This window comes from Patiria miniata, unplaced genomic scaffold, assembly GCF_015706575.1.
Source record: "Patiria miniata isolate m_02_andy unplaced genomic scaffold, ASM1570657v1 HiC_scaffold_19, whole genome shotgun sequence".
Classification (NCBI taxonomy): Eukaryota; Metazoa; Echinodermata; class Asteroidea; order Valvatida; family Asterinidae; genus Patiria; species Patiria miniata.
In genome coordinates this window covers 386791-457324 of record NW_024037057.1, presented here as the reverse complement: position 1 = coordinate 457324, position 70534 = coordinate 386791, and the positions used below count along the sequence as shown (strand labels likewise).

Here is a 70534-nt window from a genome sequence, read left to right as displayed (position 1 = left end):
GAGCACAGATCTCACAATTGTCGCTCTAGAAAGTCTCCGGAGTTTCACAAGCAGCTTACTGTTCGAGCTATATTTTCTCGACAGGACTCGTTCAGCCAGCCTGCCATTGCAGGGTGAGTTATTTACTGATTGTGCCCACTCCTTGCACGTTATTTCGTGGTGCAAAAACTGTTCTAATGTGTTCAAGTTTTGACAAGTTGGCAATGAGTGCTGTGGACTTTCGTGCATGTACACATGTGCACATGCACTGTCGAGCTCACTGCGTGGTACTTTCGGTGTGCATTACATGTACATGTACATAAACTATGAATTACGTTGTGTACATGTATGCCTTTGCTTTAGGCGCTGAGTGACTGCTGTTGCGGAGCGAGTATTTACAGGCGCTTGAGTTCTTCCCCCGTGGGCTGCACCGCTCTTTGCATAATACTCTACCAGTGACTTGTAGTCTGGGTAAGAGCCTTAATAGATTCTCAAGTTGAGTAAATGATATTTTTCTTTGGTAATATATTAATGTTAAATTATAAAGTGCCAATTTATTTTCCAGAATGATGAACATGTATGTTTTATTTGTTTACTCTGGTTTTTGTAGGGTCTTTTATTGCATCTTTAATTGGACCTTTTATCGAGTTGGAGAAATAAATCAGCATTGATTCCAAGTCTACTCTACTCTTGTGAGTTCTTTATCCTCAAAACTGAGGGTCTTGCCTGGACCCTGATTCCAGAGTCAGGGATATCCTCACATTAAGTTACTTGTTTTGTGATTTGAACAGATGCACGTAACTGCTTAAAAAAATGAATGGACAAGTGCCAGTATGTTTTTGTTTTACAAAATAAGTACATCATTTTAAAGTAGATAATCAACTCAGGAAACAATTCATGCTTTATATGTGTATATATTTATCAAGTATTCACATTGATTTGGTTTGTCGTAGAGGGCCATCACTTGCCCGTTTTAGGCTCTGTACAGTCTTGCCATTATGGTTGGCCGTAAGAGAATCGGCACTGGCCCGATTCAGGCTTTGCATTGTTTTACCGCTATGGTTTGCGTAATCCGCTCCGTTCACAAGTACCCCCTCAACGGCAAAGGAAGTACAGTTGGGGGTGCGCGGCCACTGCGTGTACATGGAACAAATCCCCTGGTGTACGCGCGTCACACACAAGGAACGGTGCGCGTCAACCAGCGAAATGTACCGCCCATGGGACGTCGTTGCTAGGTTAAAGGGCGCCCTCTTTACGTAGCCCACGGAGCTCATACACGGCCGTTTCAATCCAATAGACTTAACGTAATTAACTTGAGCAATTTTGTCCGCACAGCGTTTGTTTACTCCAGTGTTTCAAAGTGATGACGTCATGCAATTTTGGAAATCCAAGATGGCGTCCTAAATTTTTACGAAAACAAAACACGAAAAACATGCCCCAAACTTGCCCCTAAATCATGACTCAAACAATGTCTTATGGTGCCACACTATAATTCTGACAGATAAAGTGAGTTTCCACACATCGGGAGATTGAGCTGGCCCATAAAGTTCAAATTACCTGTAAAAATCAGGTTTGATTACGCTTCGTGCGTAAGGTTTTCTGTCGCTGTTTGTTTCGGAAGTTGTTAAAAATCCCCGACGAAAATCCCGTTTTATTATTGATACCAAGTTTTCCCCAAATATTCCATGGTCACTACTTGTAAATAAGGACCATCTTGAATGACTCATGAAGTTTCATTCGAAGGCCAGCGGTAGATTTTTTTTTAGAACCGTTAAAATACAGCCACTTTTCACGAACACCGCGAGGTATACACGCACATCACACGGCGCAATAGCTGTAGAGCGTGAACGCACGCACACACCACCGGGGCACGCGCGGCGTTAACACGGCGTTGTTGCACTGCCCTGCCCGCTGAACTGCAGCCGGCAGCGAAACCGTGCGCTGAGAGTCACAGGCCGGTGGTTTGTGGGGGAAATATTCAGCAGAACTCCGGCCAGATCATGCATGTTAAGAATACAAATAATTTCGTACGAACACCAATAATATTAAGCAGGATGAGCTTTCTACATCAGACTCCTGTAGGTCAGACGGCCTTATGATTATATGAACAAATGTAATGCTCCAAGTTTGCTAGGAATTGTTTAAAAATTTCATAAAAGAAACAATATCCTGCCCCTATTTGCACAGCAATATTCATGAAGTTAAACCACTACGGGTGCAACACTTATCAATTCAAACATTTTTCATTAACCCTACCTCCCTGTGTGTGTGTGTGTGTGGGGGGGGGGGGGGTGGGTATCGTATTAAATTTCCAGGATTCAGGACCGTTCGGGCTATTTAATAGGAAAACTCGAGCAAATGCAGTCCTGCATATGTCCACAAGTGTCCAGATTAGCTTAATCCAAACCTCGAAAACTTCGAGAACCTCCCCTGTTCAGTAGTGTTTTGCTTCGGATCGGGTCCACTATAGGCAAAACCAATGCGAAACATTATAGATATAATCCAAATCCCGCGCTGTGTTAATTTCCAAACTGTTTCCATCTTTTTTCCCCGTTTATTTCGGGTTTTGAATTGACCCGATCCGACCTGATCCGCAAATTTTCAAACACAAAACTGACCAACTCAACTGAAATGACGGACAAACCGACCCGACCAAACACAAAGTTGGTTTTTGGTTGAGTCGGTTACAGTTTAGAGTTGGGTCAGCACAACACTTCTGTCCAGAACCCTTCCAAGAAGCAAAAGTAACCAGCAAGGTTGCTGAAATCCATGGCCACATGACATCACACAGGCAGCATATATAGAGATTGCCGCATTCCCCCAGAGATAGTAGAGGCTGCAGCCAATCATTGCATGTGGCACAAGCAAAGGCAGACTCCAATTGAATATTATATTTAAAAACTGGCAGGGTAATATTTATATTATACTTTATTTCATTATCTAAGTTGGCGGCCAATTTAGTGAAATCCATTGGTCTCCCATTGGTCACAGTACACCTAAAAAAGCAATCCACATACACGTAAAAGTCTCATCTGTTTTAAAGTATGGAAAAGAAGGCCAACTTAAAACTTGTCATTAAGTAGTCTATTTACTTACTTTAAAAAAAGCACCGATAAAAATATATAATTTAATAATAGCATTTTAGTACTGTCGACAATTAGTTGATTTTCAGTGTAAGTTAATATCCAGCTGTATTTCAATTCATAATTTTGGCACTTAGGAGTGTCGTTCGCAGTAGTCCTTGAAGAATTCCTACCGGTGTAAACAAATTAGACTAGGTCACAATTCTGCCCTTATGTACAAAATCACAATGATAATGTAAGCATGGATCCAGCCCATTCAAAATGGCAACAATGTTGTCACTAATGCAGTTTCAGTAGAGACATGACCATTTTGCCTACTGTTAATGGTTCATGTACGAGTCAGTTTTGCGATAGCCATGCACGAGAAATCAGAATGTAAATATTTTCTAAAAAACAAAATTGTACTGCACATGTGCAGAGGTGATCCAATCAATGACCATAAATGGGCATTAAAATGTAAACATGTCCGATATTATGGGAGCGAGAACCAGTCCATCGCGAGTGATCATGTGTGACGTGTGAATCTTGAGCTTAAATTCCAGAGTGATTCCTTGGCAAGCAGACAACAGAAGTTCTTAATGTGTCGGATCAAGGCGGTGCATGGTTTGTTCAAATCTAGCAGTGCACATGGCATCACACAGTTTGGCACACATTCAGTTTATACCAAAAATACACCCAACACATGCTCATGTCTGTGTTATCCTGATCCTCCATGCACAAATGTGGGATGAAAGATTCACTTCCACTGTACGGCTCATCACAACGAGTCAACGGCTCATCACACCACCATCTCACCAGAGCTCCAGAAAATATGAGAAACCCCCTTGTCAGGAGAATGATACTGCAAACTTCCTGAAAAATCATAACAAAATGCTTTAATTTCAGAAAACAGGATCACATGTTATACAATTGCTTTTTTTAGGGGGTGGGGCATGGGAGAAATGTTTCCATACATTCAAAGCTCTACATGTACCGCCAACACTAAAGCAGTGGTTCATGTCACATGTACATGATGTATCATGACACCATTTAACAATATTTATATTACTTTATCGGGGGGGGGGGGTGCACACTGCACAATAAGGCCTGTGCAAAGTCTAAAATGGCTGAAAAAAATTGGGAAGGTTGGTGATCTAGAAAAAAGAGATCCATTTCTGGCATTTGTATGGAACAGGATCACACAGAAACAAAACTCCTCAATTTAGAATTGCCAATTGTTTCATGTCCCCATGAAGCTGAGGCACTAATGTGTTTACATGAAAATTGATTGACATTTGGCTAAGCGTTCAGGCTTTGCATATTTCTTCAGAAGAAATATGCAAAACCTGAAATAAATTCAACGTCAGACATGCCAGAATAAGTTTTGCGAACACGAAAGGCGGCATGCACAATAAAAAAGATTAGTCCGACATAACTACTTTCATCCTGTTCATTACTGTCAGAATCAAAATGTTATGAAATGTTCATTTTTTTTTTGGGGGGGGGCATTTTTTTCTCTCTGTTGTCATGACCTGTTCGTATTGTTTTTATTAATTTTATACTGAATCATGCACAAAACTTTTTTTTTACCTTCCAATTCAGGCCTAGTTGATCATGATGATTTAATTTATGTATGGAAATCTTTCCCATGTATAACAAAGTTGTAGCACAATACACGACATGTCATGTACATGTGCATCACGCCAATGGAGGATCTCCGTCCACACATGCACGAACCTAGGTACGGGTTATATCCGCACGCGTGCCCGTACAAAAACATGAACACGCAAACGGTCGAGTTGTCTCTAAAGCACCATGCGCTTGGGCAATGCGTGATACACACGCGCGAACCATGCACGCTTTACAACCAACTCGACCGTTTGGCATTCCGCGCACAAACGAAAATATGTCACTTTTTGCACCTAAATATCAACAAATCTACCGCTGGCCTTACCTTCAAACCGGACACATATGCAGCCATATCTCCAAAACAAAGTTGATGTGGGCCTTACATCGGGGAAAACCTCTTGTTTGGAGAAAAACACCTTTCAATGTGACAAATTTGTCACATGACCGCACACCGCGATAATCAGCTCAGTCGAACACCAGTTTTGACGGACGCCGTTTTCAGTAATTTAATATTCATGAGCTGATATTCATATATGGAAATTAGGGGAAAAAAACAAACTTTTGAATAAGAAACATTTTGAACTTTGACCGATTAATCTACCAATGACGTTCCAAATATTCCCAGATATAAATATTCATGATATGAAACTTGCTTGGCCCGACCCACGAAGCGTGTCGGTGACGTCATTTTACAGAGATTTTTGATTGGCGCGATTAGAACCACAGAGGGCGCCATTATTTTGCGCTGGAACAGCCGTGCATAGCGCCAGCACCGGACCAATTCTGGCTCCTTACTTTTAACACGGAACCGCATTGCCGCAATCAAGCCAACAACGTTCCGCTTCCGGTTTTGTACGATTGATTGGATTTAAACTGTACAATACTGCTAGAACAAGCCCATAACAGGCCGATATCAGCCCAGTACCGTTATGTTTGCTGGGTAGGCCTACTTTTAAGTTTACTTGTGTGGGGAAAACAGTCAAAATCCCAGTATTTAAGAATTGAACATAGTCCACCCCTTGATCATCTTGCTTCAGAAGTACCGTAGTTATGGTTATAGTATTTTTGAAGTAGTAAAATGCCAATTATTGTGCAAGTACTGACAGGCCTAGCATAGGGCAAGGTTAGTATTTAGGGGGAAAACAACGTTGCCTAGGCCCTTCATAAACATGCTCAAGACATGGATGGATTTGGTAGTAAAGTTACACTTTTTAATAGTTTTAACTATTAGTGTACTTAGAGAATCGTTAAGGGGGGAAAAAAATTCTTGAAGTAATCAGCAAGAAACGAGTTGTCACTCATTATTTCAGATGGAAAGCATTTTATATACGAACGTCACTTGACACCCTGTGTACAAACCCTATGAGACTGATCTGAACAATTCTGTTTTCTCACTAAATGCTTAATTTTTGTCCCTGCTAAATTTCGCTTTTTAGGACATGTTATCGCTTTCTGATGGCTGATTAGTCAGTGCAGGGAAAAACTAGTGGCGTACGTATTAAGGAATTGTTTCCTTTCGGATTTTTAGCTTAAAGCTAAATAGGATGCCACAACCTGCAAAATGAAATGTCCACAATTAATAATGCATTATCACTATTGGGTAACGGCATGATAAGTTCAAGTCAATATAAACATGTTTCCACATCTTTTTTTTATCCAACTGTAGCTATAGGCTATGTTAGCTTGACATCTGCAGTTTCAGAGGTGTCAACATCAGACTGTTTGACGTGCCTTGATGTGAAACGGAAGTTTTTTGGGGGAAAAAATCTTTTCATTTCAGCACCATGTTTAACCCCAAACTAAATAAATAGTAAATAAAAACATACAAAGCTGAAGTACAAACATTGTACATGTACATCACAGATCCATATAACATGATGTCATTGGATACAATGTCCCCATCACAACTATAAATTTCAACTATCGAGTGAATGAATGCTATCTGATAGTTGTTCAAGTAACTGTGGTACATTTGTTTTATTGTTGATGTGTTTTGTTTGTTTTATTTAACAGAGCTCCTCGGTTCAGCAGGAATGGTAAATGTTGCATCTCTTCAGGAACAGAACTAGAAAACGGGGTTCATGTGTCTCTGAGGTAGGCACATTTTTAGAAACCAGGCAAAAAGTGTTGGTTCAGATTGTGACTGATAAAAGTATTGTAACGAAACATTGGACATAGTGCCAGTCTAGGGTACTGGTGCCCGCGTCGGTGGTCTCCGCGCTGCTACTGTCTATGCACGCGCTGCCCGCGGGTATAAAAGCGTGCGTCAGCCGCGCGCGCGATACTCACTCACTCACTCTGTCAGTCACAAGCTGAGTCACAAGCAGAAGCGCATGACACGAGTTATTTCTTGGGTGAGTCGTCAGTCAGTTTCATGCAGGTCTGACAGCGCTGCAATTGATTATCCGCTAGCGAGTTAATCTAGAAGAGGGACCAACCGGACGGGCTGCCTTTACATCACTAGTTGGTGAGTTTACTGGCCAGGAAGAGTTAGAATAAGCAGCCAACATTGTGTCCACGTTAGAGTTAGCGATAGACGCCTATATAGGAGTCGCCTGTCAAGGCGCACACAATAAAACACCATTGTTACGTTATATAAAGAGGACTGTGACTTAATCATTGTCTCCTGTGAGTTATTGGGCCTAATAGGGTGAGAGTGATTGAGTGCGAGTATCGCTGGTCCACTGCAATGCCTGGGGGTATACTTCCTCCAAACGAAGTAACGTCCCGGGTTTCCCGGTAACCGCTCATCGGGAAAGCCATATCCTGTCAGCGTCCGTCCGGCGGCATCTCCCGGCTGGAGGCAGGGACGAAGGGTCGGCGGACCGTTACAAATTTGGTGTCAGAAGTGGGATTGGCGTTGCAGTGACATCAGTCAACATCAATCATCGATAGAGTGTGAAGGAGTACTTCACCTACCTAGGTGAAGTCAGCCTCATTGATTTTGATGGCGATTTGTCGGAGGTCGACCAGATTGACAGCGATCTCCAGCGAGCGACCCACGAGAGAGAGAAGTACAAACACTACTCGAGACACTCAACATTGGACATCGGGGTTCGGTGATGTCAGCGCCTGCCCTGTGGTCAAGAATTCCACCTACTCCAAAACCTAGAAGGAAATTTAACACATTCGCACCTCCACCTACCCCAGTGCCTACGCAACCAGCTTCATCGACGCCTACGGCTGAAACCAGCAACCTTGTTGGATGGACACCTTCCAGATGTGACAGTGAAGTTCCGTCCGCCCTCGAGTGCAATAGAAGATGTCTCTCTGCGAGTGAATCATAGCGCCAAATTCGAAGGAGGCGAGCTGGATCCATTTGGCGTCGGGGAGAAAACCACAACGAAGGAGAAGGGCAGCTGCGAGTCGAACACTAGTACTAGTAAGCGGCCGAACATCCTACCAGACCGATTCAACGGGAAGACCCCTTGGAGGGAGTATAAGCAACACTTCAAGGCGTGTAAACTGGCAAATGCTTGGACCGATAGTCAAGCGAAAATTTTCCTTGCAGCGAGTCTCCAAAGCGAGGCAGTGAAAGTGCTTGGGAACCTCGCTTCCAGCGGCCAAGACGTTACCTATACTGAGCTGATGGGTCTCCTTGAAAAGCGATTTGGCCCCGGACAACTGGCGGAAAATCACCTAGTGGAACTTCGCCACAGGCGTCAAGGAGATAAGGAGACTTTGCAAGAGTTGGGACAATCCATACGTGACCTGTCGGCACTCGCCTATCCAGAATTGAGAGACGACGGGCGAGATCGCCTAGCTAGGGGTCATTTTTCAGACGCAATTCGGGAGCAAGCCATCCGCGAAGGAGTGTTCAGGACTTCCTCAAGATTGAGGAACAAAGGAGTGACAGACGAGTGAAGTACGCCCGAGGAGTAGACGGGATATTGAACAATCCTATGCAGGAGGTCAAGAGTGAAGAGAGTAGTAGTCAAGCAAAGGAGTCCTTTATTCAGAGTGCAAGTGACCAAGAAGTTAAGGAGTGGCTCCAAAGGATGACAAAAATGCTAGATGACGTGAAATCAAAGCGAAACCCAGGAGCGCCTAGAGGGCCAAGGATTGCTGCCAGGCGCAAGGTAACTCCCCAAGACGTGTGCTTCAAGTGCAATAACCGAGGGCATTTTGCACGGGAGTGCAGGAAGCACGTTGGACATGACATCGACAGACAGGCGTCGGGAAACGACAGCCAGCTGGCTCCAAAGCCCGAGGGACAGCTGGAGAAATAGACGGGCCGAAACACCAGAACGGAGACAACCACGAGAGACCATGTAAGGATGGGACAGATGTGAAGCCTACCCTTGGCCAAAGGGCGCGCGCTGGACTTTTTGTACAGGCGTTTATAAGGGGAGTCAAGGCAAACCTCTTGGTGGACACAGGTGCGACGGACACCGTCCTATCGTCAGAGTTGTACTACAAGATTCCCATTGAGAAACGACCTAAGCTGGAGAGTGGAGGTACAGGAGTTCGTAACGCTGACGGTAGCAACATGGAAACTCTCGGAAGAGCCTTGGTAGAAGTGCAAATTGGAAGGACGACGTGTCCCGTTCGGGCTGTTTTCGGCAAAATAGGTGAAGTTGAAGGAATCCTGGGAATGGATTTTCTGTTGCCAACGCAGGGTTCCTTGGACTTCCACTCACTTGAACTGAAACTAAATGGGGAGAAAATAACATGCAATGACCTAAATGGAGGAGGCCTATGTGCAAGGGTAATCGTAGGAGAAACAACGAGGGTTACCGCAGGACATGAAGCATTAGTGCCTGGGTTGGTGATGGGTGAGCGCGTCAGGAGTCAGCTGGGTCTTATAAAGCCGTCTGATCGAAGTGAGGTGGCGGACAAGGGCATGATCGTCGCGCGTGTTCTTGTGAACCTAGGAGAAGAGTTGCTTCCCGTGCGTGTGTTCAACCCTTGAAAGAGGGAATGTGTCGTGAGGCAAGGCACTATGGTGGGCTTCCTAACGCCTGTGGGGAATGATGAAGTAGAGAATGGGCTGACATCGCCTACTGAGACGGGGTAGGTAGATGTTCCCGAACACCTTGAGGATCTGTACAACCGTAGCATCCAAGATGTGGAGAGGAAGTACCATAGAAAAGTAGGTGAACTCTTGCGGACATACCAAGACGTTTTTGCAAGGAACGACACAGATATCGGCCGTACAGACCTGGTCCGACATAGGATAAACACAGGCGAAGCGCATCCTATCAAGGAGCGGCCCAGGCGTTTTCCTCCAAGTGAACAGAAAGAAATCAATCGGCAAATCCAGGAAATGGTTAGGGAGGGTAGGATAGAGCCGAGTGAAAGTCCTTGGGCATCGAATGTGGTCCTCGTTAAAAAGAAGGACGGCAGCCAACGCTTTTGTGTAGACTACCGGCGCCTAAATGCAGTAACCATCAAGGACGCCTTCCCCGCATCGACGAGTCCCTGGACACCCTATCCGGCAGCAAGTGGTTTTCCACCTTAGACCTGGCGTCCGGATATTGGCAGGTGGAGCTCGACGATGATGCGAGAGAGAAATCGGCATTCGTAGTCCGAGGTAGTTTGTACTCCTGGCGAGTCATGCCATTCGGATTATGTAATGCTCCATCCACCTTTGAGCGGCTGATGGAGCGGGTGCTAGCTGGCCTTCACTGGGAAACCTTATTGGTTTACTTAGATGATGTAATCGTCTTTGCAACAACGGTGGAGGAAGAGTTGAGCCGACTTGCGACAGTATTACAACGCCTGCGAGCGTCCGGTCTCAAGCTTAAACCTAAAAAGTGTCACCTGTTCAGGAGGAGTGTACTGTACCTAGGGCATGTCGTGTCGGATGAGGGTATCGCTACTGACCCGGACAAGATTCGCGCCATACGGGAGTGGCCATCACCCAAGACGGTAAAAGATGTCCAGAGCTTTTTAGGTCTGGCGTCTTATTACAGGAGGTACATCAGAGGGTTTGCTGACATCGCCCGCCCCCTGCATGGTCTCACCGAGAAGTCAAGAGACTTCATCTGGAATAGCGCCTGTGAAGACGCCTTCCAGGAGCTGAAGATGAGACTACAACAATCACCTATACTCGCCTATCCTGTTGCAGATGCCGATTACATCTTGGATACTGATGCCAGTTGGTCGGGTATAGGAGCCGTTCTATCGCAGATTGTTGAAGGTCGAGAACAAGTCATCGCCTACGCGAGTAGAGTGTTAAGCAAGGCTGAGCGCAATTACTGCGTTACGAGGCGCGAGATCTTGGCGGTGGTAGTCTTCCTGAAACAATTTCGGCAGTACCTGTACGGGCGTAGAATTACCATTCGGACAGACCGCGGAGCCTTGCGATGGCTTGTAAACTTTCGGGATCCCCAAGGACAAATGGCGAGATTGCTACAGGTGATCAGTGAGTTCGACTTTACTGTGGTACATCGAGCAGGGCGCTCTCACACGAATGCGGACGGCCTATCAAGGATGCCTTGCACTCAATGTGGCCGAGAAGAGGGACAACAGGCAAAATGTCAACCGACAGACAACGATGAAGTAAAGAAAACAGAAACACCGTCAACGGTATCTCACTCGAGAGTCGTGACCGCACAACCGACCCTAAGTTCAGAGGAGTTGCGGAAGACGCAGCTGGAGGAAGAAGACCTCAGATGGGTGATAAAAGCAAAAGAAGAACATCAGCAAGAACCTGACTGGGCGGAAATGTCTGCGTTGTCGTCCAGGGCGAAGACTTATAGGCGCCACTGGGGCCAACTTGAAATCCGCAGTGGTGTTCTCTGCCGGAAATGGGAATCAGACGACGGGCGCGAGGTGAGATGGCTCACGGTGCTACCAGCGAAATACCAAGACGAAATGGTGAATCAACTACATGGCAACACATCTGGAGGACACTTGGGCGTAAGAAAAACCTTGGCTAAAGTTAAGGTGAGATTCTACTGGGCTGGAATTTCGGCAGACGTTCGATCCATCCTCAGGCGATGTAATGTCTGCGCCCGTAAAAAATCACCAACAAAGCCCAGAAGAGCTCCCCTGCAGCAAAAGATGGTTGGAGCGCCTATGGAAAGGGTTGCCTTGGACGTACTTGGTCCTTTACCGGTTACCGAGAGAGGGAACAAGTATATACTGGTGGTGGGCGATTACCTGAGTAAGTGGACAGAAGCCTACCCGATCCCGGACCAAACGGCAAAAACAGTAGCCGATAAATTCGTGAAAAAGTTTGTGAGCCGGTATGGTGTGCCCGAGGTTCTACACTCCGACCAAGGTCGTAATTTTGAGTCCCAGGTCTTCGCAGAAATGTGTCGCCTACTGGGCATCGAGAAAACGCGAACGACGCCGTACAATCCGAAGAGTGATGGGATGATTGAGAGATTCAATCGCACACTGGTCACAATGGTTTCTATGATGATAGAGCCCCACGGACGACAGCGAGATTGGGATGAAAAGATTCCACTGGCAATGTTTGCCTATCGTGCCTCACCACAGGAATCAACAGGTGAATCGTGAGGTGCGCCTTCCCATCGATTTGGCTGTTGAACAACCCCGTGATGACCAACAAGAGGTTGAAGGCGAAGAGACTGACTATGCGCAACAACTGAGGGAGCAGTTCAGACTCGCGCACGGTAGGGCACGTGAATATCTGAAGCGGAGCGCCAGAAGGCAGAATACTCATTACGACAGACGATCTGTGAAGTATAACTTGGTGGCTGGAGATTTCGTGTGGCTGCACAATCCGGCAAAGAGGAAAGGCTTGTCGCCTAAATTGCAGTGCCGATGGGAGGGTCCGTATCTCATCGTGCACAAGCTGTCCGATGTCATCTTCCGAATTCAACGTAAAAAGGGTGGAAAGATGAAAGTTGTGCATCGGGACCGCTTGAAGTCCTACATAGGAAATCCCCTAGTCTCATGGATTGAGAACACAACAGAGGCTAATGCAGACATGCTCAGCCAACAGCAGGAAACCAGCGTTCCAGCACAAGCGGAAGACAATTCCAGCGGGCAAATAGAGACGCCTACGACAGGGAGGCGAATTCCAAACCCAACCGCCCGTCCTTTCACCCCCAGAGTGTCACCAGAGGGCTATCACCCTACCCAGGAGACACCATCGATTGTGATTCCAAGTCCCAAAACCCCATTGAGGCCATACTGAGACCCCATTACCGCGTCAGAATCCCCCCCCCCCCAGGCATCGCAGGGTGCCCCAGAGATATCGCTAGATGTGAGAGATTGTTGTGAGAGCAAGAGAAGGTGAAACACACATTAATGAAATGCACCACTCTTGCATTTTCCCTACAGAGTCTGTACATACTCGCCATGGGCCGAGACAGTCAAGAGAAGTCCAGAGATGAGGCGGACCAGGACCACACTAGGTGCCCCAAGTGCCACGTGAGACTTCACAAGAAAAGCCTAGAACGCCACCTAATTACCGAGCATGGGCCGCGATTGTACTACTGGTGTAGGCGCTGCGCCGAAGGGAAAGCAATGCCGAATCCAAGGACAAGGCCACATCGGGCAAGAAATGCAAGTATGAACAGGCAGAGGACTTCCCCAGTAAAGATCGTGGCAAGGCTACGAAGAAGGCGAAGACTCCACAAAGCACGGTATCGAAGGCGCCAGCTGACGATGTACAGCCAAAGCTAGGCGAGGCTACGAAGAAGGCGAATACTCCACCTAGCACGGTATCGAAGGCGTCACCCATTGGAGAAAGTGCATGGAGAGCCTGCAGGGCACGGCTCTTCCAAAACAGAGTTGGATGCGGGACCGCTCCTAGCAAGTGAGGACATCCTCGAGATAGCGGTTTCGCCTACCTTATCCATGCTGTGGGACAGCATGCCGGCGGAAAATACCCCTAAGCCACAGACAGGAGGGAAACCTTTGAGCCTGGTCCGGCAACTGCAGCAGGATCCCGATGATGTCGAATCGATGTGTAGCACTGCCACTAAACCAGAGGAGCCGATACGGCAACCAGGAGAGATACCCCTTGGGAAGTTCTTTGCCGGGCAAGTCGTGAGGATCACCGAGACGGAGAAGACAGATACTTACCTTGGGGAGATGCGTACCCCTGCACGATTCTGCATCCCGTCACTACGATGTAGTCGTACTGAGAGAGGCTAGCGAGCCTGGGAAGGCGGGCCACACTTTTGAGTCGCCACCCCCGGTGAAGATTCGTAGGATCATCGTGGACAAGGACTCGAGGTCAGAAGGCGTGGGACCCTCCATTAACAACGCACAACTGGAAGGCTCCATGATTGGCAACGTGACAAAGATCACCGAGAGGAAGACCCGTAGTCTGTACCATGGAGGACTGTTGGTTACCCGAGAGGAAACCGAGCGCGTTTTTGATGTTAATTTTAAAGCTGGGTTTTGAGTTCACAAGTTAACAGAAACCAGGAGTTTCACCTTAGACGCCTTTACATCTTTTTAAGTTCACAAGTTAACAGAAACCAGGAGTTTCACCTTAAACGCCTGACACCTTGAAGTTTGCAAGTTGTTTAATTAAGTTTACCGATTAAGCTTAGGAGTTGTTTAAACTTAGTGTTTACATGTTAACTTTATTGAGGCCATAAATTTAAGAAGTGTTTATAAAAGTCGAACAGTTTGAAGTTTAATGTTAATTGAAGTTATGCTGTATAGCTAGGAACCTATCTAGGACCAGGAAGTCCAGTAGAGATCACCTTATGTCAAAATTTAAGAGACTTTAGGTGGACCAATGTTTCTTTTATTTATTTTTGTATAAGTTTATTGGTCTGACCAAACTTAAGGCGAGGCTGTGTAACGAAACATTGGACATAGTGCCAGTCTAGGGTACTGGTGCCCGCGTCGGTGGTCTCCGCGCTGCTACTGTCTATGCACGCGCTGCCCGCGGGTATAAAAGCGTGCGTCAGCCGCGCGCGCGATACTCACTCACTCACTCTGTCAATCACAAGCTGAGTCACAAGCAGAAGCGCATGACACGAGTTATTTCTTGGGTGAGTCGTCAGTCAGTTTCATGCAGGTCTGACAGCGCTGCAATTGATTATCCGCTAGCGAGTTAATCTAGAAGAGGGACCAACCGGACGGGCTGCCTTTACATCACTAGTTGGTGAGTTTACTGGCCAGGAAGAGTTAAAATAAGCAGCCAACATTGTGTCCACGTTAGAGTTAGCGATAGACGCCTATATAGGAGTCGCCTGTCAAGGCGCACACAATAAAACACCATTGTTACGTTATATAAAGAGGACTGAGACTTAATCATTGTCTCCTGTGAGTTATTGGGCCTAATAGGGTGAGAGTGATTGAGTGCGAGTATCGCTGGTCCACTGCAATGCCTGGGGTAAACTTCCTCCAAACGAGGTAACGTCCCGCGTTTCCCGGTAACCGCTCATCGGGAAAGCCTAATCCTGTCAGCGTCCGTCCGGCGGCATCTCCCGGCTGGAGGCAGGGACGAAGTATAGGCGGACCGTTACAGTATACTCTGTCCAGAAAAACAACAGCTTTATCATTTTTGAATGTCACTTCATCTTTTGTTATAAATGTAATTTAACACGAAGCATAAATGCCAAAGTTGTTGTTTTTCACCAACATAAACCATGCACTAAACAAGGGGTTGCCTTGTTTATTGTGCCTTTTGGATTCTTGCTAATACTTGCTTAAGGTTTTGAATGGATCAGGATGATATTTGGTTTTGAAATTAAGAAGCAAATTGAAAATGATGAGCGGTGACTAAAGCTCTTCATCACCTGTTAGCAACCATTGGTTACAGCAAGTATGAATATGTGTTGAATAATGGCAAACAATTGAATTACCACTCTTTCTCCCTTTCTCATTCTCTCTCCGCCTTTGCAGGCGATGCTGTGCATGATGGACAAGATTCCAACATAACATTTTTCGTGTCCTAATTTAGGCTAATTGCTTGCACAAAAACCCCTTCAAGTTGAAATGCATGAGTCCATTATGTGTGATATTAATCTGTTCTTAATAATAATAATAAAAATAAAATCTTAATAATGTCCACTGCAAATATATTTAAAAGCAACTATCTTCAGACTGCTGTCTCCTCTTGGTATAGTTCACCAGCTTAAAGATTGCCTAATAATTTTTCAGGGTAAGATTTTTTTAAAATCCTTCCAATGAAACTGAATATTTTGAAGCGTGCATTATGTGTCAATAATCTATTTGTAGATGTCCAACAAAATGATAAATAAATACAGAAACCAAGCATTTGACTGAAAATTGTATGGAAATAACATGGACATAGTTTTACCACTGCCTTTTAGGCGATACAAATTTATCTTTAATACCCTATGAACGAAGAGTTTTCTTCAAGTAACGATGGAGTTTAGCCTCTTAAAATCTCAGATGAAGCATTAAAAGTCTCAGTTGTAATCGATTCATTGTGATTAATTTTGTAGCGTTTATAGTGGAGATAGTGTCAGGGCGGCCCATTTTATGAATATCAATTATCAATGTAAAACATATACATAACCTCTTAATCTTTTAAAATTCCTTAATTTTAAAATTCAGAAATACCTGAATTCATCAATAAAGAAGTTCTGCTAAATTAAGAGTAGCTTGTCTGTATGATTTATTTTTATTAAGGGTTTAAATGCATGCAGTTGCAGCCACTGAAGCGTGAAAAGTTACATAAGTGGGTCCATCCACGTTTTCAACATAACCATATAAACCTCCCTTAAAATGAAAAGATATAAGAAATTAGCTATTGTTCAGGGTCACATTGCAGGAAATGCAATACCAGTTAAAAGAAACTGCAATTTTGACATTTGAACTTGTACATGTAATACCACAATCCTCAAACGTGTTTAATTTGTACAAAATAAGTACATGTGTAGCGGGGATGATATAGTCAAATGCTATACGCCGACACAATTAATTTTTACCGGTTATACGCTTGTGTATTTTGCTTGAAACCAGTGAGTTTTATTTCATTTCCGTCTAAAAAGGGATAAGATTTCAAACGTTGTATATCTAATACAAATATCCTCAATAAAGAATATTTATATTACAAAAGAAAAGAAAACCCAGGGTTCTAATAATTACAAAACAATTAATACAATTAATACAATGAATATAAAAAGGGATGACTAAAGGGCCTATCTTGACGGGACTTGCTTGACTTGACGGAACTTGACGGGACTTGCGGAACGTGACGGGACTTGCTTGACTTGATGAAGGGAAACTTGAAGACTTGACTTGACTTGACTTGATGAAGGGAAACTTGAAGAATTGGAGACTTGACTTGATGACGCTCTCAATACTTTGAACAGTGAGAGCAAGACAACTGGACGAAAACGGGGTCCAAAAGGATATGTCTATACCCCTTCTCTAGCTGTCAGTTTATGAATGCAAACTGTCCAGTTAAGCACTCGTGTCCTTTGTTCCTAGATCAGGACTGATAGTGGGGGGGCCAATGTACTTCCGTTGGCATGTCATGTTAATTTATGGCAACCATTATAAATGTAATCTTATGAGTCCTGAGAACAAGAAAATTGATGTTGCCATTTTTTCCATTGACCTTTAGTGACCTTGACCTGAGGTCAAAGTTCATGGGTCATTTTCCACCTAAAATTTGCCTTTCGGAAGGGTTTGCGAAGATTTTCGAGGCAAGTCAGCACATATTGTATTTGGTTGAGAGTTTCTCCATTATAATAAATGTTATTATTAATGTATTTATGGGTTTTCCTGAAGAAAACATGGAAAAATGTCACTTTTGCCCGAAAAGGGCCGGGTTGTTTTGACCATCTCACGCAGATTCCGCCCCCCCATGACCTCGGCCATCGAGTGACGAAAAATTATGAAACTCCGTACATGCATAGAACAACTTAACATGAACAAACCCAAGAAATTTCATGACTATGGGTCAAAGGGTTTTGGAATTACGGCTAATTAATTATTCATAAGCACGTATGGTAATTCAATTTTTGGTATCAAAAGATGTGCAAGACTCGAGGCTAAAAAGTCAGGACAGCTCAGGCCGCGAAATAAATAACTTTTCAAGAGTATCGCGAAAAAAGTTGAAAGGGGGGAAATCTGCCCCCCTTTTAGGGCCAAAATATGACCAACCCTTTAGTGCCTGGCATCTAAATATGAAATTGTTGTAAAGTGTCCTCTGCAGTACCGCACTCACACAGGGTGTTTGTCGGTTGAGGAAAATCCCCACTTCTTCATGGTGCTTTTGGTGCGAGCCACTCCAGAGCGGATGTGATTTAAGCACCTCCAGGTCTTCCATCCTAATGCCACCGCCACAATCCACAAAACAGCCCAAGCCACGCATAATTATCGGGGATTTAATAGCCACAGCAGCATCATTGGCTATCATTCCAGCACAGACGTCGACGCTTTTGAATTGGTGGCCGAAGCAAGTCAACTGAGCCTTATTCACAATCAGGCATGCAACTTTTCCTCGGATCAGCTGATTTCCTCTTTTTTTATTCTCATTTTTGCCATTTAAAATTGAAAATCACTGTACAAAGTCTTCTGAATTTAGGAATTTCCTCTTTTTTGGTGAGTTTACAGTTGCATGCCTGCACAATGCGAAACTGTCAAAGTTTTTCCACAGTGGAGGCTGGAGATAAAGTTTCAACCCTGCTCTAGCCCTTGTGAGCCACAACATCACCTCACTTAGCAACAAGATGGTCCTTGACCCCATTCCAAAGACCCGACATCGCCCTATTGGAATCAAAGTGACTGCTGCTGTCTCTTCGCAACAATTCCATTCCACCGCTGTTTCAACTTAGTAAGGCTAACTGTGAAGGCTTCACCAATGAGCTCAAACACCACCTAGCTGACATTGATCCAACCCCTAATAACTATGACACCGGTTTGTTGATGTGGTGGTGCAAGAACATCCCTAGGGGCTGCCGTTCTGATTACATCCCCGGCTTAGCATCCCGTAGTGCTGAACTTTACAGGAAATAGTAACGCATGTATGAAAACGACTCTCTTGCTGTCGATACCATCTCATCTGGGGAGGAATTAATAACAGCCATATCAGAACAGCTTCAAAGCTTGTGGCAAACCCTTGTGGTAACCACCAATATGGCCAAGAAGCCAATATGGCCTCCAAGCCTGGAGTATAATATAAAAAAAGGCTCAGCCAAGTGAACAGCATTGTAACATCACCGCCAACCAAATAGCCCACAACAACTGCTATTTAAATGGCAAAGTGCCACGTTCTCCTAATAAGCGACCGAAAGCCAAGCTCCGCCAGAAAGACCCCGCCATCGACCTAATTGGCTTCATCAAATCCTTCTCTGCTAATGAACTTGCGACTGGCATAAATAAAGAATAGGAAATCAACCAAACTGGATAACATTTTCACCAAAGAACTGAAACATCTTGGACCAAACGCCTCAAATTGGTTACTCCAGCTCATCAACACCTGCCCCGCCACACAAACAATACCTAAAGTGTGGCAAAAGTCGAAGGTCATCGCCCTCCTAAAACCCGGGAAAGACCCAATGCATGTCAAAACTTATCGTCCCAAAGTCACACATTCAAGTTGCTGGAATATTTCCTCCTCAACCTTCTTGCCTCTTCATTGAGAAACAACTGATACAGGAACAGGCAGGCAGGCGTCCGTCCCGGCAAATCTACAACGGGACAGCTTCTAAACCTCACTCAGTACATTAAGGACTGCTTCCATCAGAAAAAAAATAGATCACCGGCGCTGTCTTTGTTGATCTTACAGCTGCTTTTGACAGTGTTAACCGTTGCTGACTCCTTCAGAAGATCCTGGACATGAAGGCAGACCTGACCCTTACCCAGTTTATTGGTGTTCTACTGAAGAACCATCGTTTCTTTGTAGTATTCAAAGGCAGAGTAGAGTACGTCTTCAAAGGAACGGTCCCCCAAGGGAAGACGTTGACCGATGCTCTTGACCAGTCACAGCAGTGCTACACTGTGAGTCACCTGAAAGCGATCAACCCTGCTATTAAGACCCAAGTGTGTACCTCCTGGATTGACCAGGCTGGTGGCGTCTCCCCCACTACATGAGATGCCAATCAAGCCTGCAGAAGCCTTACCTACAGGATCCAATGCAGGATGGAAGACCTGGAGGTGCTTAAATCACCTCTGCTCTGGAGTGGCTCGCACCAAAAGAAGTGGGGATTTTCCTCAACCGACAAACACCCTGTGTGAGTGTGGTACTGCAGAGGACACTTTACAACATTTCATATTTAGATGCCAGGCACTAAAGGGTTGGTCATATTTTGGCCCTAAAAGGGGGGGGGGGGCGGTTTTCCCTCTTTCAACTTTTTCCGCGATACTCTTAAAAAATTATTTATTTCACGGCCTGAGCTGTCCTGACTTTTTAGCCTCGAGTCTTGCACATCTTTTGATACCAAAAACATAACATTCGAAACACAGGTTGCCGCGCAGCGAAATATTTTCGGCGCTACCCTCCGTCAAAACTGAATTTCCCCATATATACGTAGTGTACACATTTGAATTACCATACGTGCTTATGAATAATTAATTAGCCGTAATTCCAAAACCCTTTAACCCATAGTCATGAAATTTCTTGGGTTTGTTCATGTTATGTTGTTCTATGCATGTACCAAGTTTCATAATTTTTCGTCACTCGATGGCCGAGGTCATGGGGGGGGGGTGGAATCTGCGTGAGATGGTCAAAACAACCCGGCCCTTTTCGGGCAAAAGTGATATTTTTCCATGTTTTCTTCAGGAAAACCCATAAATACATTAATAATAACATTTATTATAATGGAGAAACTCTCAACCAAATACAATATGTGCTGACTTGCCTCGAAAATCTTCGCAAACCCTTCCGTAAGGCAAATTTTAGTTGAAAATGACCCATGAACTTTGACCTCAGGTCAAGGTCACTAAAGGTCAATGGAAAAAATGGCAACATCAATTTTCTTGTTCTCAGGACTCATAAGATTACATTTATAATGGTTGCCATAAATTAACATGAAATTTCGACGGGAACCCAAATCTGCACATTGGCCCCCCTACTATGAGGATGAATACATGAATATGGCAGGTTCAGTTGGAGGGTTACGGAAGACAGTTTAAACAGTGAAGCTGGGTTCTTCCAACTACCTGTCTCTGTTAATTGCAGTTCAGTGGTCAAGTCAATATCAATATTAATTTCATAAATTACTAAGTAAATGGATTCTACAAAATAAGCAAAAGTGAAAGTCCCTTTAAACAAGAGGCTGTGTGTAACGTTGTCATGGTCACCAGTGCTGGTCAATGCCCTCTACCACTAGTGCGCATATGTACGTACATGCACATGTACATGTAGGTTGGTCTTACCCAGAAGTGAGTAAGGTACCCCAAGGACATTATACCAAGACCAATGCCTCAGGCATGACAAGGTTATACCTGTTGCATCACAACACTTACAACAATTCAGTGAATTCGAATGACGCATAATAAGAAAGTAAAAGTTGATCAGGATGGAAAATACCAAGACCCTGAATAATCAAATTAATCTTAAAACAAAAAGGAATATAGAAAATGAAAACTTGGATATAGAGAAAATACAGAAAAAGGCTAGCTACTGAAACAAACTAAACTAAAATCAAACTTTAAAGGCTATATAATTCTAGATATATCAAGTAAAATGAATACACTTATCAAATGATCAAAGAGAACTGTTACAAATTCACAGAATTTTGTACTAAGGAAATAATTCCTCTTTTCACTCTAGTCAAAACTAACTGAAAATGATTATAAGATAGCTGATTGTCTTTTGGAATATGCCAAAAAGTTAACCAAATAATCAGTGGATGTCTATAATAATAAATCATGATTTTTGTACATGTAGTCCTACAAACTCTTCTTTCTTAAATAAAGTTCCACTTTATTTAGACTAGAGTCGCCACAGGTCTTTTGTACAAAAATGACAAATCTTAGTACGTAAACTTTCAGATCAATCAAAGAAAATCAAAGATAACTCAAACAATTTAGAGAATCGATCAATTTGGAATTTGTTCTACTTTCAGAGAACATGGTTACTTCTCAAATCAAGTTATGTGAAAATAAATGCATCAAACATCCAAAAGAAAATAGTGCTTGCTTCAAGAAATGACAACAACGAAATCATAAAAAAAATTGTCAACTGCAGTGAGAACTTCTCAAGTGGAAATTGGCCAAAGTTGGAATGTCCAAGAACTTAATATTCATCTATTAAACTTAACAACACTCTCAACTCAATACAGTGATGGATTGAAAGGAACATAATAGTAATAATAACAACATGTTACGACTCGGTCTAAACTTCGAGTAAAGAATAAACACTTTAACCTAGGAGTAAAAGTAAGATAAAAGTATTATCGAACTCACCTAGAGCAGGACAGAGGATGAATACATGAATATGGCAGGTTCAGTTGGAGGTTACAGAAGACAGTTTAAACAGTGAAGCTGGGTGCTTCCAACTACCTGTCTCTGTTAATTGCAGTTCAGTGGTCAAGTGAAGGGAAAGTTCACTGGCCACCGAATTTATACAGTTCCTCCTCAAGGACTATTGTGGTTGGTTGCAAGTTCTGCTACCAACCGCCCACACGCGCTGCCAAGCAACCCACACACTTCTAAGAAAGTGAATGACCTAAGTCTGGGGGAGTTAGGAATTCGAAAAAATGGGGGGCACAAAATTCATCCTATTACACATGATATAGCAAGTTCCACCATTAGTCGATCTAAACCGAGGCGGCCACGCTGATTGAACGTATTCACTGACAGTGCGCGTATACATGCGCGTAGAATCGCGCGAAGTGCTTTTGGCCTCGTTTTCAAGTTTGGCGAATCCACTGACCTCTGCGTTTTGCGTTTTCACGAAGTGGCGAATCCGTTTCGTAATTAACAGCTCTTAACTTAAACTACACATCCATTGCAGAAATATGTATTTGGTCATGTCATTTAACTAATGAGCTGTCGTATCAATGAAAACTATTTTGAAGTTTGGATTAAAAGTGTGGCGAAATGACAGTTTCAAAAAGTGACCAACTTTAAACCGATTTCCTCACAACGCAGTGTTTGCGATGTGTGGGCGGATTTCGCCACTTCGTGAAAACGCCGACAAATTCTCTGATGCATAAAATAAAAAGTGAACAATGACACGCTTTTTGACGTGATTTAAAAGAAAAATGTCAATTATAATTAGGTTTTTTTTGCTTACAATGTCTGAATGCGATCTTATGATATTGATGGCGGGGGTTTCTAGCTACGGGCTGAGTTAGAATTTACCAATAGTGACTCAGTACAATTTGACGGTTCTGCTCGAAGACCAGTTTGGTATCACTTATCCAAGCCAACATGCAGGAATGGCTGGCTTCCATGAGGCAATCTGTGAACTTATCGATCTTGAAACTGCCTTTAGATTTCTTCGAAGGGTCGACCATCCATAATCCGTACAAGCATGAGCCCTCAGAAGACCACCATGTTGTAACCAGCTTGTTGCCATGGAAACAAACGGGTTGCATGAAACTACGGTTACTAGTCATGAAGGTCCCGATTCGCTCTCCGTCCAGATCCATTACTGTAACAGCCCAAGAATTTGAAAATACAACAAGCAGCTGACCATTGAACACGCAGGAAGTCGCTAGAGCGAAATTTGTCTGCTCCTCTGGATCAATTGGTACAGCAAACGTCTTGACGCACTTCCCTGATTCCAGGTTCCAGACCTTTACGACGAAATCTGTAGAAACGCCGATGACCATACCATCTCCGAGATGGCACGATATCGGTACCAAAATACCTGAATCGATCTCATGTAAGCAAGCCCCACTGCGCGCTTCCCAAATTCGAAGCAGATTACCATTGTACATTCCTGCTATGATCTTGTCCTTGTAGTCCAGGCCAGCGAGAATCGAGCCGCTCTTGAGGATACAACGACGGGCCCCATCTGCAGCATTCCAGACCCAAATATCATTGTCTGAGAAACGTCTATACCTAACTCCTTCTGGAGTAGCAGCACTAACAATTGTGTCACCATCAAAGAAGAGACGAGACACAGTAAGACGATGCCGCTCCGACATGACTTGCAGCTGCTCTCCAGTTTGGGCGGAATAGGTACGAATTGAACCGTCACCGTATCCTGCAGCTATGACGCCGCTCTTCATCTTCAAGGCTTCGGGCCTGTTGCTGATGTATGCATCAATGACATGTTGACGTTCTCCGTGAGAAACGTCCCAGATCTGCAACGTGCTTTTGTTGATACCTGCAACTAGAGAGTCTCCTTCGCCTGCCAGATTGCAGACGGACGGTTTATCTCTAGTACGTGCAAAAGCATCGTCAGAATCGTATTCGTTACTGTCGGACATATAAACTTCGTCCTCATCTAGGTCGGACGGTTCTTCCGGGTCATAGTCTTGATAATAGGCTGGGCCTTTCTTAGGCCTGATTCCCTTTAAGCCAAACTGAAGTGTTGCGACAAAGAAACGGTTTTTGTTCCAGTTTTCTTCAAGGTGCTTTGCCTTCATGTAGACTTCCTTCCATTTACAAGTAGTCACGAGTTGAGGCCAGTCTGAGCCGGTTACAACCGCATCGACTGGGAATGTAGGAGCGCCTCCTTCACCCATCTCCTGCTCTTGTAAAGTAGGTTTAAACGGAACCTCTTTGCAAATATCTTGAACTGTACCATAGCGCTCCCATCCTTTCTCTTGACATAGAGGGCGCCACAGGGCATCTTGATTGGCTGCTTCTCTCCAGGATCGATTACATAATGCCACGTGACAGAGATCCTTGACCGTCATGTCATTCAAAATCATCTTCTTCAACTCGGATGGAAGGCTGGTAAAGTAATCTTTAGACGCAGGAAGGGCCATGGTAGCTGTGCAAGAAAATCAGTATGTGATTTCACAGTGAATAGGTGGAAATGAAAGGGGAAAATCGGTCCTATGAACAGGAATGCATGTCCTCCTTAAATTGCCTTTAGGCGTTTTCATAAATTATTAGCACCATACATGTGCCTCATAGTTTCCTTTACACAGAGCGATTAAAATACAGCGGAACCCGAAACGCCAAAACATATTTCATGTTAAAAAATAAAAAGTAGCACTAAAAGTAACAATGACTGGAAAGCCAATTTCATAAACTACTTTTAGATGAAAACAATGCTTAAATTTGCAGAGTCCGTTCCTAGAATATCTCCATTTAAACGCAATGACCCTAAAACCTGTTTCGTCACACACACAAAATGAAAAAAAAATATTGTGTGATCTGATTGAAAAAGAAAGAAAATGACACATAATACTTGTTTCATCAACAATTGTTGAAACAAGCACATTGTGTCATTTCTTTACTGTAACAACAGACTGTAGTACACATTGTCTTTATTAACAACCAGCTAGGGTGTAGCAAGGTCATATTTACTTCCTGGAAAAAAGGGCACTTGCACATCCGTGCTGAAATGTACCCACTTTGCCTCCGTAAAATCAAATAGTGTGAGTTTGTTTATATTGTAAATCGAGGACACACATGTGCAACATATTCGGTGAATCGAGGACAGGGACCAAATCGAGGACGACCTTGATTAGAAAATGTGAACAAAACAAATGAGAGCTGTTGCGAAAAAAGGTGGGGTACAAACAAAGGAAAAGGGAAGAGGAACAAATGACAATACTCGATTTACACCATAAACAAACGTTGCTGCGTTATACCCGTGTGTGTGCGTGTTGGGAGGGGGGGGGGGGGGGGGGGTGGAGGGAGGGACCGGTACCATGCATCCGTCGATGGGGGCAGTGCTCAAAACCGACAATTACGCACACAAACGGACAATAATGGTGCTTTTCAGGTGCGAAATTCAAAACAAAAGTCAACCATTACAGCAAATGGCGAATGACACAGAAAAGGGCACGATTTCTTTTTAAACGGGCACTTTCCAGAACAAAAAGGCACGTGTTACCAAAAGAAGGCACTCTTTACAAATCTGGGGGGGGGGGGGGTTAAAGCGCCGGTCGAAACAGGGCATTTGAATGTAAAGGGAAGTCTCTACGCCCATGACAACCATGCTTAGGCAACAATGTGATTTGTAAAATCCACTGGTTTCCAACTGAATAAGACGGGCCTTCAAAAGGACCTTTTATTGAATACTTTTACTTTGAAACTGATGTTTATCGCTGGTGATGTTTGAAGACAACTTGAATGATGATTCGTGAAATCCCTTTTGTTGACGAAAGAGCTTTTAGGATCATTCTGTTTAAATGTTCTGTTTAAACTTTAAACGGATTGATCAATATATAAGTATTGTATTCATCTAAAAGCAGTTTATGAAATTGGCTTGCCAGTCATTATTATTTTTGGTGCTACATACACATTAATTGTTGGAATTGGGTCAAGAACATTCAGTTTTCTACCTATTATTGAATTGGCATTAACATGGCATTGTTTTTTGGTAAAATCTGCTGTACTCTGCAGAGGCTGATCCATTCTTGGTGGGGGCGATAGGTTTGTATAGGAATGTTCCCCTTTTCCTGCATGCATATCTGCCTCTAAACGAGATAGGAAGGGTTAACCCCCCCCCCCCCCCCCCCAGTTGCCACAGCCTTGAAGTTTTGTCTTGGGTTAAAACCGATTGCAAAGAAAATGACTTTTTTTCTGGATTAAAGTACTGATAAGTGGATTTTAAGTGGATTACAGATTGTTTTCTTCTGTGATTCATTTATTGAACAATTATTCATAAATTCACTACATAGTATAGGTCGACATTGAAGGTACAGCCTTTTTCCTAGTTCCAAATAGCAAACATCAGCCAGGCTGCTTTCGGCTCAAATTCTCCACGAATTCAAGTGGCATTGGTTAAAAAGTTAACCTTGGGTGATGGAGATACTGTAAAATAATTTTCCAACTTTGAGCTCTTTTTATTTTGACTTTACGATGTCAAAAGTACCGATGCTTCTTTTTCTAAATCTGGATTGGTTTTAATTAGTTCCGAATCAATCAAAAACTGCTTCGCGCGAAAATCTGCAGCGCGACGGCATAAGCACACGCGCGGACCGAAAACCCTTGACACCTTTTTTTTTTTTGGCGGATTTTGCAATATTAGAGACTTTTTAACTTATTTTGATGCAACAAACATTCGATGGAAGAGTTTATACGACTGTAGTGTATGAACAAAATATTCGAAATAACACGGTACGAGTGATGTACCGAGGACAACATTTATCGTCGCAGCTCCCGTGATTTTTTACAAACCGTCCAAAGATGTCAAAGTGCGAGTCGGAAATCTTCCCAGAATTTCTTTTCTTAAAAGAAAAGATCTTTGTGTATCGAAAGCTTACATTTTCCATTTAAAATATGCACTTCGTCAGAAAGAAAACAAGTACAGAAGACTAATCCAAAAGAGGTAGGTTTTTGTTTGAACCGGTCCTAACTAAAGTAAAAATCCGGAATTAGGAAAAAAAACCGACTGCATCTAGCGCTATACAGTTTCACTGTTCGTATGGCGAGCTTGAGCACCAGACTCACCCCGAATTCCGCTTGTTTCAAGCGTTTCGTTGCAAAGTGGTCCTGCTTGGTCCGCCGGCGTCGCAGGCCCAGCGTCCGCAGGAGGTCGCGGCCAGTCCTTTGTGGGTATGGGGATCAGCTCGTCGTCTTGACGAGATGGATTAGCGGCGGTAGGTCCTCGGCCACGGTTAGATCTGGTGGTGCGAGGCGTCCCTCCTGGCTTCCTGTCCTCTGAGGTCCGCTGAGACGCGGCGGACTGCCGCTTTGATTTGCGCGTAGATTTCGGCATCGTTTGAAATACGAGCTGCGCCGGCTGTACACTATATGAGCTAAATATGGAAACAAAGAAAACGTAAATTTCAGAATAAGTGTTGTTACTACAATATATTTATATGTTGCAGAGCTTGAAAATGGGCCTCAATACACGGCAAAAGCTCATGCGTCGCACCGGGTACCATCCAACCACTTTGCAAGGAAAGTGGCTCGATGGCTTGCCATCCTGAAAATGAGACACAAAATCAATATACTGAATGAATATATACAAAAGCAATTAAGACTGATGAGGAATAGTCACGGCCGTTCCGGTCGTATTCATTATGCGTAACAAAAGTATTGCCCATTCGTTAGTTTGTCTTTTATTTACTCCAATTACGCACGTAACGTCATGCAAACATGGCGGCGTCCAGGGACTAAAAATACGATGTAAATTTCACACAAACAAATCCCAGTAATGAACAGTTTTTGTCATTTTCTTTTCTGTAAACTTGTTTTTTCCATAAAGTAACAAAAGTTTTACGAAAAAAATGAAATAAACCTGATCATATTTGACTTAAAAGTGAATTTTCGTCAATTTATTGGGTTTTCTGTGTGACGTTCTTCGTTCGTATCGTCGACAAAAATGAACAAAAAAGACCAAAGATTCCCTCTCAACCCTGGTGGTTATGAAAAAATATCAGCTTTTACCATAAAATACAAAGGTAGATTCAACTAAAAGCGATCATAGGATTTCTGGGCCGCAATCAATTCTTTAAAAATCAGACGATAAACATCGTCAAATGCGCGGTTATTTTCATTCTTCACTTCATCGTCAACTTCGTGGGTTCACTGCTTATGCATTTGCTTTATGTGCATAGCGCGGGGAACCAGTATGTGTGGCGCTGCTGGCGCGCTATACAAAAATACAACTTTCACTCACGCAACACAACAATAAAAACACAGAAGACCGTAGAGTTCGTGTCTTTCAAAATGGTGTTTTATTTACATCAGCATGAGTTTTAAATTTCACGAGGCATCATTAGAAAAAATATGTAGAATTTGCACAAATAGATTACATCCAGGATCTACAGTTTCAACTAGGAAGCCAGTATTTTGTGCGAATGTAAACAAGGAAATTTTCAATGTGTTTGGAGTAAGTACTTGGGAGGACACACCTGATCAGCATCCACAAAAACTATGCGAGAAATGCGCCAGGAAAATTAGGCACTACACTTCTGGAGAAAGGACCTACAGTGTGAGTAACATAAAAAGACGACAAACTGTGCAAAGCGAATGGCCAAAACATTCCCGGACAGGCAAGTGCTTTGTTTGTAAATTAGTACCTCAACAAGGCAGAGGCGGAGGCTCCTATAAACCTAAATGTGACTCCAGCAGACAAGTGAAGAGTACAGACTCGGCGCTTTGCTTTCAAGGAAAGGACAACATCTTTAGTGAGTTGCCTTCACAAACATTGTCATGTATAGTGCCTCCAAGCATTGACATTCTTTGCCATCGAGGAGAAGAATTTTTGTTTATCTGTGTAATATGCCAATGCATAATCAGCCGACCAGCGGTGCAGACACCATGTGAACATGTGTTTTGTTCAACCTGCCTCAGTAAATGCTTCCAGTTTGCATCGTGTCATAAAATTAACTGTCCTACATGTAAACAGACTTTGGACTTCCAGGAGGTTACAAAAATTCCCCGTATCTTAAATGTACAGCTTGACAACCTGACAGTGATTTGCCATAACTGCACACAAATTGGCAGACTGTCCCAACTTGTAGATCATGACTGTTCACCGAACAGTACCCCAGACCACAAAGTAACCATAGTGGAAGCACCCAAGTCTTCCCTACTTCCCCAAGATGATAAAGCTGCTCAGATTACAAATGCAGCAAGGATCCTTAAAGAGCTGGCTTCTAATCACAAAGTTGGCACACAAATACCATCTGAAGTCGAAGAAGCTACCGATAAATGGATGTGCCACAAACTAAAACAAGATAAATCTCTGGTCACAATCAAAACAGGTGGACGGGTAAGTTCAAAGATAATATTAATAGACTTAAATTTTCTTTCTTCATAAAATACTTTATACATTAACCACAAAATAAAGGTACCTTTAGTTCTATATTTTTCGGTTTTTTTTCCATCATTACAAATTTCACAAAGAATCTTTATCATCTGGCGCACTAAACTCACTTTGAATTTTTTGGAACAAAATTTCTTGTGAACCAAGCCAGACAATATTTACATGAACACTGAATTAAAATGGGATACATACGTGTAGGTGGAAGATTTAAATAATTTTTTTTTCGGGGGGGGGGGGGTTCAAGTACAAGGTTGACATGATTTCTTTTCTCAGATGTTTCTCCAGCCAGTATCACGAGAGTTGAACCAATCATTTTGTGAAAAAGATCACACATTCCAGAGTGCATTTGGGCCAAAAATTTTGCCCTAGAGTCACTATTTTTTTGGATTCAGTTTTGCATGACTGATGATTCAAAAATTTTGTTTTGCTTGACCTGGCCTTGTACATTGTATGTGTTTGGACTGAGTACATGCACATCCAGATTCATCCTTGGTTTGATTAATTTTCTCAGCCAACCTATATCCAACGAGTTGTGATGTCCCAACGCAGTGATGACAAATCCTCAAAGTGTCTGGCATCTTCTGGAATGACGACGGAGAAATCTATGGCAATGATGCGTGACTGCAGCCTTGCGTGGAATCAGCTACGGAAACTCAGAAGGTATAACTGCAGGAAATCTTTGGGGGAAAAAAAATATATAAAACATTTGAATTATAATTGGTTGAACATACAAACACTTAACTAATTTACAACAGGTACATGAGTGGAGCAAACATTCCTTCAGAGCGGGCCATGCGCAAGACTCAGAAAATGCTACTCAAGGATAATCTAGCTGGCGAAACGATCAAGCTCTTTTTCAACACAAATGCAGCCGATGGGATCAATGGCATGAAGCTCAAGGAAACACCATTTGTGTATGTCAAGGACATCGGAGCAATGATTCTGGACTACCTGGACCGCCACGACCAGTAAGATAATGTATCTTCATATAACTTTTAGAATTTCATGTTGTAAATGGTATATTGTAGAGACAGTTGCACTTACAATAAACCCAAGTCTTGCGTCCACATTTTTTTCTTTTCTCCCACTCCAGGCAAGGTACCCTGACATGGCACAATGGGGTCATCCCAGCCAACGAAATATGGATTAAGGTCGGCGGAGACAAGGGAGGAAACTCATTTAAAATGGATTTCCAAATTGTGAATGTAGCCCATCCCAACTCCATAAAAAACACCGTTGTGTTTTCCTGTTTTGAAGCCACCGACTCGATGGCCAACATACGGAGAGCACTTCCCCCAATATTTGAGCAGCTTTCAGTGCTGTCCACACTGAAGTGGCGGTAAGTCTTTTCAGGTCTCTAATCCCTATTCACTTTTTTTCCTGTTTGTTTTTGTTTAGATTGAAAGACAACACAAGCAGGAATGATTATAATGTTATTAAAGCAACTCAAACACCATGGTATTTATGACAAAATTGATTCAAATGTTTTATTTCAGTGGAAGGTCCCTACGTGTGTTCCTCTTTGGGGATTACGAACTACTGAACAAGGTGTATGGAATCTGTGGGTGTAATGGTAAGGTTTTTAACTCACCTGATTTGTTCTTCCTTTCTTCTTGTTCAGCAAGAACAGCCTTTATGTTTTGATAGAAGGTTGTTGGTGACCCATCTCATGCACAACCTAAAAATGGGGGGAGGGGGGAATTTTTATTTAAAGCTTAGGATAAAGTTATTAATGGCTAGACCAGACCCTGTGTGTAGTCATACTGTGCTTAGTTTTTGCCTTATTCACTCCTTTGAAAACACAAACTGAAAAAACAAGTTTTAGCTTAAAAAAGAATTTAATGCCAACAACAATTTTGTTTCTGCCTTTCAGCTCGTTACTGCTGCGTTTACTGTTTGGCAAGCAAGAAGACAATGCAATTGCCAATCGCAGAGCGAGGCCCATGCTTGCCTCGTAACCTCCAAAACATCAGAGAGCATCACCAGCTATTCCTGGAGGATGGAGCACGACCATCACGGGCCAAAGATGTTTCATACAGCATTGTGAATCCCTCCTTAATACCCATTGAGACTGACCATGTAAGTGAATTAATGCTGCTAATATAAATACATGTACATGTGAGCCATGTGTTAAGTAGCCATGTTAGTCACTCAGATACAATTACAATATGTAATAAAGTTAACCCGCCTATGTAAAAATAGCATGTACATAAAAGTGCTACGAAACAAATCTAAACACATGTACATGTATGCATGTAAATGACATAAACACCAAACCAGTTTTAACTCTTTCTGTTTCAGGTCATAATCCCTACCTTGCATATTTCTCTGGGCGTGTACAAAAAGCTGTTCGATCTGCTTGAGAGGGCCTGCCATGATCTCGATGTCAAGTTGTTCCAGCTACGGGTCACATCTCAAGATCATGAAGAAGGAACCAACTTTGATGACCAGATAGCTGCAGAAATACAAAGGCAGAACAAGATTCAGCAAGATCTTACTGAAAAGCGGTCCGCTCTGGAACAAGCCGAGGAAGAACTCCCCCTCTATGCCCTGAGGAACAACTGTGACAAGATGGATGAAGCTTTCCGTGATACAGCTACATCTGTTTTTAAACTGCGAGCAGACATCAGAGACTTGGTAATTACAACAAATTTTTTCAGCAGTCCTATGACAATCATTTTAGTTCCTGTGCATGATTTAAAATATAATACTTCATAAAAATGCACTTTTTGGCTACCAACATTTCAGGAACAAGACGCTCTGTCAGCGAAGCTTACCTACGCAACTGGTCCCATTGCTAGTGCCCTTGACAGAGTCCTCCATGACCACAAAGTTCAGCGACAAGCGTACCATGGGAAAGCTTTCGTGGGTAACCATGTCAACAAATGCTGTGAGGTAAGAGTAACAATACATGCATTAAAACAAATTTAGATCAAGGAACAAAAAATTACATGGCTAAAAAGTATTTTCTCACGTTGCAGCCAAAGCTAATTGACGCCCTCACTAAAGTCCCCCGGAAGAGCTTGAAAGACAGCTGACAGACGATATGTCCCTTGCTGCTCAAGAACGACTCAGACGGCAGGCGTTTCAACACCGTGCAAATTTTAGAGAAGTTTTTCTGAAATTTGCAGATGTCCATAAGGGCATTAACCATGCCCTTGCTTTGACTGACGAAGATGTCCTCCGCATAGGTAAGTGCACAAACACACTTCAGCTTAAAAAGAGATGTAAAATGTACACGTATGTATGGGAAAAACACACAGACAATACATGTTGCATTTCATGCCCACAGATGTAAGTATTCGGGAACTCTTGAGGACCTACCGCCAGCTTTTCCCGGAGGAAAGAATCACTCCCAAGCTCCACCTGCTTGAAGACCATGCTGTGGATCAGCTACAACGCTTTCGTGTGGGTCTTGGCTTGCTCAATGAACAAGGCGGAGAGCTCATCCATGCAGAATTCAACAGAATCGGCCGAGTGGTTCAAGGGATGCGGGATGACTTGGACAGGCTCATGGCAGTCATGCGACGACATCATGTCTCGACCTGTCCTGAAGTATTGTGAAGAATTGGAAAAGAAATCATATAACAGAAAAAAAAGTGTCTTTCACCTAAGTAAATAAAACATACATGTACATGTTCATGTTTGGCAACAAGGTGATCACTGCCATACACAAAAGTCACAGATTTTGATGCCTTGTCTTTTCTTGTTGCTAAATTTAGTCACTTCTCAAAGTACTACAAAAAAATGCACGAATTGAAAGCCACCTCTGTTTTTGATCGGTTCACAGAAATTGGATTGAGCAGCGCTGTTTCCCAATTTTCCTGTAGGTGTCACACAGGTTCAATCCTAGGCATGAATAACAATCATGCTACTTATGTATGATAATGTCATGAATGTGTCTAATTGTTTTAATTATATTGGTCATTGGTTTGAGCAACGCCGTTTTCCAATTTGTCCTGTAGGTGTCATACAGGTTCAACCTAGGCATGAGTAACATGAAATGCTCATGCTATAAACCCATTGTATAATGTATGATAATTGTTTATAATTATATCGGTACATGTACAGATGTAATTGGTTTGAGCAGTGCCATTTCCCAATTTTCCTGTAGATGTCATAGTTCAATCCTGCGAATGAATAACATGAAATGTTCGTGCATAATGTACATGTATAATGATGTATATAAATGTTAATAATTATATTGTTGGTGGAGTATTTAAGATTTCCATAAACCATCATGACCGTTCATGTCTGTTCTTTTAAGTTTTATTAATTTATTTGGCTAAATCCGTGCCATGGTGCAGCAAAAGAATTTACAGTAAGGTAGCCTATTCGATGCTAGTAGTAATTAGATAGCTGCTAACAATGTATCGACACTCGACAGACACTTTTTTAAAACACCTCGGTCCTCTTTCTTTGCATCAAGCAGTGAGTGTCAACATGGTCAAGGATAAACTTTGTTTAACGTCCCTTCCAGTTCCAGCATGATCAGATCAGTTTAGCATGTTTAGTAATTATAGTAATATGTGACACTAACTTACGTACAGGACATACATGACATAGGCCTAGGCCTATGTATTATTTAACAATAACATCTGATCCGGTAAAATTCCTGTTTTCATATTTTTCAAACATGTAGGATGTACATATAGGCCTACATGTACGTACACGCACATGTATGTGATCATGTGATGGCATGTGTCACGTCACGACCATCTGACCATATTTTCAAGCATCCATCAATCATGTCAATGGCATGCATGCAAAATTTACACTAAATTACAGACAGTCAAAGCATAGGCCATAGACTCAACAAGCTAGTCACCATTATTATAATGATCATTTCATCATTTCATGAATGAAAATTAAAACTTAATTAACTGAACTTACCTTGAAAAAACATGGCGAAGGCACGCGGCTGCTGAGTTGTCCACAATGCATATGGGTAATAATGCATGTGCACGGCTAGCCCAGGTTGGACGTCGTCTACATTGCATTGCGACTGACGTCCAGGGTATAACGTTTTCATGTCATTGCGAACATTTGATTGAAAGCATTTTCTCACATTTTTACCTTATAGAGGAAGCTCAACTGGCGTCAACATATTCCTTGTATCCCTAATCACTCAAATTCATGGTTGAGAAGTAATGAATATGTCCCAGGAATAAAATATTTAAGGAAATTATCCGCTAATTCGTGCTTCCGATTGTAAACATCTCGAACCGACTGCTCGTGTGAAGGCTTGCGCTTGCGTGCGCGCATGCGCGAAATGCGTAGCAACTGAACGGCTCTCACGCATGCGTATTAGAATTGTGGGCGTATGCAAGTGTGTTCGTCACGCCGTCAGACAAGCACATGCAAATTCAAGTTGCAACTTTCTGAATTTCCTCAAGTGTATCGAGCACTTTGCAATGTCTTCATCTTCGAAATTTTGTGTAAATTGTGAAACGACCACGTTTGAGAAAGCCGAGCGAGGCTATAAGAGGCATTTGGTGAAAGTTTTGTCAAGCCCCGGCACATTCAGAAAAGCGTTCGGCAAGGTCATAACACCAGATGAATGTAAAACACAATTCCTGTGTTCAAAGTGCAAGGAAACATTAGTTTCCCAGACCGTCCCAAAGAAAAAGGGTTCACAGAAAAGAAGCTTTCCGAAAAACAACAACTCCACTTCTGATCCGGCTAAGCGACAAAAGACGAACTTCAAGACAACGGCGAAAAAACTCATTGACGAGTCAAAATACACGCAAGTGCTCAGATGCCTGATAAGGGGAAGCAAAAAAGCACAGAAGGCTATCGGGAAAGTTTGTGTCCAGCAGATTCAACGAGAGGTAATAAAGATTAAAAAATTCGTTATGATTGTTTTCATTTGTGTATTATTGATCTACATTATATTTGTATATGACATAAGCATTTCTGATAAGTGGGTATTACGCTGGACGTTTTATAAACGTGTGATTATGTTTAGAAAAATATTATAATACTGTACCTAATTAATCAAGTGATAGCGAAATTTATGGAAAGCGTGCAACAACGGTGGATAGACATTAACAAATTGGTGTTGTGTAAAATGTTTCAGTTCATCGGGGATATGCCAAGAACATTTTTGGTTGAAGGGACGCATTTACCTATAGTATTCTCCCCCACTGGGCTAAGCCTCTACTCATATGAGCCCTCAAGTGGTATTTGTTCACGTCGTAAGTTCTAAATTGCTCAGCGCCTATACTCGATCCAATCTTCCAATAATTTTCTAAATGAGCTAAGCGGAGTTACCATGTTGAATTCCGACGGGGATAATTATCTTTACACCTCACCGCTCCTCTTTCCCTCACCTTTGCAAAAAGGCAAGAAGGGAATAACTTTTCGGGAATAATTGTTACGACGAAAAAAATGCGGGCAATATTATAAGTATATTGTGGGCCGAAAAATGGAGCAAAGCCCGAAAAAAATTACGGTAACATTCTCTGATCTTTGCCCCCCCTTCCTCGTTCGTCGTAAGAAATCACCGCCTTTAGAGATTTATACTATATGCTAACAGTGCTAAATTTAATGGGTATTTATTTTGTCACACTATACTATACAAAACAAAATGCCCGCTGAGTTGTTGCACAATTCCGTTCAATTTTCAGGCTCGGGAAGTCAGTCAAAAGAAGAAAGGACTTGACGCAGATGCCGGTATCTTCGGTGGAAAGCTCACACTGGAACGATTACAAAAGTTCGCGTGGAAGGACCTCATTAAAGAGGCAAATTCCAAGATGCCTCTACTAGTGGCAATGATACAGGCCTCCTTACCAGCCAAATTGAAAAGGTAACGAAGATTACAGTGAACACTGTATGAGCTCTTTCCGAACTTTCTGACGTGCATGCATGCAGTATTTTATTGCGATCGTAATGAATTTCCGAAATGTTACACATTCGACACTACCCAATAACGTATTATTTTCTGCCAGAATGAACCAATGCATGCATTGTGGGAATAGACAGTTCGAATTTGTTTTCCCCGGAAATTTACCCATGATTATACTAAAAATTATGCCAATGCATTGTGGTCTTAAATGCTTTTCACACTAAAATATATTATTATACAGGGCCGGACACAACATCATAGAGAAGCGTCTGGGCACTATTCTGTCGATCATCTTTTTCACACGAGCGCCACGGAAATACAACTTCGTCCAGGCTACCTTGAGTGTTGAATTGTGGAGGCAAGGCTGTACCCATAAATTGTTCCAAACGCTCAACCGTCTAGGGATAACACAGGGCCTCCAGACTGCTCGTGCACACGTCGATAACATCGCCGCTGACCATGACAACTGTCTGGTCCAGTGGAAAACATCAGTTGAGGTATAACTATGTGAATCTATGTACAATGCACAGAAGGCTCTGTTGAATTACCACCCTGTGTATTACAGTACGGACAATAACTAATTATATATGAGATTAAATGCGCAGGACAATAACTAATTATATATGAGATAAAATGCGCAGGACAATAACTAATTATATATGAGATAAAATGCGCAGGACAATAACTAATTATATATGAGATTAAATGTGCAATACTGTATACTATAAAAAAAAAACTATAGGCCTTTACGTTTTTTCTTTAGTCTAGCGATAATCGCAACCACAAAAAAGCAGTACGGAGAGTGTCGCAAACAGGAGATGAAGGTTACGGCGTATGTTGGGACAATGTCCAAATTAATCCCCACTGTAAACATCAAGGCAAAGACAAGAAAGCCGAATTTCTGCTCTGGGCTCTGTCATTTGCTTGCAACAACCGAGTGCCGACACTCCATCTGATGGACACAACTACCATCCCTGCTTGTCAGCTGATCCCATGCATCATTCCACAACATCACGACTACGCAGAGTTGAAGAACCTGATGGTCTATCTCACAATGAAAATTCTCATGCAGCATCTCCCCGTCATGGACCCAATGAAGAGACACGTCCCCCGACGCAAACACCAGTACTCCACTGAAATGTGCAACAAGAGTGAAGTGGTAAATAACTCTTTTATCTTTATTTCGGGGGAAAAACAATCCAAAATAACACAGACTATAATGTATTGTTAAATTGTGCGAAAAAACAATGCATAAAATAATATTGGCATCGTTTGAATAGATAAAAACATTGAAATAAACAATGTCATGTTTACTACGTGAAATACAGACCAAAATGCACAGACAAATAACTGACACTACTCAAAATCAGGTCAATCTTGGAGTTCTGGAAGCCAATCCGGCATCAACTGCTGGCGTGATCCAGATAATGCAACATCTACATGCGTACGTGCCGGAACCCAATGGTCAGGTCCTCCCCATCCTATGTAGCGGAGACGGACTCAGCGTGGAGAGAATGGTACATGCAAAGAGGGCAAGAGTGAACGGGGAAAGTAAAATGCATCGACTACAAGGTCTCGTAGAAACACCACAGGAGTTCCACAAGGAAATACTGTTGCTACAGGTAATGTTTGTCGATAGATTTCTCGTAATTTCATGTATTCAGGCAGAAATTGTGTAAAAAGTTGATGATGTCTACGGGCTCGTTAGACATGGCACCGCGAAAAATAATTGTTAAAATGAATCGCTATATTATATAATCATTCCAACATCTAACCAAAAAAATAGGTCAGCGATAAGCGATCAATTCATTTCAATATTTAAATTGTAATATTGAGATAGTCAAAATAATTTAAATGAAGTTAAAAACTACTTTCTTCACACCTATTTTAGGACACAGTGAACATGCTGTACAGTGGCAGCAGTATTGCTTCCAGAGGGAGCCTCGCACACATGAAGGTGTTTTACAATCACCGATCGATGAGCACTGATGTGAAACAGAACGTGCAACATGCATGGGATTTAATAGAGGTATGTGTACAATGCTTATCAGCAGCTTCTTCTCACTACATCTTGGCTTCCATTCCCCTTATCTATCCTTTTGTTTTTTCCTCTTAAGTTTACAACAGAAGCATATGTTACCATGTTCGCCAAGACAATCCTCAACCTTGATACCATATCTGACGTGCCTGCAAATTTCCCGTCTACGGGGAGAATGGAAGAAAAGGTTGAGTATCTAAGGAGGTTGGCAGAACAAATAGTGGACTTCTGCTGGTTGGCACCTAAAAAGGAAGACATCCGAAAGGTCAATGCCAGCGCAAAGTCATCGGCAATTTCCCCAGAAGAGTCTTATGGATTTTGTTGTTGTGATGAAGGTGAGTAATAGCAATTACAAGTGTTTCCAAATTATAAAACCAGCGCTCCCGCCGACCCAATCAAAACAATGACTATGATGGTGATGATGACGAAAGACATCAATCGTATTTAGAAACAAATTATAAAATTTATACAAAAAACCTTGACGATATGTGGCTACCCACATATCATCATCATCATCATCAATTCACAATGGATTTTTTTAATATTGAAATAACGTTTTCCATCGTGCACAGAAAAAGAGGAACCCATGATTCAATGCTGCAGCTACCAATGTCCCTTCAGTTGGTACCACCTCGCATGTGTTGGTCTTGACGAAGCACCCACCGACGATTGGTTTTGCTGTGACGATTGTGAAGTCGATGGCACATACATATATTGTAGGTGCCACAAGAGAAAGGGCGGCGAAATGATTCAATGCGCTTTGAAGGACGCCTGTCGCAATCAGGAGTGGTATCACAAATCGTGTTTATCTGACAACACATTTCCGGGTAATGTATGACTCTTTTATATGAGGATATAATTTCTAGGCCACAATATGGCCGATGATAAACTTGAACTTTACATTCTTTTTTTTTTATATTTTATTTTATTATTTATACGTATTATTAAAAATCCAATAATATTATCATAATATAAGTATCTAAATACCAAATTAATAGAGATTTGCTTTTCCTGCATGTGTTCGTATAGAGGTATGGTACTGTTGCGACGAGTGTGCACTGGAGACAGAACATGATGACTATGTATTAAATTATACGAAGGCCCTGATGTGGCGTGGGTTGAACCATTTGGCAAGGAGGTTTGCTGTAAGACACGGGGAAGGAGAAACAATGAAGTCTCACTGGAAGATGGATCTACTAGAATTCTGGTCTTCTCGGCATCATAAGTACTTGAACATCGCACAACAGTTTTTGACAGGTCTGTTGCATCCTTGCTTCATTTGCAATATTATATCCACCGTGCATGTTACAAAATGCTGTATAGTATCCCGTCATTTGAAAAAGTCACCATGTGGTATCTTAAAACGTGTGTCGAATCATCGGGTGCATATTGTGAATTGAAATTCATGGGTATTTCATTTTATCTTATGTTTTATTTATAGGTGTCAGTGGCTTTTTGTCAGAGCGGCTTCGTCATGACATGACATGGAATCGGGTAGCCAACGTACACGGCAAGGAAGGGGCAAATATCGGCATGGATCTTCTGAACGAATTTCTTAATAACGAGTTCAAAGGTATCGACATACAATGATGATGTTCTTGACCCTGAACAGATCTTCTCTAGGATCAATGTGTTATCTGTAACTGACCTTAATTGTATTCATGTAACAATAATATGATTTGTATATCTTTTAAAGACATGCTGCTACGATCTCGAGGACGATATACCCCCAAGCAGGTCCAACGCTGTGCCCAAATGAGTGGCGCTTTCGGAAAGCAAATCGACAGGCTGATTACGGACGGGGGGCTTGGTGATTTAGTTCAGGGCAACGGTTCAAAGACACGCCACGCCAATAAGAAAGATGTCCTGGATTTTGTCAAAGAATTCCAAAAAGACCTCCTGTTCGTCTACCACCCAGGCCGTTATCATCGCGGATTTGAAGAATATGCCTACAGCACGGGTATAAAATCACCGGATCTGCTCGGGAGAAAGCTTCGCAAAACCGCAGAAGTTATGGACATGTGGAAAAATATAACCGACTAAAGGTAAACTAGTAATTGTGATCTCTCTACGCTTAGCATGGAAATTAAATGTGTTTTTCATTATATAGCACTGAAATTGAGCCGCACTTATAATGTCACTCCAGAGAGTGCACTGAAACAAACTACAGTTATCTCCGTTATCAAATGAACAACAGACAACACAAGAGATTGGATACTGCTTATTTACATTCATTTATTGGGTGATCTCCTCTTTGCATTTTTCTCTTCTCGTTTCTTTTTCTGATCAACACAGATTACTCCTCGCACCCATTGCAACATTGTTGGCAGCTCCCCCTGACAAGTTTCTGCATGCCAGAGACGTATAGATGTTGCAGGATAACTGCCCTCACGCACTGGTTTGATGTTACAGATGCACAGACCTCCATCATGCTATGGTCAACCATCCGTTTGTTGACAGACCGCGGATAAAGATAAAGGTAGCTATGCCCCTGCCGTCCGTCTCGTGCACAACGGCCAACTTCCTGCCAGTAGCTCAGTACATCTCGAGAGGGGCCCCAGTGGATGACGAAGTCTACGTCATTGATTTGAACCCCCATCCCAAATGCCATTGTAGCTACCACACATCGAAGGGGAGATGACGACTTGGCGAAGGACGATACAATCCGTTTTTGGCTCTCTTGGTCTGTGCTGCCGTGGTACATTTCCACAATTCTGTTGTGGACGGTGCGATCTGAGCCTGCCCAGGCCATCTCATTCAGGCTGCTCATGAGCCACGCATAAATGTTTGCGACTTCGTTTACTTGCCTACAAAGAAAATACACAGTAGATCATTATAATACCCCAGAGGAATGATTAAAAAAGTGAATCAAGATATAAAACCATATGAGGTGTTGAAATGTTACCTTGAATAAATGATTGCCTTCGGCGCCTCTTTCCCCTTTAACAGGTCAGCGTACCACTTAAGCTGCTCTGCAAAGTTTGCATTGTCAACCCGTTCAGCATGAATTTTGATGTTGGGCCTGACAAATAAAAAAACATCACAATTTTTGAATGCACGAACAAATTCATGTTACGGCCGGATAATATTTCGATGCGGCTGCAACGACATTTTTATGAAATTTCGTGACGTAAAATTCGTTTGCCATCTCCGTTCGCGTGAAGTGTGAACCGGTCTTTAAGGAGAGGAATTTTGTACAATTTCATCTTTAATTCGTTTCATGCTTTATTACTCACCTGTCAGGCAGCACGGCTATGATTTCAAAAGACGATACTTCAAGATTTAAAGTGTGTATGATGTCTTCAACCATGCTTTGAGTTGCAGTCGCAGTTAGGCACACGACGGGTTGTTGGGACAGAATTGATCGGATGGTTGAAATGTTTTTGTATCCATCTCGAAAAGTCCCCCTGATAAAATAATGGGAAAAGTTGGTCATGCATTTAAAAAAATTAAACAAAAGACGGACAAACTATCGACTTCGTTTCCACAGATTTAGACGCATATGAGTTGTGAAAAATGCTCCTTGCAAGTATGGTCACTTTCATTTGTATGGGATGACCGCTCAACTTCAACATCTCTCGTCGAAGGCAAATTGGAAAAGATCGACCATCTATCTCATCAATTACGGTCCCCTCAAACTCTAAAGTGGAATCGTGAATTCGGACCAGACTTAAACTTGTTTATGGACGCTTCACCCGTCCCGCTTCCAGAATAGTATATAGAGTAAATAGTTATAATTTTCATAAAATCTTCTCAACCCACTCTGTCTGCAAGGGGTTATAAGCCAGTGGGAGCGGAAAAGTGGGGCTCCTTAAGGCCTTTTTTCTTGTCCTTTTATTTATGTCAGGATGCATTTTTGTGTGGTCTTTAGTTGTTTTAAATAATACCGAAGAAAGGATAATAAATGACAACGCAATTTCAAGTATCCTACCACTTTGTCATGCAGTGTGCTTCGTCTATAACTACGGCAGTAAGGCGGTTTGCCCATCTTTTGGCGGCAGACCACCACTTGTGTCGCAGTATGGCCTCCGGAGAAGAAAATATCAGTTGAAATTTCCCTTCCGTAATTTCTGCAATAAAATATAACAAGATATCAGAAAATCTATACTATACTAATTGTGTACGCTAATTTTTCCCAAAAGGTTTGAGTGGTTTCCCGCTTATTCCGTCAGAGAAAATTGTCTTATGGTCACATTCTGTGTTCAATGTGTTGAACAATCTTCCCACCTTCCTTGGTAGCATCATCAATTTCATCAGCTCGCATTATCGCGGCACACGTGACACCTCGGGAGCTCCACCTTTCTACCTGGTCGAGCATTAGGGACCTCAGTGGTGAAATGACAAGGGTGATGTGCTCTACATCAGTCTCTATCTGGAAAAAAAGAGATGAACGGTTCAGGTTTGCGCGGTCATGTTTTCTGTTTTAATAGTCGTAATAATACCTTCACTTCAAATTCTTCCATCTTAACTTTTCTAAAGAATTTTAGATAATTTTGCTATTAAATGAGGGTGATTTTATAATCATTAATGGGCAAATTTATAAGGATGATTTGTTTTAGGAAACTTCATTTCTTAATAAAGGATAGCACTTTTCATGCAATACCTTTCATTTCAGCAATTCAAATACAATACAAAGTTCTAGTACAGTAATATCGTTGTTACATAATCTCACAGAATGTTTAACTTCATTAATTAATCACGTTTGTTTTGGAAACACGGTTTAAAAATGTCCTCTGTATTTTTTCTCTACAGTTCTGATTTAATTTAAAGATGATAACGTTAGGCTATAAGCATTCACGCAAAAATAGACTCGCACAAATCTGGAACTGACAAATATTTGCTGTCGATAGGTCAAGTTAAAATAATGGTCACAAACATCAAATTTTCAAATATCGACGGCGTGTTTCTGGAAGATGGATATTCTGTATATTGAACATCGCACACAACAGGCACAATTTCTGTTCAGCAATTCAGGTTCACCATGCTGGGAAGGTTATGTTTGAAAAACCTACACTTTGAATGGGAAATAGTTTTTTTCTTGCACGCGCGTACTGTCGGCGTTTTACATTTAATAAAAATAATAGGCCTAATGTCATTTTCTCGGTTGCTCAATTTGTAGTAAATAGAAAACACAAGTATTTAGAAATTGAAAAGCTCATTCTAAAGTGTCTTGATGAGTGTTACTTACTTTGTCCATGATTGATGACAACCATCCGTAGCAATCACTCTTCCCAAATCCAGTGGGCAGAAGGCCGAACACATTTTTTCGCCTTTCTAAGACAGATCTTATGATCTGAATTTGCTCTGGCTTCAGATTGTACGGGACGCCACATTCCGTCATTACATTATTAATCGCCTCCTCCATCTTACAGAAATTCGATCAACTCGAGCAAACAAGTCTTGAGGAAATTCAGAAAGTCGCAACGTAACTTTTGTATGTCTTTTCTGATTCAACACTCACGGCCGGCGTGACGAACACACTTGCATACGCCCACAATTCTAATACGCATGCGTGAGAGCCATTCAGTTGCTACGCATTTCGCGCATGCGCGCACGCAAGCGCAAGCCTTCACACGAGCAGTCGGTTCGAGATGTTTACAGTCGGAAGCACGAATTAGCGGATAATTTCCTTAAATAATTTATTCCTGGAACATATTGATTACTTCTCAACCATGAATTTGAGTGATTAAGGATACAAGGAATATGTAGACGCCAGTTGAGCTTCCTCTTTAAGGTAAAAATGTGAGAAAATGCTTTCAATCAAATGTTCGCAATGACATGAAAACGTTATACCCTGGACTCCGTCGCGTTGTACACAACGGAGGAGTCCACTGGGCTAGTGCACGGCATGGCACTGCACGCGATGTAAATGTACTGTACATGTAGGCCTACATTATACATGTACATTGTACGTAGTGCAGTGCACATGGGCCGTCATCGCGTGGTAGCCTACCCCCATACTTGGATTTTCAGCAGCTTTTTGCCACGCAAATCGCAACGGCCCAGGAAAGCTATGATTTGATAGGTGTTTAGTAAGCCTCGAAGAGTCGACTGGTGATAACATTTTTCATGAATCCACCGGAGTCGAGGAATCATTTGCCCTTTTTGTGAAGGTCGAGGAACGCTAGCGCCAAATTTAACGGTTTTCGTTCGAATCGCTGGTATTTCGCAAGACCACCTAAATTGTTTATTCCCCAAACCACGGACACCAGCCAACTAGTTATGAATAAATCATGAGCTTCTTTTGTTAAATGGCCAATTTACATAATTTATGCTAACCCTAGGAGGTCAGGTGATCACGTTTTTACCCTCCCCGGAATTCAAACACAAGACGCGTCGCCCAAACGCAAACCCGCCCAGTGATTATGACGTCATAATGCATAAATTATCGGCCGTTCACAGATAACCAACAGAGGGCGCACTTTTACAGCGCTGAAACAGCCGTGTATCACCAAAGGATAATAGATGAGATTATGGAAATATCTCAAGACCGGAACTTCATGTAATTCTTTATATTAAACTACAGCAAAATACTAACAAAAATCTACAAAATGCCTAGCAAATATTTAAGTTAAGACATGCACATTCTCTAAGGTAAGTGTAAATATGGAACTGTAGAAATCATGAAAAAAGTGAAAATAATTACCTGAAAAAAAACAAGAAAAGGAAAGACGTTATAAATTGGATATGTCTTCCCTGGTCTCCAGTCAGAATTTGAATGACCTGGGGACCGATACCCGTTGCGCGCAGCGCTTGTAATTGGCAGACGTAATGAATATTAATGAAATGAATAAGCATAGCAATTGATAATAGCTAAGCTAAGGGGGAGGGGATCTTTCATACCTGTGACATATAGAAATAAAAAAAAAAAGATTCGAACGGCTTGACATGAACATGCAGCTTAGTAACCCATTTGGATTTCGTTGGCAAAATAACTACTACAGGTCAAAATATTTCTTTTACCGCCATAACATTATTTCTTTCCATACAAACCTACGGGGGGAAAAAAGGTTCGCAAAACGCAACTTTGCCCTACGCGCTGAAAAAAAAAATGGCGCCGCCCATGGAGAACGCGCTTCTGTACGCGTTGACGATCTAGTCTTTTGTATTCTATATCTATTCAATAACTTTGAATCCTTCGAAAACGCAGTGGATGGACCTGGAATCAGTCTAGGTCTCAGGTCTCTCCCAACTCTTCCTCTCTTGCTGTTGAAGGTGGACTTGTGCACGGAGCCCATATACACGATTGCCTATACTTTGATGCGAGTACATGTACACAAACAAGTCCACCCAGTATGACACTGTCTAGGCACTGTCTTTGGCACTGTCTAGAATATACATAAATTTCAAACAAACTGTGGAAACTCACTGCTAAAATCTTCCAAAACTGGTATATTTTTTCGACATCAACTTCAGAGATGAGGGGAATTGAGAGTAAATGACGTCCAGCGCAAAATCCAGGGCGCTTTTAAGTTGCAGTCGAGATACACGTACACTTGAATGCGTCGTTTGATTTTGCAATAATTATTGATTTTTAATCTCTATGTCATGAGGAAAGAGCGTACAAAACAAAAAGGTTAGAGGGTTCGGTGTAGGTTTGCTCACATCGCCCTCTTTGAATATAAACCGATAACTAGAACTACTTTAAGCCCATATAATGTGCCTTTGTTAACAGCAGTATATTCAGGCCTGGATTTTTTTTTCGTGGGGATTGCAGTCGAGGAGCTACAGCAAAAACCCAACAGCCTCCCCTTAACTGTTTAATTATTACATTTTTTGATGTAAATGGGAATGTTGCCCCATTTGGTAAAACGACACACAAACATTCGTTAGAAAGGTATTATGCGCAACTCGCGGCATATTTATTTACTTCTCTGCCATTCACTCCCCCCTCCCGTGTCGTAGGGAACAGCCCTGATGCGTGTTGGTGTACAGTCACAATCTCATGTCGATTTCAAATGCTGTGATGTACACTTTTGCATCAATTGATTACACCGTTGACTTTGGACTCAAACACACTCGAGTTGTTAAACCAAATAACTGATACTAACAAGAATTCCATAGTCCGTAGTGTGTACGATTTGCATATAGGCTGCAATGTAAACGGTGAAACGAGCAAGGCGAAAGGTTGCTTTATTGCGCTAGCTCCATGCCCTAGACGCAGGTGCCAGCAATTAAACGTTTGCACTCATCTCTGATAAATTTGCTTAACCTATGAACAGATAACATAGGCAGGATAAAGCGCCTGTGCATTGAGGGAGTTAGCATAACACAACACACTTCAAAGATGCATTCAATCTGTATATAGTCCTACAGTGAAAAATGCAGCCAGCTTCTGCAAAGAGGAGGTTACCCATAGAGCTATATTAAATTACTAGAGCGCTAACTTGTCATTCTGCGCGTGGAGACGCTTTGAAGCCGTCCTGGGCGCAGACATTTTGAATTCACGTGCGTGTTTGTAGAACATAATGAAATTAGATGGATTGAATTTTAAAAGTGTACTCTACATGCAACGCGCAAGTAGAACTTACGCAAACAACGCAAACAAATCTGACGTCAAAAAGCATCTGCAGCGAATACGCGCACGCGTTGCGCTGTTAGCGTAGAGCAAAATGACCCGCTCATTTGCTGATCGTGCGTTTCGGTTTTGGGCGTATTGGCTTCGATGACGCACCGGTATGGAAAACAAACGCAGATAGGCAAATAACCGTACAAAAGCCGTACAAAATGTCTAGGTCTCCATAGGTTTGTGCACAAACATGGGGTTTGTGCACAAACATGGATGCGCCCATCAGGCATTACTTTGTACACGAAGTTAGCGCTCTAGTAATTTAATATAGCTCTATGAGGTTATTCTAGGACTTCGAACTTGGGTTCGCTAGGGCAACGTTAGTTCAGTTTGAACCACGCCCGCTGGCCATGAAATAGCATTAGAACAATTGGAGCGGGAAGGTAACACAACTGTGAGTTTTTATCCAATGTGTTTATCCCATAATATAGTAATCTGTGGTGAGCGCGCGCATAAGACGATTTGCACATTAAGAAGTCTTGCCTTATATATTTCTTGCGCGAACAAGTACCTCACGTCAAAGGAGCTCTCAAAATTGGTAAAAACGTGCCCTCTTTTGTTGGGGCGCGGGGCCCATAGTTGGGACTACCCGACCTGTGCAACTGCTACGAACTAGACAGTACCAGCCTTGTGAGTGCGAAGACTTTGTGTTGTGCGTTGATAAAAGGGTGGGTATTATTTCACTTTTTCACTTTTTAATGTTCTGCCCCCTTCAAAATATGTAGTGGCCTACCAGAAACAACAATCAAACTGTAAAACAAAAATTAGAAAAGCCCAACCCTTATACATGCCGCCAAAAAGTTGGCTCGTTGAACTGACATGTTCTTGTAATTAATAGATTGCAACAATATTGCAAGGTAAATTGTAAGGTACCAGACTATAAATATTAAAAACCATTTGCGCCACACAGGAGATCAGCTGTTCATAGTTTGTGGACATAGTTGGCGGTTTTAAGTCATTAAAAGCAATATATTTTGCAGTTTAATGATTACTTAAACAAGTTAATTTCCTTTTTAGTAGCCATTTCTTGCAACATGATTGTGAAAAAATTGTGATTTGGTCTATAGTTAGGTGATTGTTTTTCCACTCACTTTCCCTGAGAATAGGACTGCCATCCTAATTTGAAACTTGTTTTATGGACCTTTTCGTTGTTTGTCTGGAGCTATTATCAATAATAACGCAACGTAAACATCTTTTTTTTATTGTGATATCACCTTTCGGTACAAGGTGATTAATTTCCAACGTAATGATGCTAATTAAGTTTACAATTTGTGACCTCCACTTACTTTGCCAATGTTGAAATATGCCTTGCAGTAAACTTCATGGATAATTTGTTTTGTAATTAATATGAGGTGGGTTAAAAACATTGGTATTAATTATATTTAGTGCTTCATCAGCCCAAGTCAACATTGTTGAAGCTACATGTACTAACTGTCGATCTTATTGAGCGAAGATAGCCAGGTTCTTCCGAGAATACTCTGGTGTAACAATTTCACAACACCTGATGTAATGTGCAGTGGAATTCTGCACAGGATGAATTCGAGGATAAACTATAAGCCATGGGATGACCATTCACTTCATCAGACCAGGTAGATAAGTATATGAGTGTATGGAAGACTAAGCCCAAGACTAGGCAAATCTGACGCTATATTTGGGTAATATAACCACAAAAGCAGATGCCACGATGGATGATTTTCAACAGAGCCGGCCATGGACATCTCTTAAATAAGTAGTCCGATGCATTTAGCATGAGTCATGCCCGCAATGACTTTTAAGTTAATAGACATTTAATAGTCTCTGCTTTTCCCTTTCAGTTCAGCATATGAACATGTTAATTTGTCTGACATAATTGAATTTGTTTAACGCTTGGACTAATACTAACCGAGATTAGTGCAAGTTTGGAAAAATGGGAAAAATTCAACAAACCGCAAACAATTTAAAGTGCAATTCTCTTCTTTTGGCAATTTTCAACGGTCCATTTAATTACAGTCACTTACTGCGCGTTCAATGGCGAGCTACTTGCTGTATACTGCAGCTCGCACACCATAGCAGTTGTGGATCTGGATGGAACGCGGATTGAGGAGGCCGATGATGAAAAAGTTAATATAGAACCAATGTATTTCCATGGCAAGAAGTTGGTTACAACGTGTTTTAATACTTGGACAGAGTATTACGAACTTTGGTATGTCGATCCAAAGATGCATGGAGGTGTTTATGCTAACAGCGGTTTCCATGGGACTAATCTAGTCACAGATATCCTTGCAGACGCCAGCGGGAAATTTAGGTTGGTTTGGATAAGTGACACAAAACTGGTCTTCGAAATGCACGAAGAATATAGTGGTAATGGACCAGATAGACCCGAAATCATCGTGCGTCATTATTGGTGAAGGTATGAAAATGGTGCATGGTGTTGGTAGTTTTGGTTCACGACTGGAGTTGAGTTCCGTAGCAGTTGGTCCCTTACCAGCCCAGTCAAGCCATAAAGCAGCACACAATGTTTGGCATGACGGAATATTATAGAGATCGGCACTAGCTGCAAAATCCTAATTCAGTCTTGGGCTAAGACTTAATGTGCAAGGTTGCCTATCAAGCGGGGGTTGGGGAGCAAGGTGCGAACAAAAGACCCTTATATTTTCCATTTTTATTTTTGCCCAGCAATTCAAAACGCCAGCAATTTCAAACCGACTAGTATTTCTGGCTATTAATTTTCTGTATAGACGATATAAAATTTGAGTAAGGTCACTTCTTTTCCAGGAAAAAAATACAAGCTACATTTGCGCGACACTTGGACCCAGACCTCGGACACCCTAGGCCAAGTCACCATTCCGTCTTTTCGTTTTCCGAGGTCTAGTAAATACTATTTCAAACGAGACATCTTTAGCGTTTGGTTTTAGTATTGTTGATATTGTCAAATACGCTGATCAGTGTACAATGCAAAACGATTAAAGTTGCCCATGCAGACTCAACCGTGTGCCTTATTCACATTGTGATAGAACTGCGTTGAAATGAGGAAGATTATTATTTAACGACATGATGCTAGATCCTGGCGGGACTCTATTCAAATGTCAGTGCAACAAGGTCTTAACTCCATTCTGCAACAAAGTCGTATCTCGACGTCCATTGACTTTGTGTGTTCATCCGGATTATTTGAAGTGAGATACGACCTTTTGACGCTCTGAAACTCGCGTTTCAGTTCTCGTACGGCCCATTTTAGGAGATACGACATTTGTTGCACGACACGACGAAACATTGTAATTACTTGGGAATATCTCTGTTTGAGTTCGAAGTATGGAGCACAATGTTGTTTACTTGTATTATTTGAATTGCTGCCTTCGGCAAATCTATTTAGTTTTTTTTTTCGACATTGTCAAAAAAAAAGATACAAACAATAAGACATTGTGTGCTGATTGCAATTGTGTTTATTTGTGCGACCGTTAGGTAGCAACAGCGCCATCTAGAGTTTCGGTGTTCTGGGCGCCAGCCGCCAGCCGACCGAACACGTGTTTTTTGGTACAAGTTTTTCTCTTCTTTTTTATCTTTGCAAGGTAAAGAATATGTTCTCCGCTCTAATCATAATTCCCAGTAAGCTTGTTAGAATTTGCTTGAACCTTTATGTAACTAATGATTATCCAATTGTTACTTATCAATGATTTTTGTGAAATTCTAATTTCTGTTGGGGGCAGCCATGTTTGTTTTCATTCCAATCTCACATGTCACGTAGGCATTAATTCTCATTGTTCGATTTTGAAATTTCTTGAATCCATAGTGTGGTGTAAGGTCGAGTTATCGTATGTTGTTTATGTGCAGTGGTAGCTCTTTGCCATATCCCCCTTTGTGTACATGTTCATGAAATTGGCTTGGATCTCTGACGTGTGGTGACATGTGCCTGCATATTCATTTTTTGAAAAATATCATTTTAGTCCTTGTGCATTGTACTTCATTTGATTTTTTGATTGTTAAAATTGCTTATTGGTCATTCACACTAGGTTACGTTTCACTTTGCGACTTGTTCTCTCAAAGTTTGGCAGTATTTGTTTAGAGTCACAACAGCTTTGTAGGTCTTTTCATGTACATGTACTTTATAGTGTTTAACTCGCCAACACATGTTACTTTTGGAAAATTTCTAAAGCAATTATTTGTGTACTTCGTGTATACACACATAATATGCAGGTAGATTTTATCCCTTTTGGTCTGATATTCTGTCTTATAATTGTTAACTGCTATTTTATGTAAGGGAAATGATTCAAATGATTCCATGCTATCCATATCATTGTATTATTCTGTCCTTTGCGCCATTTGTCACTGTAATTATCCTTTTTTGATTATTTTACAGTTTACCATAATGCACGTCAAGGAATAAATATTTGAAGCTGAACCTACTCCTTTCGTGCTGGTTAACTAACTGGATAGGGGGCATCCCACACTCCCCGAGGCCAGAATACATTACATAATATCTATCAGAAAAGGGCTATCATTATTTATCATTATTTGTCTGTAAGACGTCATTTTTTTAAGGCATCAACACAATTTGCAAGTAAATACTTATTTGGCGTTGACGTATTAAATCATTGCACACACGTAGACCACACAGTAACCTATTTCCCGGGGTATCCCCGCATGGATCCTACAAACATTGCTTATGACTTATACACAATAAATTTCCGATTAATTTCTCCATAGAAGTGTGACGTCATTTTCTCATCAGACTTGACAGAAATCTTTAACATACTTATATCTGGTATTGAACTAATAATATATAACTCTTTGACTGTTTAATGTTGTGTCCTAAATTCCATGTTTATTACCACGATATTTCCAATCACTAGGAGAAATCACTTAAGTACAAGAAATGTCTTAAAGTGTACTCTCATTTTACTAAATTTCATTCTCGGAGTTTTAATGATAACGAAACTCATTTCAAACACGTCTTCACGATTGTTAACATATTACTACATACACGCACCATGAGGCGTCAGCTTAGTATCCTTAGTGAAGTGTATGTATTTTAATTGTTTTAATAATTTAAATTTTAGAAGTTCTTAAAAGTGATTCAAATTTCAAATACTGAAAAGTTGCAAATCTTGACGATATTCAATGCTATGTTCACGCACTGCTAGAGGTAATTTTAGTTTCCTTAATACATTTGTGGGTTTTAGTCATTCTCATGAAACACACTTCCAATGCCAAGCAGTTACAGGTTTGACGATGTTTACCACTACATGTTTTACGCACTGATACCATTTTTTTTTCAGTATCTTGAAAATGTGACCAATTTTATCAATTAAAGATCAAATTATTTATAAGCAGGAATATTGAATTACTTCGAAACCCGTTTTGATGTAAGTCGACTATAGGCCCTCACCATAACTAGCTATGTAAAACCGCCCAGAGTTTGTGTTCCAGGAAAACTATTTGTTACGCAATTTTGCCGGCAAACCATGGTACATTGCACAATTTTGGCGGCAAAGCAATTAAGCCATGGAGCATTGCAAATTTTGGCTGCAAACCACTCAATCATTCAACGAACAAACACGCAATTGAGAACATCTTCAGAATTGTTCTTCATTACATCTTGGAATATTTGATTTCTTTTGCTCCTTCGGATTATTGGACACTAAAGGGACACTAGATACTGGCTACGAACTTTTCTTATTCCAAAATGGCAATAGCCTGGGCCATTAATGTGCAATTTTGGCCAATGCTTTATAGAAATCTTGCAAGATGATGGTCCATATGTTTCAATAGAATCTCTTTAAATCATGTTGTAATTACTGGTGAAAGAGGGGTCGTGCAAAATTTTGCAGCACACCATATCAGTGATGAGGCTTGAACAATACCGAACATATAGGAACGATTTTGAGCACATATAGTTCAACAATTATAAGGGAAACAAACTCCGAAAGTGGCATGAAGAGACGGTCTTCAAAACGGGAGAAATTGATGTTCAAAAATCAAAATGTCTCTGTACCGGCAAATTGAGCTTGTTTCCTTCAAATGAAAGCTGTATTAAACCCTAACAAATCGGCCTTCGCAACCAAAAGGCTGGTACGGTTTACCACTCAAGTACAGTGACTGATCACATTGCGCGCGCGTCGGTTGTCAATCGGATGATTCTCGGATTATACTTCCCTTACAAATTCATATTATACAAACCTAACAAACAAAAAAGACACAAACCGAGGTCTATTGAGCCCGAGCCTAATTTTAGTGTATACATGTAATATAATATAAAATAACATTAGGTCACGATGGCGCTTCGAATTTTGCTCCGAATCTAAACATATTGTAAGTCGTCTGCATGTTTTCCAAAAACGTGATGTGTTTAACACATGTACACCGTGCATGGTTCATGACTGTGGCCGTCCGTGTGCGAAGTCGATCAGTTGTTTCATGTTCAAAAAAAAAGGTATCAATAAAAGACCTTTATGCCATTTCGCCATAGACCAATGCGTTATCTAACTTTCAATCACCCCCCCCCCCCCCATACACAGCGTATTAGACATGCGCACCCTCGCATTGTTTCCTAGTCTGGTTCCCCGACCTAAAGATTCTGACTATTCCTGATGAATCTTAGGGCCGGTAGCCTCCGGGAATACATTGTATTACAATTTACGTCACGTGACTAAAACGGGAGAAATTCCTCCTTTTTCCAAACATTTTCGAAGTTTGCCGAATTCGTTTCGTCCACACTCGGATAGCGCCCGAGTATTTCCGAGTATAATATAGGTTTAATTAACTGCTAATTGCTTATTATTATTTTTTTTAATGAGTTGATAATTACTATTCATTGCTTTTATTTAGAAAACTTAAAATTCAGCGACGATTTTGATTTTGTGCATCAAATATACTCGGATCGTATGGGCGAACTTTTTGCTGCGTCATATACAATTTTGAATTTTTCGACCGTTACCGAGATTTTGCAAAGTTGGGTCTTCATTCGGCTCCGCCTGCGCCTGCTATCAGTGCTACTTGGGTGCCTAAGTTTAAAGATTTTAGATTAACATTAGTCAATGTTATCTTACAGAAACATCAAACTGCATTATCATAACTGTATGATATTACGAAGCAAGTAATGTATTTAAAAAAAATGATTAGAACATTAATAAAAGCTACAAGTGATAAAGCGAAATCGGAAACGAAGCCGAGCTTTGAAAAATGGCCATCAATGTTGTCATGTTTATTTTTAGCTACCTAGGCTGCCTGACCTAAGATTCATCAGGAATAGTCAGAACCTTTTGGTCTGGGAACCAGACTCAATGTTTCCGACAAGCACGCTGACATTTTCTATGTTTTTCTCACACTGTATATTTTTAAAAGAGTGTATTGTGTTCGTACTTTGATAACGACCCGTCTTTTGTGTGCCGAACAAATAACAAAGGTCAGCTTTTCAGTATACCTAGTCTTCGCTGGTGCAGCTTGACGGAATAAAAGGTCAGTATGCACTGTAAAACGGTCCATTGTATCATTTGTTAACTCCCAAATCTCCACTGTACCTTGCTACTATACATTGCATGTGTAATACGTCTGGAGGCAGCTGTTGTTTCAATTTGATGCCGTCCCCTATTTAGACACTCCACCCCCCTATTCTCTTCTCTGAACTGCTTGAAGCTATATTTGGAAGATTTGTGTGGTGAGTTGCTAGATTTTTTTAAATTCAGTAGACAGCGGATACTGCCACAGAGTATGTTTCCCGGCACGGCATTGCATAAAAAAAATACTATGCGTGGCTTCAAGTGTAAAAGTCATACGTGTACCGATTCTACTGATGAGGTCAACCCCTCCGCTTTTCCACAGCCTCTGTGCGAGACATTAGGTTTATGCGCATGCGTTAGTTTTGTAGGGCTGTGTCGTAAAATGCAGTATTCATGAGCTCGGCGAATTAAAAAATAAAGATCGGCTGAACAATTCGCATAAACTGCTCTTATACACTACATATTTAAGAATGCAGATATTAGGATTCACCTAGATGTAAAGGGTTGGGAAAATACACAATGTTCACATCTTCGTGGGTAACATGAAATGATACGTCGGAAGTTGCGTGAAATTCCACAAACTGAAATCCAAGCCTTCGAATAACGCGTTTAACGAGAGACACTATATCAAACGTAAACAGTCCAAAATAAGCGTTATTTTTTTTTCTCTAAGAAGTGATATTCTCCTTCACTCATTAGCATTGCCAACGTTACTTCACTTGATTCGGAATAAGCTTTCCAAGATGACGAACATTCCCAAGAAACGTGAACGTTAATGCCGTTGCGATTGAGACACCGATAAAATGTCACAATCAAGGTTATTTCTCGAAATTGTTTTGTCATCAAGTGTTTTGCCGAAAAGTTCACATTCCTATCTTATAATAAAATATAGTCCTTGTTTGTCGATTGACTGTTATATCTTCAATAAATTATCAACTGATTTGTAATAAAAAAAAAGTGATTGAAATGACAACCTCCGGTGAGCATTTTTGTTTCAATGCAAAACGAGCCTGTTTACAGTTCAGCCACAAGAGTGCGTTTTATACGAACTAAAGCACGGACACGCGCACAACTGTGAAAACCATTTGTCGCCCTGAAAACAGCGGTGAACTGTCAGGCTGCCTATTTTATTGACGTGTATGTTGCCTAATTATATACATACGAAGTGTAGTGATGTACATGTCATGAAGTACGCTTGACCAAGCTCCATTCCGCTATAGTCTTTGCCCAAGACACGGATTTGATAGTGGATCGTGCATATCTAACGGCATGATTAGACCAGCACACCTGGCGTTAAACGCTAACATTTTTGGAAAATGTATCTTCGCGTGCCGGTCGTAAACATAAGCGCTACGTGCGATGCCTGTGATCAAGCATCGCTAATTAGATTTGCAATCAATGGTACCCGCGCGCGTGACTACCGGTATCAAATGGGAAGCTGACGTTTCGTTCGAAGATGCTCTTGTTTACATAAAATGGCCACGCCCCCATTGCTGCTAGTTTTATTTTAAGACGTTAGTGCGAGAAAGTACAAAACATGTGCTATAGTGCTCTACAACAATGCAATCGACGCTTTCGATCACTTACGTCTTGGGCCAAAACTAAACCCTGCTTGATTCTGGTTGCGTTGCACTATTATATGCGCATACTGATTCAAGTTTGACTCCATTCGACTGCCTGAACGTTATTTTTCGTTCTGTGCAGTGAACTTGCATGCGTGAATACTTTTAAGGCCTACTTCCACAGCAGTGACAGCCATCCTGGACGTCAACTTCTCATGTATAACTGCAATACCAAATTGGTCTTGAATTTGTTTGCAAATTTCAAGTAGAATGTGCCAAAATAAGTTTGTGTCCGACAACAGTCACTGGCTATACACAGTCAAACGTGTATTCAAATTTCCTTAAAAGGCCTCCGCTACCACAACCTCGTACCCAGTGCTTATTTTATTTCCAACCTCGTTTCAAATAGTAAGCCCTGGATACGAAACTTTCTTATGTATCCTGCACCCGATAACATTAAACTCTTTGTAACTTACGATGCATCGCAACGCTGCGACGTGTCGTATCTCTACGATGCATCGCAGCCTCGACGCGTCTTGCGATCCATTTCACAAAACACGTCGTAAGTGCGACCCGTCGTAGGTGTATTTATAGCACAACTCGGTGACTGTTTTATGTCTTTCGTCAGCGTACAGTAAATAGTCGTCTGATATTCAACAAAGAGTTGTCGGATCTCCGCCAAACATTTGTTAAACGTCAAATAAAATGGCGGCCTTGTGATGCAATTTCAAAGCTCTCAGTGGACTGAAAGGCTGCTTTGAAATTTTAACTGCAATATCTCAGGCTATTTCACAATTATTCCATAAATGTTCTATTTACAACTTCACACACATTGTCTCGGCATTATAATCTCGTTTATGTGATGTTTAAGGCATAAAACTGGCTAAGAAACAGGACTCTTCTTATTTTGCGATGACCACTAGACATGCTGTAACTTGCGACGTGTTTTAAGCCGTTGTCAAGGAACTTACGACGCGTTCAACACATCGCATGTTTCGTGAAATGGATTGTACGACGCATTGTAATTGTAATGTCCACACCTTCTCAAAAATACTCTTTTCCTTTCCAATGACATAATTGGCGGAATAAAATTGTAACATTTTAACCTCAAAACAATCGTGTTTTCGTGAATCACGGTGCGCGATTTGATTCTGTTTTTTACCCCAGACACCGCATATAAAAACAAACGCTAATGTAACGCACAGGCAGCAGGCACCAGACTATTAATCATTTGCATACAAAGTCATGTTCGAACATCTTGCACATGCAAATGATCCAATACCAGGGTAAAGAGAGCAGGTTGTGGTGGGCCCGTAATGCTCGACACCCTGGGGACGAGATACCATGGATCCCAATTGAAGTGTGTGCATGTGTACACATGTACATGTTGTATTGCAGAACTGTAACGTTCGACGGCATCTCCTTATTTCAAGATACTGCAGAATAATTATGGCACAACTGTACCGTACTACTATACAGTAGTTTTATTTTTTTTTATTTTTACAGAAGCCTGACTGACCAAAGTAAATTTCCAAATACACCCGACCAGATAGATATACATGTCCATGCATTGGTTGATGATGTCAGTGTTCATCCGCTTTACCCCCAAAGGGCCGAGTTACTTAAACCGTCACCGACACCACGAAGTGATCGACACTCTACCGTGTTAAAGCATATATTTTTTTTCGATTTTAATTTTTTTGGATTTTTAAATATTATTCATCAAGACCTACCATTGCACGAAGTTTCAAAGCTTCAAGAGCTTTACTTTAATAATTACGCTAAGTATCCATGGCAACTTTTGCGCAAAAGTGACAATTTTCGTTTTTAAGAAGTAACACTCAAGTTCCATTTTCCATTGCAATGCATGGCGCGCACTCTGCTCATAAGTGAGCAAAAACGTTTTCACGAAGTAACACTCTTCTTGCAACAAGTTGTATGAGCGCGCGCGCGCTGACCTGAAGTTGCACTTTCCTCGGGTTAAATACATTGAAGAGTGTTACTTCGTGAAAACAAAAATTTACAGTTTTGCAGCTTTTTCGGTTTAACGAACTAACACTCATCTTTTTTCTCTTATTTCTTGTTTATTTAATACACAAACGAGTGAAAAACAGCAGATTTAATAAATTCAATGCATCAAGTGTCCACAACGAGAAACCCAACTGAGAATACTCTGTCGTTTTGACGCAAAGTGTTGTTTTAGAAGGCGTCCAACTTTAGTTGCCGTTTTCTTCGATTGCTAGTTTTTACTGGTATGTAGATGGGTGTTACTTCATGGTGTCGGTGACCATCTCTCAGCCGGGGAGGGGGGGGGGGGGTTCCGCCCCCCCCCCCCCCCCGCCCCCCCCCCCCCCCCCAGATCTCGGCCATCGAATGACAAACAAATAATAAAGCACTATACATACATAGAAAAACTTATCATAAACATACCCTAGAAATGTCATGACTATAGATCGAAGGGTTTTGTAATTCTGGCTAATTAATTATTCATATGCACGAATGGTAATTCTGCTTTGTATACACTACGTATATGGGGAAATTCAGCTTTCACATATTTTGCTGCACGGCAACCCGTTGTCCGGTTTTTGGGTTTTGTTGACATCAAAATATGCGCAAGACTTGAGTATAAAAAGTCAGAAAAGCTCGGTTCGCGAATTCTTTTTTTTCCCCAAGGCTATCGCGGAAAACGTTGGGGGCGGGGGGAATTCAGCCCCGGCCCTTTCAGGGTTAACTTCATGGTGTGTATGACCTTTTACGTTTTAGTGGGAATTGTCCCTCGTTCTTTATGAAATCACAATTATATTTCTTTCTTAACTTTTTTTTTGGTGTTCAATACAGCTTGACAATGGCTACCTCGGTGTCCAACGATTACTTTGCCAGTCTGCCAGTCGAGATGAAGCAGTTCATCTTGAATGACCTGACAGTAACTGATCTCTGTCACGTGGCATTATGCAATCGATCCTGGAGAGAGGCAGCCAATCAAGATGCCCTGTGGCGCCCTCTCTGTCAAGAGAAAGGATGGGGGCGTTATGGCGAAGAAGACCATCTGCTCAAATGGGTGCCATTTAAACCTACTTCACAAGAGCAGGAGACGGGTGAAGGAGGCGTCCCTACATTCCCAGTCGATGCAGTTGTAACCGGTTCTAGCTGGCCTCAACTCGTGACTACGTGTAAATGGAAGGAAGTCTACATGAAGGCAAAGCACCTTGAAACAAACTGGTGCAAAAACCGCTTCTATGAGGTATCATTTCAATTTGGCTCAAATGACAATGTGCTTAAGAAAAACACCACTGCTTGTGGAAGTGATGACGCTAATCAACAATCCACCTCTAGTGTAGCTGAAGAAGATGAGGCGTCCGTCTGCAATCTGGTTGGAGAAGGAATCTATCTAGCTGCCGGTACATCCCAGGGTACTCTGCAAATCTGGGATGTCTTCCAAGGGGAACGTAAACATCTAATCGAAGTGGACATCAGTGAAGAGAGGGATGCTCTGAAGATGAAGGATGGTATCATTGCTGCAGGATGCAAGGACGGTAAGATTCGTACCTACTCCGCCAAGACTGGAGATCAGCTGCGGGTCATATCGGGGCATCGTCAGGCTGTATCTCATCTCTTCTTTGATGGTGAGACAATCGTTAGTGTAATTAAACCACGTTCGCCGAACAGTGACATTATTGTCTGGAATGCTGCAGATGGAGCCCGTCGTTGTAACCTCAATGCCGGCACGACTCTGGGACTTCTGGACCTAGCCTACAAGGACAAGGTCGTAGCTGGATTCTACTTTGACCGGAAGATTCGAGTTTGGGATGCAGGCAGTGGCTCTAGTCTACATGAGATCGATTCTGGAATTGGGACACTGATTTCGATCCATCTCGGAGATGGTATTGTCATCGTCGTGTCAGAGGATTTCGTCGTAAAGATCTGGAGCCTAGAATCAGGGGAGTGTGTAAAGTCATTTGATGTACCGATTGATCCAGAGGAGCCAGACGATGACACTTCTGCAACTTACTGCATGTTCAATGGCGAGCTGCTCGTTGTCTTTTCCACCTCGTGGTACGCTCCAGGAACAGTTGTGGATTTGGATGGAAAGCGGATCGGGACATTCACGGCTGATCGTCGTGAAGATATGGAACCCCTGTGTTTCCATGGTAAGAAGCTAGTCACAACGTGTGGGATAACTTTAGGGGATTTTATCGAACTTTGGATTGCCGACCCAAAGATTCATGGAGATGGTAATGCTAAGAGCAGTTTTATAATGGAAGAACACACAGATGACCTCGCAGAAGCCAGCGGGAACTTTACCGTGGCTTGGATGAATGATACCAAACTGGCATTCGAGCGGTACGGTGAGAAATGGGATGTTAAATGGGGTGATAAACCACTCATACCCGAAATTATCGTGCGTCATTATTGGTAAAAGTATGAAAATGTTCAGTTACATGATGTAGGAGTCGATTGTACCCATCATGGTGATGTTTGTAGACTTGCTCCAAGACTGGACTGATCCCTGGTAAGCGTAGTCAAGCCACCAAAGCGGCATGAAAATGAACCAATTAGTTTGTAGCTGACCGCACTTTGTTAAGATAGGGACTAGCTACAAAATCCGACTCCAGTCCAGTGACGGGCTCGAGGTGACTTTGGCAAGGTGGCGTATTCACCTGGTTTGTGACGGAGGGAGTATATAAACAATCCTGACATGTTTTATTATTATATATATTTTTAAATTTTACTTTTGCCCAGTAATAACGTGATCACTTAGCAACTGCTTCTAGGCAAGTGCTTTTCGGCTTTTAATTTTCTGTACAGGCAATATCAAATTCAAGTAAGGTAATTCCGTTCCTTAGATTTAAATATATTCTGCTCGACGATTGGACCCCAAACCAGGACACGATACGGAAAAAAATCACCACTCCGTTCGTTTAATTAGGTCTTCCCTTAATACATACTATTTTAAACGAGATATCTCTAGCGATTTATGTATGTTTTAGGTTTGCCGTTTTTGGACACGATGATAAGTAAACGTTCAATTGTTTTGTTTTATTGCACAGTTCCGCTCGAGGGTCATTATCACATTGTGATAAAACTCTTAAATCGAACAAAGCCATTATTAGAATGCATGATTTTTCGATCTGGCGGGACTACGGACTAATTTTAATGCAATTTAATTAGTCAATTAATTCCTTGTATACGCGTAGACCACAATCGAGTAGTAAACTATTCTTTGGGACAAATCTTAACGGTTCCTTACATAGAACTTCAAAATAAATCTTTGAGGTTCTGGTGACTTTCCATGGACGTTTCCAGAACGGAACATGTTATTTTCAAATCACATTTGAAAGAAGGTCGCCTCTATGTCAAATGCAGCTCTATGACTGTTGTCCATTCACTGGGAGAAATCACTTTGGAATCTGAAATATCTTTAAATGCATTTTGTTCTAGTAATTTTCATATTTTGAGGGACAATGATAACTAAACTCATTTCAAATACTGAGATGTTACAAGTTTTTACGATATTGAATACTATCCTTAGTGATCAGTAAATGTATTTTTAGTTTTTAGTAATTTCATTTTAGTAGTTCAAAATGATAACTTAATTCATTTTAAATACTTAGAGGTTACATGTCTTGAAGGTATAAGCTCTGTTTATCCATGCTCGATAAAACAAAAAAAGTCAGTTCTGTTCTCAAGTATCTCTTCATGTGTTAAGGGTTGATAGTAATATCAATTTAAGGAGTTTTAAGGATAACTTAACTCATTTAAAGTGCCAAGACGATACAAGTTGTCATGATATTAAAGCGTATTAAACAAAACGCAAGAAAATGGGACAACCACACACGTGATTGCCAGCTCCAGACAAAACTCAACTTTACTGACAGCCAAAGCTGTGTGGTCAACTTGCAACACCGCTACCAGTACCACAACTGCAATAACTGATTCCCAGCATACAATACACACAGTCTGAACGATACAACGGGGGACTTTTGAGACGTTGGTGGCGGCAAACAGACCGATCCTTTTCAATTGTTTACGTCATGTTTTCGCCAAAGCGCGCATGCTCAATATGACAGAAACAGTGTGTTTGCTGCCACCGACGTCCCAAAAGTCTCCCATTGTAACAATGTTACCCAACCCTGGAATTTAGACGAACCCTACCTGCCTAAGTGAAGAAAAGAACCCCACTTAAGATTTTTTTTCCGGAGCGCGCAAGCAAGACCCAAAACCAGGTCAGGTGTACATGGTTATTGCACAATAAGCAGATACAACCATCCTCAACAAGTTTTGTCATGCAACAATCGATTTTTTGTATTATCCGAAACAGGTTTAATTTTGCAATTCCTTATAATCCACTTATCTTCGTACAATCGTTCGTTCGGGTAATTTTGGATAATTTAGACTATAGAGTGTTGTTCAAATACAGACCATTAGCGAACCCAATTGCTATTTTTGCTTCTATTATTTTCATTCAACCGAAAATCAAAGCTGTGGAATTGAAATCATAAAGCAGAACTGCAAAATGTTCCAACCGTAAACAACCGCGGGTCATCTATTGACTTTATGCGGTCGGATAGTCTTGGCCCAAGTCGTCAGTGATCGATATTGAGTCGTAAAGCATCGATGAAAAGGAAAAATAAGGACACAAGGGGAGTCCTTAGGTTGTGTGTTCTGAGCACTGGCAGGCAGGAATCCTGTTTTAATTCAACTGTCCCATCATTCTCAACCATGACATAACAAGTGGGGAAATTAGGCCGGTGGAGAGACTGATCGAACTATTGGTTAGGTGGTTTGCTATCCTGGTTCCGATCACGGTTGCGATCTTGGTAGCAATCTAACCTTAGGTAGCGATCTTGGTAGCCATCGACATGGTTGAGACCGTTCTGGAAAATACAATGATACGAGTTATCATAAACTGAGGGCAAACTATTAAACATATGAATCATCATGGTAATAAACTTGAAGAAGAGGAGCCTATTTCCGACACCTCGTCTGACGTGGCCTATTTTCGCCCATCCCAAACACTTGAAATCTTAACATATGTGGGTTTAAACAGGAAATTAGGTTGCTTACCATCAGTAACCAGCCTAACGCCTTCCGATTCCTGCGGTTGCTATGTCGGTTCGCTGTATTGGCTCACATGGTGGCGCTCTTGCAATATTAAAGTCGCAACAGTCGATATTGATTGTTGTAGAGCGTCCTCGCACAAATGTTCCTGACAATGATAACGCGAGATGGTGTGATTTTGCCTCTAGAGGTCAATCAAACTAATGTCAAACGATTTTTTTTTTACGCGATCCACTCTTGATCCGCTAGCGATCGAGCCTTATGCCACAGAAACATATCTTTGCAAAGAGACTTCCTGAATCCAACCTACGACTGCACAAGATTGCTTCAAACAGCACCACTGTGAAGCAGGCGTTACCCTCCGATGATCATGCCAAGGGTATAAAAGACTTCGGCATTAGAGATGAAACTGGACCAGTCCAACGCAGTCTAAGACCTTCCTAGGAGACCACGACAGACACCTTTACCTTCAAGGTATCGAGTGGCGACAAACCATTCACACGCCGTGGAGTCCTGTCGACAGTCAACAGTCTCTTCGATCCACTTGACCTGGTAGTTCCAGTCACCATACAAGGCAGAGCTATACTGCGTGAACTCACCACCGACACTTGCAGTTGGGATGCACCCCTCCCTGAAGGAAAGCTGAAAGAATGGGAAGCATGGAGAGATTCGCTTCAGGAGTTGAAGCAGCTTCACATCCCACGCACCTATTCTTCGAAGTTCCTATCTAAGGAACGGCACACCGAGTTGTGTGTGTTTTCAGACGCATCCACCAAAGCCGTCGCTGCAGTTGCCTATCTCAGAACTGTTGACAAAACTGGACAAGTTGACGTGGACTTCTTTCAGGGGAAAGCTAAGTTGACTCCTCAGTCAAAACCTACCATACCCCGTCTAGAGCTGTGCGCAGTCTTGGCAGTGGAGATAGCAGAACTCATCCTAGACGAAATTGATATCCAGCCAGATGCCGTGAACTTCAATTGCGACAGTGAGGTTGTGCTCGGCTACATATACGGCTCCATAACAAAGTCCAGTGCATCCGGCAGACAACACGGCCAGACCACGATTCCAGAGCAGTTCCGACATCGCAGCCCACCACTAAACAGTACATCAACAACCTGGCCTTTCTGAAAAGATGCAGAGATTCCAACGTCATCCCTCCCGGCCTCCGACTCCACGACCCTGTTCGCAGCAAGAAGTCACGCCCCATTTTGCATAGAGCGAGTCTTGCTCTATTCCGCCACTGCATCAGATCCACCAGGTCTACCCTTGCATCCTTGGATAGGAAGATCACCACCACCCGTGACCATCTTAGTTCTAGTGTTTCCCACGGCGACTTTGAAAAGATTCAGCGACTTGCCCTCAGTCTGTCTTCTAGTAACCACGCCTCCGAAATATCCCGCAGCCGTCAGATCAAGAAATTCGCAAGGATCACCAAGCGCCACACCCAGGTAATGGGATCTCCTATATCCCCATGCCTACTGCCCCCAACCCTACACATGGGATCTTATATATATGCCTACGTCCCCAGGCCCCCAACCCGATGAGATGTTCGGTGCATCCCATCAAGTCTCCCCTCCGTTCCCAAGAGTCGTTAACCAAACACACCGTAGTCAACCTGAGCCAGCGTACCCTTTCTGCCGCAAAGACAAAGGTTCTGTCATTGGACATGAGCTTTGCCGCCACCTCGACAAATCTGCGGCCGATGAGATCCGCCTGCAGATTAACGAAGCCCTCCGCAAACACAAGCCAGCAAAGCCCAACATCTCCAGCCCAGACCGGTCAGCCATCACATCACTTCGCCATGACAAGTCCGTCCACATCCATCGAGCGGACAAGGGGAACGCCACTATCCTCATAGACAAGGCTGAGTATGACCGCAAGGTTGAGGCCACACTGTACTTGCTATCGTACCGCACTTACTTCACCCCTGACTAGCTTCAAGATCTGCTTCTCACATGTGTCATCTCATCCAGCTTTAGATGGCGGGACAAATTATTCGAACAGTCGGCTGGAACCTCCACGGGATCTCATATATTTCCGGTTCTGGCTGACTTGTTCATGGAAGAATTTGAAGGCAATGGAAGGCAACATAGGCAAGACAACCCCCAGCTCTTCTTGGAACACCTCAACAAGCTTCACAGCCGCATACAGTTTACCATGGAACAAGAAAGAGATGGCAACATCCCATTTCTTGACGTTGAGGTGTCCAGAAAGCCAGACGGAAGTCTTGCTCGCAGTGTCTACCGCAAGCTCACCCACACGGACCGATACCTGCACAGCAACTCATTCCACCACCTAAAAATCAAGTACTCCGTCAACCGAGCCCTCGTCTGCGACGACGAACACCTACCTCAAGAACTCCATCACATCACCACAGCACTGCAGCGCAACGGATACAAGCCCAGCCAAGTCAAGACACAAGACCGAAGAACCATTCCCGGCCGTAGGGTCTCCTATACCCAAAGCCAACTAGTTAGGGCCCCTAGTTCCATCACCCTCCCCTACTCAGGCACCACTTCTCATCACATTCAACGCAGCCTCCAAAAACATGGAATTCGAGTCTTCCACATAGCCCCTCTGAAGATGCAGAACTTGCTGACTTCACACAAGGATCGGGGTGACCCAGAATGCAGACCAGGGGTGTACACGATTCCATGTCAATGTGGCAAAGTGTAAATCGGCGAGACTGGCAGGGACCTCCCCACCATATATGCAGACTCAATGAACACAAAGCCCATGGCAGGAAGGGAGACTTCGAGAAATCTTCCATCGTCAAACACTGCCACGCCGAGGACCACCCAATCAACTGGAGCCAAGCAGAACTACTCACTAGCATCAACCGCTGGTACCCCCGGCGCATCACTGAAGCCATCGAGATCACCAAGCATCACACTGTTCCTCAAGACATCGGTTTCAACATCAGCGACATCTGGCGCCCCATCCTCAAGTCCAAGTCCGATGAGTCTCCTATACCCAGGACAACTTAGGTTCAGTTCTCGCCTATGGGTACCTATACCCTGAGCTCCTTCCCCTTTGTCCCCTCACTGTGTACTGACACGCTCCAGTGATCATCCAGCATCCCTCAGTCAAATTGCATCCTTCTCAGCTTCACTGTGTCCGAGCTTCACCAGTTTGCATCCTGCTCATGCCTCACCGCACCCATCCTTTTAACATTGCATCATCGTTGGAATCCCTCATTCTCCTGACGAGGGGCAGATCATTCTGTTCGAAACGTTGAGTCCCTCCGGTTCTTGACAGAACCATACATACTCATAAAAGAGATTTATTCACATTGTGCGTCCGCAAACTTATCTTGTCTTAGGACCAGCTTCCCTACACAAACCCGGGAAAGCTGACTCGATTTTATGTAAACAAACTCGTCTATGTCGATCGGCCATAACGCAACTGGTTAATAACATTGCGCGGTTTACATGTACATTTATGTTTTATAGAAAATCGGCACAGGTTTATTTCGCGCTTTACGCGTGTTGTTATTGCTGGGTATCATCTTTTATTCAAAGGTCCGATACAATCATTCACACGCTTTTTCTTAATTATTGCATGTTTTTTTTTAGATTTAAGATTATGTCGTGTTTAGTCAACCTTAAACTGTGTATTTAAGTATTCATAGCGAGCCACATTACTTAGTCTATTTTTTTCTACTTCTTGTTACAAAGTTTCACTCCTTTTTCACTGACGATTAAACTTGGAGCTTGGCGCTACTTCCTGACTCCCTCATTGTTCTTTGATAGGAGTTTGGCTGGCTGTCTAATTTTGGTTGGATACACTTTAAGGAGGACAATGGAATACAACTTCAAAATTCAATCCATCTCAATTCATAATGTTCTACAACACGCACACGAATTCAAAATGTCTGCGCCCAGAACGGCTTCAAAGCTTCTCCGCGCGCAAGAATGAAGAATTAGCGCTCTAGTAATTTAATATAGTTCTATGGTCTCACGTTATCGCTATATAACCTTTTATCCCAAATATCATTATTCTCAGTTCACTTAACCCCTGTGAAAAATGTGGACGATTCTGATGTGAGAAGGCTGGTCCAGTGGACCATCCAAGGTGGTATAACTTTGGACGGCATTGTTCGCTAATAGCAGGTTACCAGTCAAAGGGTGAAGAAGAAAATGTAGGTGGATGCCAGCCTTAATTTTGACCCAAATATACGTAATTTGCATAAATTGTAAACCCCTGCCGGGTAATGTATTTATTCCCATATTTGGGTATACGATTTACCTTTATTTTTTAAAGTTTTTTTTTGTGATTCAACTCATACACCCTTACTTAAATAACATGTTCTTAGGCATAAGTGACCGAATAAGCTTGATGACATATTAACGATCGAAAATTGATCCTTTTATACCCCCAAATAGTGCGCATTTTCCTTGTCTCCAGATATCATCAAGTAGTCTTGACAAACCTCAGTATTGGTGCAGTTTTACACTAACGGCATTTTCCTTATTTTGTTCTTAAAGGGAATATACATGTTTGCTTTTGCTGTAATTTTCAGAAATGGATGGAATTGTGGGGTTGGAATTATATAGCAAATATAGTTACACTGACTTTTTTGAGGTTTTGGGTTCGAAAATGCTATAAAACTAAGAAAAAAAACGATCATTTTCCTGTAGTCTGGTTCCCTGACTCCATATAAGAAGAAACAGAGCAGTGTACATACATTGGGGAATTGTAAGGTCAGGGAACCAGTCTAGCTGGCTCGTACCCGTTCATAGGTTTGTAATCGATTGCAAACAAGTGCGATGGTCAATTGTGGCCAGCATTTGGGGGGAAAAAGCCAGTTGTTTCCAACGCTGATCGGCCGATCAGCGTTGAAAATTGATACAAAAATACCACTTTTCTTGAAAATGACAGTATACCAGGTGCCATGATTTTACAGGATGCTTTACACTGTCATTCACTAACAGTCCAGCAAGGTATTTCAAAATGATTTGGTAGTTTTATTTTTTAATGTTTGCAAATGATGTATTTTCCCTTTAAGATGAAGAAACAACTACAATAAGTCAACGACAAATAAATAACCAGGGACAACACGGCAACAACCTACATTTTGTAAAATATTATTGCACAATCATGAAACTCTAATATTGTTTTTTTCAAGTAGGTTTGAAAGTCTTCCCTTCACGTTTTCTGTCAAAATATGTCTGACATTGTGAGCTGTATTCCCTCCCAAAATAGTAAGCGTGTGAAAACAATACATTCTGGTGTCTTAATGGGCACCCTAGCTGTAATTTGCTGGTAAAGTTTAGTGTTTGACACTTGTGAATTAAGAAACAATTAAGCAACCTCAACATAAAACTACAAAAGCAGTACAACTCCCAAAACAAACTTTGTCGATGTTTAAATTATTAGTCATTGATATTCTGTGATGAGACAGGTTTTCTTGATTTAAATGTATTGTTACAACGGTATAGCAGCACAGCACGGCATGGCCGCCACACCCAAGGGGGATCGACACAACGAGGTAAACACTTTGTAGACAGGTTTCCAGAACAAAACAACGATCTTTAATAAAAACAGCTCTAACTATGTGACGACTCATTCTGATGAGGGGAACAGACCCTAGGCCTTTCTATAACACATTACAGAGTAAGATGTGTTACGACGAAATATTGCACAGGCTGAGCGAATTTGCATTATGCAAACCAACTAAGTACAAACATGTGGGCCAGGCAGGTTGCGTCAAACAGTATAATGTGAAGGCTATTTCATTTTATTTTAGGTAACTTTAAGTACCTGTATATAGCTACGGACTAAATTCAAACAATGGAATCGTGATTTCAAAAAGTAAAAATGTTCCAGCCTTCAATGGATGTATTATAGTGAAATAAAAGGAGACTAGTTTAAAAGGCACAGAAAGTTATGCCTTTTTGTTAATTGATTGATTTGTTTTATGAACCTTGGTTGAACGCTTACTCAGCTAGAAATGAACAACACAAAAAACTACAATAATCTAGCATATTCACAAGGCAATGATTGGGAAATAAATGCCCACTGATCTGTTAACTACTTCGGAATACAGTAAGCATAAATGCAAGGAGTACAAAGATTTAACCTTCACAATTACTGTCAAATTGTTAACATAAACCATCTTCCAATTTTTGTAGATAAAACAGTGTCGCAAATGTCATCAGAGATCAAATGAGTTTTGACAGTGAATAATGGGACGAAATGTCCTCTTCTCGAAGGGATTTGAAATATATATTAAAGACAAACAAGATGAACTATAGGCAAAATAAAACAAATTCGTTCACATCTTCGACAAAGCTTGGTACATACCATGCTACATTTGTTTTCAAATTTGATGTTGTGATGATGAGTTGTCAACCTTCAGCAAAGAGTTCTTTTCTGCACTGATTAGTATCTCTGTAAGTGTTACTGGTGTAAAAACTGTGGGGTTTATAACATGCAAAAAGATCGGCAAATGTCTGTCTTACACGTTTGAATGACGACAAAGGTACATGGTCTATACCAAGAAATCCACCAAATCTAATTTTTTTTTCTTCTGTTTTTTGTGTGTTTTATTTTCAATTCACAGTGCCGTATGATTAGTGACTCAATTCCACTTACGTGAATAATTTAAACTCTTCAACTAATGTACCAACGGTCCGAATAAATTCTCACTCGCAAAATGTGTAAAACACCCAATCTCCGTTGTCGTAAGCCCGTGAAGCGATACCAATACGTACTTGAGTTGCTACTCGCTGGTGATGTGAACCGGCGTCCCACTCCAAGAAAGCCTCCTCTTGTCCACCTTTACCGACCTTGACCACGCCCTCTTGGTAGCCTATCCAGAAGGGGCGGTATTCACTTGCGTTAACTAAACCTGCCTCGTAGTGTTGTGAAAACACGTCACTACACCCTTGATCAAACAAGTAGCAGGGTCTTATCACTGAACGAGTATTCGACAAACCTGCAATATCTGGTATGGGGGGGGGAAATGTTTTGCTTTCAACCTTCTTGAAATGTGTATCATTGCATTCGTGCCCTAACCGGAGCAGCCTTTGAAATGTAATGGTAACATTCCACCATCTTATCTCTTCTACGACAAGCTAAAAATTTGTCACCGTCACCACGAAGTGACCTTAACCCCTGTTAGGTAGAACATGTGTGTTTCTAGACACGAGCTGACTTAACTAAAACAAATAAAAATACTCGGGACTTGACTTAACTTGTGAAAAAAAAATACTTGAGACTTTACTTGACATGAAAAAAAAGACTTGAGACTTGACTTGACTTGGAAAAAAATGACTAGGTTACATTACTCTGCCCATAGCTAAAACACACGAGTAGAGTCACCTCTTGAAAAACTTGAACACGACGTTATCTGATTGTTAAGTTTTCACGAAGTGTACTTATGATTAATTAGTTCGCCAACTCATTAAAGAGGTTGTGGAATGCCCGAAGACATTTCCGTCATTTTTTCGGTGTGATGAAATAATAACGACTATTGTGTCTGTCATGAAATGAGTACTTTTAAGAGCTGTTTTTCGACCCGAACGTGCAATTTGTGTAAAAGTTGTCGTTGGGGCAGCAAACAATATAGAGTAAATCGTGCACGTATGTTTGAGC

At 41.9% G+C, this 70534-nt stretch overlaps 6 protein-coding genes and 1 long non-coding RNA gene across 7 annotated transcripts in view; 5 read left to right on the top strand and 2 right to left on the bottom strand.

The window, feature by feature from the left end:
* LOC119725240 overlaps positions 1-725 on the top strand; it is a 901-nt gene extending 176 nt beyond the window's left edge. The window contains exons 1-3 of the long non-coding RNA XR_005270695.1: positions 1-113; positions 343-450; positions 590-725. The exon at positions 1-113 is cut by the window's left edge and continues 176 nt beyond it. This is a non-coding gene — a long non-coding RNA (uncharacterized LOC119725240). The remainder of the gene's footprint in view (positions 114-342; positions 451-589) is intronic.
* Positions 726-16277: 15552 nt separating this feature from the next.
* LOC119725258 (F-box/WD repeat-containing protein 7-like) lies at positions 16278-24417 on the bottom strand. Its single transcript, XM_038196598.1, has 2 exons — positions 21942-24417; positions 16278-17011 (listed from the first exon to the last, which is right to left on the bottom strand). The coding sequence occupies exon 1, from the start codon at positions 24362-24364 to the stop codon at positions 22838-22840; it is 1527 nt and encodes a 508-aa protein (XP_038052526.1). The 5' UTR covers positions 24365-24417; the 3' UTR covers positions 16278-17011; positions 21942-22837.
* A 3803-nt stretch (positions 24418-28220) lies between these two features.
* Positions 28221-29508, top strand: LOC119725259 (V(D)J recombination-activating protein 1-like). Its single transcript, XM_038196599.1, has one exon. The coding sequence runs from the start codon at positions 28309-28311 to the stop codon at positions 29380-29382; it is 1074 nt and encodes a 357-aa protein (XP_038052527.1). The 5' UTR covers positions 28221-28308; the 3' UTR covers positions 29383-29508.
* Positions 29509-30425: 917 nt separating this feature from the next.
* On the top strand, positions 30426-32426 carry LOC119725985. The gene is made up of 6 exons (XM_038197605.1): positions 30426-30727; positions 30885-30961; positions 31262-31467; positions 31690-32025; positions 32137-32283; positions 32370-32426. The coding sequence occupies exons 1-6, from the start codon at positions 30573-30575 to the stop codon at positions 32424-32426; spliced, it is 978 nt and encodes a 325-aa protein (XP_038053533.1). The 5' UTR covers positions 30426-30572.
* Positions 32427-32434: 8 nt separating this feature from the next.
* LOC119725984 lies at positions 32435-32952 on the top strand. The gene is made up of 2 exons (XM_038197604.1): positions 32435-32579; positions 32681-32952. The coding sequence occupies exons 1-2, from the start codon at positions 32435-32437 to the stop codon at positions 32950-32952; spliced, it is 417 nt and encodes a 138-aa protein (XP_038053532.1).
* A 2901-nt stretch (positions 32953-35853) lies between these two features.
* LOC119725256 lies at positions 35854-40659 on the top strand. The gene is made up of 11 exons (XM_038196595.1): positions 35854-36196; positions 36477-36732; positions 36999-37394; positions 37606-37857; positions 38127-38264; positions 38353-38608; positions 38846-39100; positions 39303-39530; positions 39715-39846; positions 39970-40318; positions 40569-40659. The coding sequence occupies exons 1-10, from the start codon at positions 36144-36146 to the stop codon at positions 40314-40316; spliced, it is 2313 nt and encodes a 770-aa protein (XP_038052523.1). The 5' UTR covers positions 35854-36143; the 3' UTR covers positions 40317-40318; positions 40569-40659.
* Positions 40312-44110, bottom strand: LOC119725257 (Werner syndrome ATP-dependent helicase-like). Its single transcript, XM_038196597.1, has 6 exons — positions 43462-44110; positions 42501-42645; positions 42205-42343; positions 41510-41680; positions 41179-41295; positions 40312-41080 (listed from the first exon to the last, which is right to left on the bottom strand). The coding sequence occupies exons 1-6, from the start codon at positions 43636-43638 to the stop codon at positions 40570-40572; spliced, it is 1260 nt and encodes a 419-aa protein (XP_038052525.1). The 5' UTR covers positions 43639-44110; the 3' UTR covers positions 40312-40569.
* Between the last annotated feature and the right edge of the window lie 26424 nt (positions 44111-70534).

Bases quoted from the DNA above. Each gene is read 5' to 3' on its own strand.
- LOC119725984 (XM_038197604.1), top strand. From the start codon at position 32,435: ATGTCCCTTGCTGCTCAAGAACGACTCAGACGGCAGGCGTTTCAACAC. The intron at 32,580-32,680 runs GTAAGTGCACAA...TCATGCCCACAG, and splicing joins CGAAGATGTCCTCCGCATAG to ATGTAAGTATTCGGGAACTC.
- LOC119725258 (XM_038196598.1), bottom strand. From the start codon at position 24,364: ATGATTTTGAATGACATGACGGTCAAGGATCTCTGTCACGTGGCATTA.
- LOC119725985 (XM_038197605.1), top strand. From the start codon at position 30,573: ATGGATTTCCAAATTGTGAATGTAGCCCATCCCAACTCCATAAAAAAC. The intron at 31,468-31,689 runs GTAAGTGAATTA...TTTCTGTTTCAG, and splicing joins TACCCATTGAGACTGACCAT to GTCATAATCCCTACCTTGCA. The intron at 32,026-32,136 runs GTAATTACAACA...CCAACATTTCAG, and splicing joins GAGCAGACATCAGAGACTTG to GAACAAGACGCTCTGTCAGC.
- LOC119725257 (XM_038196597.1), bottom strand. From the start codon at position 43,638: ATGGAGGAGGCGATTAATAATGTAATGACGGAATGTGGCGTCCCGTAC. The intron at 42,646-43,461 runs GTAAGTAACACT...CTTTTTTTCCAG, and splicing joins TGTCATCAATCATGGACAAA to ATAGAGACTGATGTAGAGCA. The intron at 41,081-41,178 runs GTAACATTTCAA...TTTTCTTTGTAG, and splicing joins AAGGCAATCATTTATTCAAG to GCAAGTAAACGAAGTCGCAA.
- LOC119725259 (XM_038196599.1), top strand. From the start codon at position 28,309: ATGAGTTTTAAATTTCACGAGGCATCATTAGAAAAAATATGTAGAATT.
- LOC119725256 (XM_038196595.1), top strand. From the start codon at position 36,144: ATGCCTCTACTAGTGGCAATGATACAGGCCTCCTTACCAGCCAAATTG. The intron at 36,733-36,998 runs GTATAACTATGT...TTTTTTCTTTAG, and splicing joins AGTGGAAAACATCAGTTGAG to TCTAGCGATAATCGCAACCA. The intron at 39,101-39,302 runs GTAATGTATGAC...GTGTTCGTATAG, and splicing joins ATCTGACAACACATTTCCGG to AGGTATGGTACTGTTGCGAC.